Raw genomic sequence first — 72,089 nt, 5'->3', positions numbered from 1 at the left:
GGTCATTAAACAGAACAGGCAGTTTCTTATGGTGGCCATTTTTTGGAATGGCTAAGAGAGAACGGAAAAGCCGGGACATGGCGGTTAATTTGGGGTATTCAACACTATGATGGGCACAGTCCTTCCTATGGTTCGTTCATCCAATAGAAACAGTCATGTACCATGGCACCTTGGGGCACCACCAGGCTCTATTCTCTATCCAGTTTCAGGTAGACAAGCCAATGAAGAAAATCACTGGAGGAAATGAATACCCAAGATACTGCCACCACTTAAGTGTCAGCGTGAAACTTTTCTGGGATAGATGAGAGACCAGTTTATTACGCCAAGGAAGGGATGGCAAATCCCCCGCCCCAGACTGCCCTGAAGATTTTTAGTATACAATAGAAACAGTTCTAATCCCTAGTCCCCTCTTCCCAATTGTAAAAATACAAAATGATATACAGTGGGCATAAAAAGTCTACACACCCCTGTTAAGATGCCAGGTTCTTGTGATTTTAAAGAATGAGACAAAAGTTAAATCATGTCAGAACGTTTTCCACCTTTAAAGTGACCTATAACGTGAACAATTCAATTGCAAAACAAGCTGAAATCTTTGGGGGGGGGGGGGTCATTGCCGTGCTGAAAGGTGAAATTCCTCTTCAGCTTCCTAACGGACACCTGAAGGTTTTGTGCCAAAATTGCCTGCTATTTGGAACTGTTCATAATTCCCTCCACCCTGACTAAGGCCCCGCTTCCAGCTGAAGAAAAACAGCCCAAATCATGATGCTGCCACCACCGTGCTTCACTGTGGGTATGGTGTTCTTTGGGCGATGTGCAGTGTTTTTGCGCCAAACATAACTTTTGGAATTACGGCCAAAAAGTTCAACCTTGGTTCCATCGGACCATAACACATTTTCCACGTGCTTTTGGGGGACTTGATGTTGGTTTTTGCAGACTTCAGCCGGGCTTGGATGTTTTTCTTTGTAAGAAAAGGCTCCCATCTTGCCACCCTACCCCATAGACCATTCATATGAAGAATACAGGGGATTGTTGTCACATGTAGCACACAGCCAGTACTTCCTGCAGTTCCTTTAATGGTGCAGTAGGCCTCTTGTAAGCCTCCCTGACCAGTTTTCTTCTCATCTTTTCATCAATTTTGGAGGGACGTCCAGTTCTTGGTAAGGTCTCTGTTGTGCCATATTGTCTCCACTTGATGATGACTGTCTTCACGGTGTTCCACAGTATATCTAATGCTTTGGAATTTCTTTTGTACTCTTCTCCTTACCGATATCCTTCAACAATGAGATCCCTCTGATGCTTCGGAAGCTCTCTGCGGACCATGGCTTTTGCTCTGTGATGCAACTAAACAAATTTCAGGTAAATCCTACTAGAACAGCTGAACTTTACTTGTGATTAATCAGAGTCACTTTAAATGATGGCGGGTGTGTAATGACTTCTATTTAACATGAGTTTGAATGCGATTGGTTAATTCTGAACACAGCCACAGCCCCAGTTATAAGAGGGTGTGCACACTTATGCAACCACGTTATTGTGAGTCCCCCCTCAAAGATTTCAGCTTGTTTTGCAATTGAATTGTCCATGTTATAGGTCACATTAAAAGGTGGAAAACGTTCTGACATGATTTATCTTTGTATCATTCTTTAACATCACAAGAACCTGGTATTTTAACAGGAGTGTGTAGACTTTCTATATCCACTGTAAGTCACGGGAGTCTCTGATCGTTCACACTCCAAAGTGTTGTGCATAGCGTGGGTATGTTGCCTGTCTCAATTATTAAAATTTAGTTGCCCCATGGGGTATATAGGATCCCTCCATTCATGCGCAATATGAATTCAGTTTTTCTGCCTCTACTGTCCTTTTTGCAGCCAGACCAACAGCAGGGTTGAACTTGACGTACTTGTGTCTTTATTCAACCTTATTTTAGATCACCTTTCACCCAGTCTTCTTCTCAGCCGCACGGCTCCTCATAAGTGGGCCTGTCGGTAGCCTTGGGTATCTTCTTCTATCCTGGCCTAGGCCACCATTCTACATGACTGACGATACGAGAAGAAGGAACTGAGGTTTATGCAATGTGAAGAGCAAAACAAGAATAGGTTCTAAATGACCTGCTGATTACATCAGATTAGATTTGCATACGAACAATGACACTCAGTATTTAGGGATGGCATTACTGGTGTTCCTTTCTTGTCCCTGCTGATGGCAAATTACAGACTGCAGTCGACCGGTGAGTGCCGTAATTAGGTGTTACCAAGTGTTTAGGCACATCAGGAACAAGTTTCTATAAATGTCTTGTCCAAAGAGGGAAGGAGGAAGACTATTTCAGCATATGTGGTTACTAAAGAGACACTGTGGTTTCTCAAAAGGAAGGAAAGAGAAGAGGCGATCATGAATCTGTGGTACAGCGTTGCTAGTTATAAAATAAAAAGGAAATCCTCACCCAATTGGAATTAGAAACAGCCCTCCACACCAGCCCCAGATTTTTCAAACACTTGTAGAGGCAGGAGTGCTGAGGGGTCAAGTAACACGATGTTACATGACCCCACATCAATACTGCACAATGTACAAGTACCACCAGGGGCAGGTTGGCACAGGGGGGAAGGGGAGCAACTGTCCCTCAGACCGGTCCAAAATTATTCACAAAGGGCTGGTCCAACTGGTTACCCTATGTGTTAGCATGAGCGTGTGTGTGTGTGTGTGTGTGTGTTACCATGAATATGCATGTAGCTTAGCATGAATGTGTGTGTTAGCATGATTGTTTTTGTAAGTGTGTGCGAGCATGGGTGTTTTTATGTATAAGTGTTTGAAAGGTACCATGTTTGTGTGTGCAAGCGTACACCGGTGCAGGGGGCAATGGGGCCAATAGGCTTAACCTGCCTCTGGGCCAGAAGGTGCTAGCCCTCCCCTAGGAAGGGCTCCAGGTGACGTGTGAGGTAGTGGCATGTTATTGATAGAGCATGTTTTAGTGTACATGTGTGAGAGAGGAAGCCTGTGTGTGTGTGTGTGTGTGTGCTGGTGCATAGGTTAGTTACTGGGTGGCACAGGGCTGCAGGACCATTCAGCTATAGCTGTAGGCCAGAAGTGCCAGCCATCACCTGATCAGGAACAGAAGCCGACATAAAATAAGAACAATTTAGCCCATTTAGCCTGTAAGATTAATGCGATAAATACCCAATGGTATTCACCTTATATCACACCAACACAATCACTCAGGCCGGACTGGGAATTCGTATCGTCCCTAGCGCTTAAAGGCCAGATCCGATAAATGACCTAAGTGCGGCCGAAGAGTGCACTCGTACACTCATGTAATATAAGGAAGAGTGTTTCCAGCCAGAAGATGCTCACTGAAGGAAACCACGGAAGGAGCCTAGAAATGACCTATTATTGGCAGGAAAAAAAAAACACATTATTTTGAAGGCCTTATTGCATTTCACTGCATGCAAATTTAGCATACATTCATTATTAATTGGAGATTAAAGGACTTTCTTGTAACGCACTGAAACTGTATCTGTACCAGCATATGATGTCATACCCTGGCGTTCTCCTTCAACGCATTGCCAGGTGGTAAGCTATGTGCCAGGTCCTGCTCCGGCCCTAACCACAACCCCATCAAAGATGCCCTGTTTCAGGTACCGGAGATCTTGGGAGTATGACATAGCATATAATCTAGGGCCAGTTGGATCCTTATCCCATTTCAAACTAATCTCCTACTCTTATACTTCTGCAAGCCCCTACAAAACAAAGAAAGCAAAGCGAAACTGTTTAAAAAAATTCTTTCACTTTCTACACTTGCCTTACTGGTAGATTTGGTTTCAAAATCTGACTACACCTTGATTTACTTTTTTTTTTTTTTATATCGCAGGGAAGTCTGGACATACTCTAAGTTTTCCCTACCTGGTCAGCCGTATGAAAATGAAAAACACACTTTTTGCAGAGAAAAGACAACCATGGAAATAGAAACCTGCACAGTGGGCATACAAAACCCCTGGAGTTTTAAAACAGTTCAAGAGAAGAAAGAAGAAGAAGAAGAAGAAGACGAAGGAGGTAAGCGACTCGACACTTGATTGCAAACAGCCAATGAATGTTCCAATTTTCCTGTTTAGGAGGGAACCAAATAATCCTGTCCATCTTTCTTCCTAATCCCCCCTCTTTCCTCAATATTTAGGAGGGACAGTAATTCTTTGGCACCCAAGCCCTCTCTCCACCTCCGATATCCCTCCATTCTAGAAGCTTAGGATGTTTTTTGGGTAAGAGCGAAGAGTCAGACTGAAGTAGAAATGCAGCCCTGTCGCCTTAAGGCCAGCAGCTGCTAAATGATGTATACATGGTCGCTGACTGGGTACGCTCCTACACTCTTCCAACGGGTGGCCACTCACATATAGCTGCCATTGTCCCACTAGAGCAGCAGTAAGAATAAGGTTTTTGGTTGACCACCAAGCGTTTGTTTATAACTGAAGCTGTGTAAATAAAATATACAATTGTTTTTTTTCTAAATAAATTACTTATAGAACCCCCACCTCCTAGCCTCTCATCTAGCCATCCCGTAAAACAAGTGTCCCCCTTTGGCCAAAATGCCGAAAGTTTAAAAGAACGTCACCCAATCCAGTGTGTGTTAGATTTACACAGGAATATTTAGCGAATGGGAGAGATTTCACCGGTAGGAAACATTTTGTCTCATTTGCAAATCCCTTGACATTTTAGACGTCTACCAATACTTCCTCATCTATTTATTTTATTCATTTTCCCCCATTATGGATCAATATTGTCACACACCTCTACATACCCGCCCACTGTCCCAATTTATGTGGGACACTCGATTTTCAGGTCCCACTTTCGCAGACCGTGGGGAACATGGGGCAGATGGGGAGATCCTCTGGTCTCCACTGACCAGCCCAAGGAGCTGTGAAATCAATGACACTCAGATCTCACAATGCTTAGAAGCCAAGTGTCACAAGGGGGCTCTTCGGGTAAGCTAGGAGGGCAGTTCTACCATGGCCCCGCCTATATACACCTATATCCCCACCCCTCCACGTGTCTGGCCACACCCCAACAGGTGGGGGATAGACCTCTTTGGGACAGACTTGGAGGACAAAACCAGGAAAGAAAATGTTGAAGTGGAAATGTAATGTTTTCATTTGATGAATAGTAAATTGGCATGTGGAATGTACTCTGGATATATATTTCTATTATTTATAAATCTATTTTCTCGTCAATGTGCAAAAGACTTAAAATATTCTTGATAGTGTTGGACCAAAACATTACTTTCCTTTGCCAGTAAATGGATGTGAGTTTTGTCAGCATTACAAGATTTACTTATTGATCACGGACAAAAATGGGACAGAAATGTATGAAAATCTATATATATATCTGAAGTCAATTTACTTAGAGGTTACATGCTGACAACAATACAGTATTCTGCATAAGCACAAACTGCTTTTGTGCAATAATATAAAATAATATTTACTTGAAAAACAGGTCTCCCAAATGTCCCGCTTTTGTAGGACAATCCTGATTTTTGAGCAGTCTCGCCATCCCCTTTAGCCATCTTACTTTTGCAGAAAGCGAGGATCACGTGTTGTAGCACAGACCTCAATTCCAGGTCCTATGTGGCAACCCCATGGCATTCAGCTGCTCTTCGTGTAAGGTGGGTGGTCCTAATCTCGGCCCCATCTTGAGTCCCATCCCTCCTTGCCTCCCAACACAAGTGTCCCAATTTGGGACGCTTCAGCACGTCAGAGGCCCCACCGTATTAAATCCTACGCGTTCCTCTGTCAATGATGGACTACTAAGAGCTCCCAATTTGCCTCCTTGTGGCTCTAGCATTGTAAGGTGGCTCTTGAGGTCTACCAGACATGCAAAAGTACTTCCTTTAGAGAAAGCAAACTCAAGTATTACAGCAGTAGCCATGGAGCCCTCAAGAGCATTACTAAGATGACCGTGATCAATCTTTGGGATGGCTAAATGAGGCCCTCCACTGTGACTCTGCAAGTTGCCTAATCAATTTGTTTGAATGCTTGACCCACAGAGTCCTGTTTTGACCAAGGCGAACCAATAGAATTGTGCAAACTGCTACGGCTTCATACTTTTATGGTGGTATTTCATCTCTTAATTAGCCCCAATGTGATGATAATCTCACAAAAAAAAATCATTTTAACCAAGGTTCCAGCTTCCAAAAGAATCTAGGCATAGCTGCCAACAGTCCTGTAGATATAAGTAGAGCCTTTGGGCAGCAGGGCTTTTCAAGGTCTTATGTCAGCTGCCCAGCAAACATCCCATTTATCAGGACTGCCAAAAGGTAAGCATTCATATGGGCAAACAGGAAGAGTGAAGAGAGCCATAGGCCAAATATGACGTAAATGTTTCCCATGCATTTTGGCCTTAGGGCGATACAATGTTGTGACAGAGTGGCACATAACTGACATGGGACATTTTAAAGTTAGTAAGTATTCCTAAAAGATCTTAAAAACAAAATCAAACATCACAATTGAGCGAGAAGACTAATCTGTGGTCATCCTGGCTCTTTTCACTTTAAGAATGGTGTCTGAAGCTTCACTATAAAAAGTGTCAAAGTTCGCTTTATTAGAGCAGTGATGGTGAAGGGAGATGGGGAATTAATTATCTATTATTTATAACACATTGTGCTACGCCTTTAAAGAAATGCAAAACAATCAGTAAATGATCACGTACCTTCCCGAGCGCCATCATCATACAGTGGAAATTCCATGGATCTGCTCCATAAGTTCTGGGTTTGGCAGCTTATGGCTGGCATTCTCATGCCACATTTTGATGATAGAAGAAGTGGCAATTAGGCTCATCCACACCACAGACAAACCTCTTTTTTATCCTCCCCATTCCTCTGTAAAAGCTTGAGCTAGAACGATTTTCGATCCTTATCAGGTCTTCGTTTAGATCTACTGTTTGCTGCCAACCATGTTGAGCTTGGACCTTCTTTCGATGATTTCTTTGATCACCAGCAAGCAAGACAAGCAATTTACCATTCGGTTACAGTCTTCATCGACCATTTATCCCCATTCTGTTGAGATTTACGTTCATGCATTGGGTCAAAGAGAAAAAAAGAAGACAAATGTAGTTTTTGGGTTCTCAGATCTTCGGATGGGTCTGTCCCCAAGCCTCTGGGTATAGAAGCTGCCTCCCAGGGAGAAGGGGCTTCTACTTTAAGGTCATGAAAGCTGATGTGGCTCACTGGCTCTTCTACATCTTTTCGTCAGCTCAATGAAAATCAACCTCACCTAAGGCCCAGAAACAAAAAGCAACATGTGGGCTAGTAAACAATTAACATAACATACCTGGTCGTTCTAAAATTCAGAACTTGTACAAAGTAACCCAAATCTAGTCAAGCATGGGGACTGCTATGATTATGATGAGATTTTCGCTGCTAGGCTCCCCATTATATGGGGAAAGTAATGAATTTGAGTTTTTCAATTTTGCAAAAAATAATGTAATATAAAAAAAAAAGGGGGCCCTATACCACCGCATACCAGTTTTATATACTGGTGCAAATACAGAATATTCGGGTAAATGAAAATTGGTTCTGTGAACCAAGAATGTTTTGTTTTTTTAACATTAGTGAAGTTTTTTTTTAAGAGATTTTTACAAAAACCCTGAGCTTGACACTTTTCCTACATTCTACATCATACAATTCTGGGCATTATGTAAACTTGTTTTAAGAGTGTTTACAGGTTAAAGCAAGCAATGTTTACGTAAGAAACACACCTTGCATGCAATTCAAAGACCTGTCTTAAATGTAGACTTTTGCAGAAAAGGAAGATTACAAAATAACATTTTACTCACAAACAAGCAATTCAGCTCCCAGGGCACGAATTCAAAGCACGATCGCTAACTTCCCAAGTGTACGTGCGCACTACGCGTGTGGATTCACATGTAAACCACTGCGCTTCTGATAACCTCAAAAGAAAACCTCTAATTGATATTAGCCATGGGTTGCTGCCACATCTGAAGCTCATTACAACCAACGTCTAGATTGTATGCTCATTTGAGCAGGGCCCTCCTCACCCATTCTTTCTATAAGTCAAAATGTTATGTTATATACTACTTGTTATGTCCTGTCTTCCCATTGTACAGCGCTACAGAATATGATGGCACTATATAAAACAATAAATAATAATGTATATGTATTATAGTAAACGTTGGCCCGTTCAAACTCCAGGTGGTGGCATTTAGGCACGCCCACTCCCCTCCCACCCCTATACAAATTTAAGGTGTTTGGAGCACTACTCTCTCTGCATGAAGCTTTCTCTGAATACCGTAATATACTGAGCATATAGCTAGAAAAAAAAGGGTCATCGGGGTGCAAAGGGGCGCTTGAGTCCCAAAGAGGGACTGTCTATCCTAAAGAGGGATGCTTGGAAGCTACATAGCAAGAGCCTAAGCAGCAAAGAGACATCTGTTCTATTGGGTTTTACCAAAAAAGGGGGACTTGATGAATTCTGCAGACTTCCTATGACATCATTTTAGGTTTCGATGTGTTGTATACAGATTCCCCTGCTGAAAGTTGCGCTCATCACTTTTTTACTTATAAGTTTGATGAATGCACATATAGTTTGGGGAGTAAGTGCGCCAATAGAATGAGTGAGCCACATATATACCATATGTGCAGTGTTTAACACCAAGGTTAACCATATAGCTGCCAGATGAGTGCTTGGTCAATCAACTGCAACACTGCTAAAAACATTTTAATATCTTTACCGTTGCTGTGAAGCATGTTCCTAGCAGGCCCTGCTTTATACATACCCAGACAGCAGTGTGCGGGACAGGAAAGAGACTGCTAAGACTTTCCCCAACAGTGGAGGCTTGTCCCAAAAGACAACTCTCTACCCGATGGACGTCTGTGAAAGAGTCTGAGGAACCAGGAGATCTATGAATTTTACAACAGAGATGTCTCTTCCCTACATCCACACCAGTTTCCCGCATTAATAAGCAAGGGCGCAGGAGCATGACATCATAATCCTGTGCCTCCCCTGACTATGAAAGAGGAGCCACACAAGGGAACAGGAAGTGAGAATTCCTGGACCACATGCTCTCCTGGGAGGGGAGATATTATATACTAGAAGCTCATACAGTGAGGGCAACGCGGCTTCCCAATTAGATGGACAATCCGCGGAAAAGGGTTAATGCCGTTTCTTTGTTGGGAATTTCGGAATCTGGCTTTTAAAGGGTTAATTGTAGTGCTTCCAGAACTGCAGCAATTGATTGTAGCCAAATAGGTGTAACGTACGCTTTCTCAGGCGGTATCAGCAATCCCAGGAAATCTCACACACGCCAGTCGTCATAGAAATAACCGAGTCCTTGGCAGGAATGGCGCACGTGAACTACGGTCATCACGTTAACTCTACGGCTGCCGTAAGGGCTGCACGTGCCGACCGTCACAGCCAGGCATAGATCTATCGCTGCGCGCGAGGATTGTCTGAGCTGTTGATAAGTATATCACGGCAATGATGTGTGTTTTGGGAGCAACAACACTGGTGTCAGGAGGGCTACAACTGTCTGTGGCTTCAAAATTAACCATATCACGGCCGGGAGGGTGAAATGTTGGAGGCATGGAATTAACTATGTCACTGCCAGGCTGGCTGCAAACATCAGTAGTGAATTATATCACGACCAGGAGGGTTTAAAAGCCGGCAGCCGGAATTAACTATATCACTGCCAGAAGGTTGAAAAGTCGGTAGATGGCATTAACTATATCACTGCCATGGGTGCTGCAAATGTCAGCGGACAGGACATTACCCATTTCACTGCAGGGGTTGCTGTTTCACTGACACCAGGATTAACCATTTCATTGAGCAGGGCCCTCCTAATCCTCTTGTTTCTGTAACTTGAATTGTTATGTTATTTACTACCTGTTATGACTTGCTTACCCATTGTACGGTGCTATGGAATATGACGGCGCTATATAAAGCAATAAAATAATGATCACTGCCAGGAGAGTTGCATGTGTGGATTATGATAGGAATAACTATGTTTGATCATTGTAGACAGTTGTAGAATTAACTATATCCTTTCCTTGAGGGCGGCAAACACTAGCCAAAAGTACATTAACTATGTCACTGCCAGATATATTGGGCACAAAATTAACACCCTCCCTCCCAGGAGTGAAAGCAACTGTCAGTAGGCACATATTTAACTCTTTCAATGCCAGGATAGCTGCAAATGTCAATAGTGGGATTGTTGCAGATGCCAGGAGCTGCAGTTGCCAGTATCACCTGGATTAACTATCTCTCTACCAGGAGACTTCCAGACACCTAATTCACAAAATTGACTATTTCATGGTCTTGAATGCAGCAAGTCTCATTAGGACCCTAATTGACAATATGCTCGCCAGGGATGCTACAAGTGTCAATGGTACCAGAATTACCAAAATCGCCGCCGGTGCCAGTAAAAACAAAATTACCAGCATATTGCAGCTCAGCAAATCTTAGCCGACCACAAAATGAACTATATCACACAAAAAAATATTGCAAAACCAGAGGCTCTTCCCGAACGCAAACATACAAATGTGTATTACGCATGAAATATAGATGTTTTTTTGATTGTGTATGTTTTTCCAAGTTCCTTTATGTATTTTTTTAACCCTTAAAAGTAGAAAGAACCTACAAATACTATTGTCCCTTATATTTTTAGTGTCCCTAGGGACTATATTCTGTACTTTGACATAATCTGATGCTATGTTAAAAGTTCAGCGAAGTAGAGAAGCAAACTCAATGCAATCAATGAAGAAGGGAAGTCACCTTAACGTTTTGGTTGGCACAGAGAGTTAACTTGTATTTACAAAGAAAAAATTATATATATATATATATATATATATATTACACACAAGATTTTATGCATTAAAACAGTATTACGGTTGGCTTTTTAAAGTAGTTCATTTGTTCCCCATATGGATATATTTTTCTATTAAACTGCAATGCTAGTAGGCGTTCAATTAATGTAATTTTTTCAATGACCCATGGCTTATGTAACCTGATGCTGCGAATTTTGCAATGATTGAGTGAACCCCCCCCCCCCCAACCTTTACTACAGTCAGGGGTTTCATGTTTTGGGGTTGAAAGGGTTTTTGTGTGTGTGGGGGGGGGGGTCACATGATCCTTTTAACATTATTCTTTCCTTTGCAGGGCATTTAATTTGTGATCATGAAAGAGTTAATATGATTATTAAAAGATTGTATTAAAAAAAAACAAGGGTGGAGGGAAGGGGGGGCTTCCTGTTATCATTTGAGCTTGTGTTTGTAATGACATTTACACTGCAGGGAAAGGGAATAAAAAAAGAGATAGTGCATTACAAGTCCACCCCTTACCAACATTAGCCTCAGCACTTCCAGGAATAGTGAGGCAGGGGGGCTGAATGGGGACACAGGGAGGCGGGGGCACCACCCAGCAGCAGCCAATCACAATCACGGAAATCGAATCGAGCCCTCCTGTAACCAATCACATATTTGGAAGGAGGAAAAAAAAAAACCATAGCAAAAAAAAAAAACATCCCCCTTCAAAAAGTGTAGCTTTGAATGTTGTGGAGTGGGGTCTGACTTCCAATGGAAACATCACATGAAGAATGCAGACTGGACAGGACTTTTTACAGACATGCACATAAAAAGCCATCAGGGTTATTTATGGAATAGGATATTTATCTACTAAAAAAAATAAATAAAAAAAGCATCTTCTCCAGGTGAATAAATGCAGATTCAAGAAGGAAAACAGCAACAGAATTACTCTTACCATGTGATGTGTAAATATTTATTGTTATTATTATAATAATATGCTACATATAGATGCATGATGTGCCTTATCCCAAATAAAGTGTAACTGAAGAGGTGAAGAAGTCCATAGAAGAAAATCAAGGTAAGAAGGCTTTCTTATTCACTTATTTTACAATATATATACATATTATATGTGTGTGTGTATATAATATTTTTAAATATATATATATAATATATATATTTTTCTCGTATATTTATATACACACACATGTTAAAAAAAATAAATATATATATATATATACATACACACACATGAATCCACTGTAAGGGTTAACAAGGGTACTTTATTTTTTCTCGTATATTTGTAATCCTGGGTTTAATACATACCTTGCAGTTAAGTCCAAATGCCAGTTAAGTTCAAGTGTTATACATTGAATACTTTAGTGTACAATAGGACAAGTCATTTATGAAGGGACCGTTACAGGCTACAATGTTAGCAGAAACTTGCAGTCTTATTGCATTTTGCCTCATAAGCTTGCACTCTAATGACACAAGGCAGACCCTACTTTCTGGTAGGGACAATAAAGGAAATCTCAAAGAAAGTTGCAGTAGATGTCATGATCTAGAAGAGATCAGAAGTTGCACTTCATTGTTTCAAATTTAGAAAGTACCATAAGAGCTTACAATCTAAATGTATGTTGTACAAATCACCATGGCTGAGGGTTATATAGGACTGCCTTAGGTTATAGAAAATTATTCTAGATTAGCAAATACTGTATAAATCTGTTTAGTGTTTTGGTAATTGCTCAATCTCCGTTCTTTATTCTGCGGTTCTTAAAGGCCACCCAGAATTTAACAGCATTTGGGATACGCAGTTATTACGCACATGTTATACAGATCGAGCGAATTGTGCCCAAGCGTCTGAAAATATCCGGTAAAATGTACTTAAAATAATCCACAAAGTTTAACTTTTATAGAAAGAAAGAAAAAAGGAGTTTTGCTAAAGATATAATACCTTTATTGGCTAACTGGCTTATAATGGATTGCAAGCTTTTGAGACAATCTAGATCTTTTCTTCAGGCATATTATACCTGAAGAAAAGGAAACCTAGATTGTCTCAAAAGCTTGCAATCTATTATATCATTTTAAGACTATCCAATGCAATCTTAAATTGAATCGCTGTCATAATCTCTACCTTCTCTGTCGGAGAACTGTTCCGCTTATCCACTACCCAAATAAATTGCAATGGGCTGTGATTGTGAAGATTAAGTAACAATAGGCACGGCTGAGAAACTTCATTATTATATGAATTTATAGGCAGGCTGGTGACAGGGATGACAAGCAATCCGGCAGCCCTATGAGTCTGGCGAATGCCAGAAGAGCTAGCCAGCTGTGACTGTTTAGGACTATAGTCAGCTTTCATGTATTTTACAAGGTGGTGCGCGAGGCTTACGTAGTTCTCTTGTGGTATGGAGGTAACCCGCGCTTAGAATTTTTGTTCCCCGGGGATGTTATAGGGTAACATGAAATAAGCTGCTTAATCAATCTCATTAAGGACTGTGGTGTCCCGGTTTCCTTCGTTTAATAGGCTCCATAAACCTGTTCTAGCACCGAAAGGTCTTATTAAAAGCGTAACAAGAGAGGGGATGGAACCCGGCTGCCTTGTTAGAGCCACGTACCTAACTTGTCTTGCAGTTTGCCATACTGTGTTTGGAAGATGTTATTAGATACAGTTGAAAGCTGCACATCCACGTGCCTCACTAACATCAAACGTTAACTCTGTATAAAACTATATATGACGTTAAAATACAGCTTAACGGCTGCCCCGGCTGTAAGTGCAAGCCTGAGCGAGATGTATGTTTCTCATTTCTGCTGGACTACAACTCCCATCATTCTCATCCATCTGACCACAAAGTCCTTTTTTGTATGTGTACTTGGCGTTATTGTCCAAAATATCTCCGTTTAAGGCACCGATCAGCCCTGCACTCTTATTTACAAAAACAATATCCTGTTCAGGTGCTTATTCAGGTCAGTGGCCCCCCTTTAACCATAGGCCCTGGGCAACCGCACGTATTTCTGGATCAAGTGGTCCCGGGTCCATGAACAACCATGAGCTGCCGACAGCTGCCTAAACCCGCTTCTCGAAAATATTATCTAATTTCCGCAGGTGACTTAATGTACTTTGCGGAGCTATAAAATTACTAAGTGCATACCGGCCTCCTGGTAACCAAGCACCTGATGTGTAAATGTCGGCGCCTGAGTCAGCAGTGTCGCACAGCAACACAACAATGTGTACATACAATCAGAGTTATATCGCTTGCAGGGAGAGACTTGGCAGGTCAGTATGGCATCTATCAGAAGTGGCTAATGGTTGACCGATTAGATGCTAGTGAACTACAACTGGTTGGGGATTATGGGAGTTGCAGTTCAACAGCAGTTGGATTAGATAATCCAGGGAGGATTTGCGCATTGCAAAATAAAAGCGAAGGTTGCAACACAATTGGAAAAAAACACGGCTACATTTTTATAATTTCTACAACCCTCCCTTGAACCAGAGACTACGGATTAGGTTCCCTCACCCTGTTGATTTGGCATCTAAAGTGTGTTTATGGCCTTTTGCTGCATACTGTATAGATCAAAAAACGAGGCGGTTCTTACAAATGTTCCTTCCTTCCCTGTTGCGATCAGGTTTTCAGATGAAGGGCTCGTTGTTGATTCAGTTAACTTGCCTACAAGGCTTTATATAAAGTTAAATACGTTTGGCACCGACCATATTTACCCATTTTACTGCTAAATGTTCCAACACACCTGCCGAAAAACTCTTGGTGTAGGTAAAGAACTCCTTGGAAAGAAAGGCATTGAAAAGATTTGAATTCTGTCCTGCATAGATCACTACTTGTGGTTTAATCCCAACTGTCGATACGAGAGAATCCAGTAGAATTATATATAAAACATACAGTCTTCAGGGTCTTCTTTTATTCCTATCATCACCGACATTTCTTAAAACCTCAATTATTTTGATGGCACTTTCCTGGAACCAATGCGCTGACCAATACTTTGCCAATCCTGGCTAATACTTTTGGCACTGGAAGGCTGATGACCCGTATAGATATAGGTTAGCAAAAGCATATTGGGGCCAATGTATAATGTGCAGTGGCCCTGGTGCTTCATTTCAAATGCAGTCTTATCACCATAGCAACCAAAAGAGTGTTTCTGCTGATCGGATCATTCCATTGGTTGCTATGGCGATTAAACCACTTTTCACACATAGCAGCAGGACTGTTTATACGAGGCATAGCCCCTTATTGCATCTCTCAATTCATGGGGCGCCCATAGGGATACAGCTACGTATGGCGTTCATTATGGTTAATAAGACAATCAATAAACATAAATCTATCAATTGAAGATAAATGTTTAAGAAAACACTTCTCTTTTCTGAAGATTTACATTTAGCAGGAGAGTTGTTTTGTAACGTTAGATCACGCTTCTCGTTCCTTGAGGGCTGGAAATGTTTAATCTGTTTTAATTGCTCGGGTTTTTGTGAATCTAACACAGAATGTTGTGGTTTAGTCTGTCTGTATCTATGTCATGTGAAGCAAGAACATTACATACGTTGAGGTTCTTCAGTGCAGGGCTTCTTGTGGCAATAAAATACAGTCAAGAGCCATAGATCTTCCATTTGAATTTCTTTCAATGTGTATTGGACATAACATCAATTTACATTGATCCCAAAGCCTGACTCGTCCAGGATTATTAGAAGGAGCACAAGCCAGATCATAGCCTCCTGAAACGCCTCCTCCTCTTCCATTCAGGTTCTACATGGGTATCCGGATCATCTCCTCTATCTGAACCTCCAAATTAATCATCACAAGACCTTGATACATATTCATTAAACTTTGGGTTGGACAGAGTAAGATGTCACCCAACAGTGTTTATTAAGACTAGCCGCAAGCCAATATTATTTTTTATGTTGGACAAGAAAAGGATTGTAACCATGGAAGTCCCATCTCAAAGAGCTGGACCTCTGCTGGTGAGTTGGCCTGATGGACATTATGTGTCTGAACAAGCAAACAAAAATACAACCTGCCCCTTACTAATCCCATTAAATTGGGGCACGCTCTTGAGTGGGAATAAGATTCCAAAACGCTCAAAACACCAAAAAAGCTGCTAAAATTCCATTTATTAGCAATAGTTTTAAAACTAAAGTCTAAATAGTCAATATAGGGTGGTTTCAGTAAGATTTCAGTACTAATTCCATAAGAGAACCTCAGTAATCCCTGTTTCCATCAGCCCCACATCTGATTATCGCCTACCATGTCTTGATACCGCCCGACAATGAGGTGCCACCATGGCAAGAATACTAGCCCTATATAAACCTAGGAGTAATAGCCCTATCCTAGCATTCTGATCCTCAGTACAATGGAAGGCTAAAATAAAGTCAGCCTAACTGAGAATAAAATAAAAAAGAAATACAACTAAAACAACTCAACGCACGTTTCACCGAGATGAGGCTCGGCTTCGTCGGGAGTATAGTAGTTTAAATAAATGGCTAAACTGGCAACATCAAACACAACTAAGGAGGATCTTGCCCTGTTTTAGATGTAACACAAGCCACCCAAGCTAAGTTCCAAAAACAATGGTTTCTAAAATCCACTTTTGGCCCTGTAGATCCCACCAACCATACTGAAAGCGGCTCAAACACCTAAATGTGAGAGATACTCACAACTAACTCAGAGTTCCTTTGCGTTTTCTTCAGATGAACTGAAGTACCTCCGTGGCACAAACTATTGCGTTCTTTTGTATCACCCAAGGGGTTAAAGTATACACCAAAATGCTATTAAAATGTGCTGTTTCTACACTAAATTTAACAACGTAATCGTCATTAGAAGCATCACTTGAATCAAATCAAATTTTGTCTTGTTCGTAATTTTTCTGGGAACTCCTAATTGTCATTTGACACAAAACCATGCGCTGATAGGTTGTTGCTATGACAACTGGAATAAAAGCTTCTTAAAAGGTTTCGGTGTAAATCCTTAAAGCTTCAGACAGAAGAACAAAATGATAGATCGGCTGAGGTTCCTTTGCTTAGCACAGGCTACTACGTTTGATGTTTTGTCCAAACGGAGTAGACACTTTTAAAAGCAGTCGTTGCGAGTCTAAACTTGCGGTGAAATATGTTGTATAGCAGCTCGATTTACATATAAACGTTTGCTGTGCTATAGACGACGTAACATTTATTTTTTTATATATATATGTATTCATTTCTCGCAAGTCGTATGCCTCTCCCCGAACTTTGCCATTCATTTGATGTCTATCATCATTTCCCCGAAGCGGAGCGCTTTAGTAACCTGTCACGCTGCTGGGGAACTCTAGATAAAGGGGTCTATTTAACAATTTGCAGGAAAAGACGTTTACGGTAAATTACGACCCGTAAGCCATTGGCAAACAAATGGAATTAGCGACAGAACTGGCCGAAAATATGCTAAACTGCAAATATTTGAAACTACATTTTAAGCCTGTTAAGAGATCTTTAAAAGTTCGACCATAATGCACGTTTCTCACGTCTGATGGGAAAGAAATATATATATATATTTGTACATTTGAGTTTTTCTTGGCTTTTGAAGTAAGATATTTAATTTGAGTTTATAATCCCCCCCACTGTTTTTATTAAAAAAAAAACTAACAAAAAAGGCGTCTTCAAAAGTTCCTTCAGATCCATAAATCCGACTTTTTTTTACTGTTCCCTAATTCATTATGTAGCTTTTAGTGCAGACTATATGGATCCAGTTGAAATCAGTAAAAAGTGATTTTTGTTTATTGGCGGTAGGCCGAGATATTTTTTCCCTCATATTACCCCCTCCCAAGGTTATACTCCCACTGGAGGTTATATAATGTATTGCCCAAGGCCTCTGAGCACAGAAGGCCAACTCTATGGCCAATTACTTTAGCTGTCCTTTCGAGTGGGCTTCGGGATATGACCGTATCTGGCACTGCTTTTTCTGGGGTTGTGGCACCCCACTAAGCCTACTTTCCCTCCAAAAATGGCGTGCCTGCGACGTCAGCGGGACCTTCTCCACACATCCAGCAAGGGGGGCTCCGGGGGTAGCCAGGGCATTCCCAGATATGGATATATGACATCATATCCCAACGCTCCACTTTTAAAGGAAGCACGGCGTGGAAGGAAACTATGGCTGCTTTTGGAGTCACGTACCCACTTGCTCTGCGTTCCAGGGGTCAGCGGGAGCCCCCTGTTCGTAGGCTCGCTGCAGACCCTTTAGCCTGTGGTTTTATGCACACAGGACTGGCTACTTAGGGCATTTCATACCACTGTGGGATTTTGCTTGGAACACAGTACGTTAACATGTATTAATCATAAAGGATATACAGACACAACAATGCAAATGAATAATGAACAAAGGCAATCTTTCCCAATAATAAACACAAGGAGATGATAATCATAAATCAACGCGAAGGCTTTTTTTTTTTTTTTATGTAACCACGACATTAATAAACGCCATTTCTCTTCTTCCTGCTGTGAAGTAGCTGAACTGCCCAGGTATTTAAAAATGTAGATGATTGTTACCTACTAATTGAACAGCACTTCCCAGTAAGCGTGTAACAAATCAGAATATAGATAAGTGATGTTAAATTCTGGGAATAAGCAGTCTTTGCCTTATGACATAATACATCACATAATGTCTGACTTAAGGCAATAGTGTATTGTTGCTTATTTAATTACAGTATTCCCGCAATACGGGATTGACTTATTCATTTATTTTGGAAGTGATTCATCTCCATTACATTTTTTTTTTTAGCAGACGTTCATGGTATGAGTGGATGTGAAGTGATGTCTTTTATGGAGATTCACTAAATGTAATGGTTAGATGGCACAGGGTCCTACTCAAGTTTGCTATAGTTGGGCAGCCAGCGTTGGCTCAAGGCCAACATTTGGCTTGGGAAGAATGGAGGAAAGAGCCGGCTCAAACTTCCATTGATTTTGGAATTTTGGTCCTCATGAGGGTCTGTATGGATGCTCATAACATTGTGTTATCGACGAGGCGTAGTATGTAACATACTAATTTAGGTTGAAAACACATTTAAGTTCATCAAGTTCAACCCTCCTATCGATCCTTCCTGCTTTTGATCCAAAAGAAGGCAAAAAACCCCAATTAAGTATTTTTCTTATTAGCCACTTGATGGGAAAAGAAACCTTCTTGAATCAGATTTCTTCTTGGATCAAGAAGCTCTAAACAAAGGAAAATGAATATATTTGAAGTCTGTAGACTAGCACGTCTCTCCCGTGATAATGTGCCAAAGCACCGCTGGGGGGTTGAGTTTATATTCACTGCATTATATTCAGGCAGAAGAGGAAAAAATGACAATAAAGGTAGTTTCTGAACATCGCTAAACTTCGAGTGTGTGAAGGGCAATTATGAATGGGTCGATATCTTTCAGGCATTATTCCACTTCTGACAGGTGTTTATGCTAGAAGTTTATCCATGGAAAAGACCCTGTATGACACTGGGACTTTATTCTCCCATTTCTTGCTTTCTTTTTTCCCTCCCCTTTAGACGCGTATTCATTAACAGTCTGAGGCCACACTCTGGTGGCCTCTCTCCTCCCGTCTGGTGGGTAGCAGAGTATTTAGTCCTGGTGGCTGCTGTTGGGCCTATAAAATGGGACACTCCAATGTCCCATGTGGCTCTTCCAAAGAAGGATGCATGTTAATGTCACGGTATTTTATTGTGCATCCTTCACCTGCAAAAAATACATCTTGAGATCCGCAGCATACTACTCTATCCATGTTCAGTGCCGGTTTTGGCTGCGGGAGGTAGCTAATAACCGTCAGGAAAGTGTTCCCACTAAAAGCAATGGGAGCACTTTGTGCGCACAGGCATAAGGGGTCTTGTTTGACCCCTGGAAATCTCTTGTGAGCCAGAGCTGAATACAGACCAAGCATAGTTCTTGAAAGCCAAGGAATTAGGTCGAAAATTCATATGAGGGATTCTCATGACCTCCCCATGGATTCGCAAGAGTCGCATTGACAAAAGTCAAATTTAAAGAGGATGAGCAGCTATATTATGAATTAAATTGCATATGATGGTTGGAGGGTCGCATTAAAGAAACATGGCCCTTCAAATACATCAACCCCAAGTTACTCCAGCCCTTCCAAATTGGAACTTTGATTGAGTTTATTCAAGAACAGAACTTTCATGACATACAAGGCAAACTGTGACGCGGCACATAACGGAAACATCAGCAGCTTAACCAAGCACTGTACATACAATGATCGCATTTGTGTACCGTCAATCATAAAAAAAAGTACACCTTCTTCAATGGCAGCCTCAGTGTGAGATCCTGGAAAGAGTCCATACAAAGCCTAGTGGTAGGAGAAGAACTTCCACAGAGCTCGTTTCCCAGCAAAGCCTGTGCAAAAGTACACCGCCAGAACAGACGTAGAGAAGTCTCCGCCGCCACAAAGCATGTCCATAGGGGCCATCCATGTCCTCGTATCTAGCGGTCATCCTGCTTGATGCCACATTAGTCAAGACCGTCTCTGCTGCGGCATCAAAGAGCCCTGAAACCTGGAATCCACCATCGTGGATTAATTTATAGATCACCCTAGGTGACAAGTCCAAATTAACCGTGCCACATTGTATCCACTTTTTCCCGAACTTATAGAACCCAGATTGTTTTTTTTGTTGCAGCGTTTTGATTTTTCTCTTGCTGATGTATGATACAATCCTTGTAAACATTGTGGAAGCGGTTTGAATCGGCAGACACATTAGTCATGTCACCCTTGCCCGAAAATAATACATAAATAAAGATGACGGCTTGTGAGAATTTTCTAACGATAATTAGAATAAGTGCTACCAGCAGACTAACTGCGAAGATAGATTACAAGTCTGCGTAGTCAATTTTACAAGCTTTAAAATGGACCTGTCAGCTTAGAAAAATCACACTAATCAATAGGGCATAGAACGTTGTCTATTTCATGTTGGGATTGTTTTGCAGGCTTTAAAGAGCCAGGCGTCCCACTGTCCATTTTTACTTTTACAGAATCAGTGAAGCAAACAGCTATCAAAGATCCATTGTTACATAGGCTGCGTCCATCAAGTTCAGCCTTTCCCATATCTAGGGGAAAGAAATTCTATCTTGACCCCAGAATGGGAGTCAGATCTCTCGTTGGATCAAGAAGCTGTTTCCCCATAATTGAAAAATAATATCCCTGAATATTCTGTTCTTACAAGTATTCATCCAGTTGCTGTTAAAATGCCTGTACAGGTTCTGATAAAAATTGTGATACGGAACAGACAAAAGTATTTCCATTGGAAGTTATACGTACCCCAAGAACCCTTTGGTGTCCTCTTACTGGCCTCGACAGGTGGAGAAGCGATGGAGGTCCGTGCTGTTGCAGTGCAGACCTCTATCAAAGCTCCCTCGTGGCTGCGGTGAAATCAATGGCAGGGTTTGCCGTGCCGAAGGGTCTGAACAGACCCCCGCCGGTAGCATTTGCCAATCGAGCGGTGGAACGGCCTTTCGGTAGGTATATTACACGCAGGGACATGTCTTCGGCCAACAGGAGCCCAAACTTATTTGCATGACTTACAAACCTTGGACAGGTGCAAATTGCCTTGACTTTTTGTAGTATATAAACAGTTAATCCTTAGTTTATTTTAGCCTAAAATATCAGATATGAAATAGGATGCATTATTTATCACTCTTTAATAATCAGTAGAACCCAACCTAAGCCCCACAGCCATTTTCATAACTGGGCAATATTTTAGAAGTAGTATTTGCCATTTTTTAATAAGCATATGATTTCCCTGTAGTCTATTTTTTTTTTTTTGTCTGTTATTCAAAATTGGATCTCACTTGATTATCTCATAAAGATACAAAAATAAGAATGCAAATCTATATAGAAATCAATTATAGGAAAGCTTTTTAGCGTATAAACCGCAGTAAACCTATTAGGATATAACTAATTCAATTTGCCCCCCTCTGTAATATTTCCTTTTCGGTTAGAAATCGCATTCTATCTCATCATCTCTGATCTAAATTAATTCTGTCTTTATATATGAATACTTGAAATGACTTTAGTCTTTATTAGGGATCATCGGGCATATGCGATCTGTAAAGATATATCTCAGCACGGTACGAATTCTAATTATTGCGCTAGGATAAAATTGCAAGTCTGCGGGTAATGGATTTACCATAGTATAATGCAGCCATTAAATAAAAGATAGATATTAAAGGGGGATTTAAACAAATAATCCCCCGTATGTGATTGTTGGGGGGCACTGCACACATAATATATTGCCATATTTAATTAATTACCAACGTTGAAATGCAAACCCACAAACATACGTACATTCAACATGATACTTTAGTACAGTATTTTGGCCACAACACATAATTTACATTTAATAGATAACAGTCCTACTCATTAGTAAATTAAATGAGCGTGTTTTGTTTCAGTTGATGAGCTTCTTTGAACTGGCTTTTTTGTAAGATACAATCTTAATTTTCTCTTTATGCACTGTAACATTTCTTGATTTGTTGTATTTTTATGTTACCCTTTATGTACTTGTATATTTTTTGTTGCATTGGTTTTAATTTTGGTCTCCATGATATTTAGTGCAGACGTATATACCATATTTCTATGTTAAGGGAAGAAAAATAAAGATGATAGAACATAAAATTCGAGTACGTTTATCATGTGACTTTATGGGCTGTTCTTGCGTATTTTATTTTCAACTTACAGGCTCTTAACTTTGCCTTCCAGATGAGCCATGTGTATGGATACAGGTGATGGAATCCCACCAGACAGGGTCTCAGCATCCTCAGTTCTCATACTTCCAGAAGCTTGATTCTTCATTCTTCTAGAGTACTACAGACAGTGTCTTCCTTCTTGGATGGTCAACTCCATCTTCATTCCCAGTGGTAGCAACAATCTGGATTGATTAGCCTGACGATGGTCACACTTCGCTGGAGTTGCTTTCATCGCTGCCTCTGTCCACCATCAGTCCTTGCAGCCATGAGCTCACAGGCTGCCCAGCTATCCTACCACTACAAGTCTTTCTGTGGCGACTACGAACAGGTGGAGACTGCTCTAGAACGGTTGGAAGCCAGTGGCTACTATTGGAGTACCCTCTCCGGAGCAGAAGCTAAAAAGCTTTTATCTGACCAGCCTGTGGGATCCTTTCTGATTCGAGACTCATCAGATCATCACCACCTTTTCACCCTCAGCCTTCGCACAACTGTTGGAATCACCAACCTGCGTATTAAGCTTGAAGGCCCTTCTTTTTACCTGGAGACAGTAGCAGGGGGAGAGAGCCCACCAACCTTCCCTTGCGTGGTTAAGTTGGTTGAACATTACATGCGTCTTACAGCAGCTGGAGAATCTGACTCCAATTTGTGCTACATAGAAGGGAAGGATCAACCAGCTCCTCTTATGCTAACACAGCCACTGAATTGCAAAGTGGTGTCCCTACAGTACTTGTGCAAGAGGACAGTGGTGGCAAATATGCCCTCTGAAGCATCTGGCTCAGGAAGCAACCTGGAGGATCTTCCTGTGTCCAAAGTGCTTCGGAATGCCTTCAGAAAATAATGAGACATATTTTTCACTGAGTGTTAATTGAATGATCCCTAAAAAACAAGACATAAAAGGAAGAATATCTTTGAGACCAACTTTGTAAACATCAGAAACATGCTGAAGGAATTCATAGCAATGCAGGGAACAGTCTAATACCAAAATGAACGTTACTTTTATTTCCTAAAATACACATGGTGATAGACTGGATTTTATTGGGGGGGGGTAGGAATTGGCCCAGAGAAGTCAACAAGTCCATTATTTCTTAATGACATGACTATGTAGCTGCCCATTATATGAAACAATTAATGGGTCCTATATGGGGCATCATGCTACCATAGATAAAAGTAACCTGATATGTATGATCAATAATAATCACTACTTTGGTCCCCAGGACCACCATTTTTTTAGTTGTTAGATAAATAAACTTTTGGAACAAATGGGGTTACCAGACCTAACAGTGGACATTTCTGAAAATTGCTTTTAGGACGTGTTTTGGTTCAAGAATATGTACAGACATGCAATAGTATATTTTATTAAGTGATTTAGGATAAATGAGTGGTCTGGTGAGATTCAAAGACTATCAATCATAGAGGTCCATAGGCCAAAGATATGGCTGACATCTCTGCTGCCCAAGAGGTTCTGTTGCATCCACAAATTTTCCAGTGCTGGTATCATTGACCAATGGGTGGTTTCCCATGGAGATCCAGTTTCCCCAAATTCACGCTCACAGTGGTATAATTTCCCCATTTATATTGACATTGGAAACACTATTATATTTAACTTTGGTTGAAATCCTATTGTATTGATCTTTTTAAATGTAATATTGTATTATTAATATTATTATTACTAACACAACTTTATCAATGTTTCACAGAGGTATAAGATATAGAACCTCAAGGCTATAACTGAGCAATGAACAGCTCATTGGCAATACAATGTGTTTAACGTATGACAGAAAGCAAAATAGTCCATATGCTCCTACATGAATCCTGTTGAACCTTCTAATGACCATACTTGGACAACCTCCAAGTTTGACCTGGAGTCTCCAGGTGAAGCCCTGCTTCCTGTGGGCCTCTGGGTCAGTTTCTTCTTATTCCGAACAAGGGAAGAAGTGGTTTGCCATACTCACTCACCTTCCACAAAGGGCTAAGGGACATACCCAGGTATCCTTAGGACACAACTACAGGAGAGGTAGGCCCATGAGATTAGATGGCTTCTGTAGACCCGCAAAAGTTATTGGTTCACAAGGCTTGCAATAACCCATGGGTCACAACAGAGCCAATTGATTACTGGATCTTCTGGTAAATGTGAGGGAGCGTTTAGCTCCAGTCTTGTCCTCTCCCAGCCCCTTTAAGTTCTTTTGGGGGCTAGCCCCACTCCTATGCATGGCTAGCCCCATCCTAATACATGGCTTGCCTCCCCAACTTAACATGAACGCACACGTTCCAGTCTCTCTTTATGAACCTTAGACTATAATACAAAAAGTCATTTGCAACAAAAATAGACAGACCCAAAGAAGATTCCACATAATTAAATTTTTTTCTCTTTTAACCAAGATAAATGTTAGTTGGATACATTGTAATGGGAAGTGTCACCTTTACAGCTTTTACCATAGCTAATTATATTTATTAAAATTACCTATCACTTACATTTTTTTTGTCGTTTAATTGTTTTGGTGAAACTTGGTTTAAAAGGAATTGATTATTTTGCATCGGGAAACCCCTGTGGCTGTAACCAATCAGCAACTTAACAATAAAAGGGAGAGATGGGGAATAATAATTATACTGAGAACAAGAAGTTAAGGTGGCTGCTCCCATGGTATACACAGAAGGTGGGTTTTTAATACACGCATATTATTTATTTTACACTTAACACGGTTATTTAGCATACCGAACCACAAAATGTTCTATCTGGTAAATTTAAAGATCTAAATATTTGTGTAATATTTATAATTTAGTTTTGATTTGCAAAATTAAACCTTAAAAATATTTGTAGCATCACGAATGTATTTTCAAAAAATATTACATTTTATGACGTGGGCCACCTTCTTTTATTACTGTGAAGTTTTTTGAGTGCAGTTGAAAATATATATATTTTTTCGTATTAATTATGATCATTATTAACAGAGAGCATTTTGTGATTTTTTTTTTTTATTGTTAATTTTTTTTTTTTTTCAAAAAGTAGTTTCCCGGCTTATTTTGGATGTGTGGGATAAATAACATGACCTTTTTATAGTATGGTGAATTTGTCTTGATCTAATAATTATTTAGAATGAATGACATTTTAACTCTTGAGCTAATAACTTTTAAGAATGATTAACCAAACCCTGACTACTTAATCTAGTAACTATTAATGCTATTAATCAAATTCCAACTCTAAATCTTAGAACTATCAAGAACTCTGTATTTCTTGCGATTCATGTCACCGTTGTCCATAGTATCCGAAACTCAAATAGGTTTTGGATCATTTTTCGTTAATACGCATTCCTTTTAGCTAAAGATTTATGTTAAGTAAACTATAACTTCACAATAATATTTTAAAAGCTGTAAAATTATTTTGCTGATGGATTCTAATGTGATTTAATGTTAATTTTCATAATTCTAGTTCTTGACATTTTTTTAGCTCTTATACGGTTAAAATTAAACAAAATGTTCTCGCAAATGATGTCCCCTACTGCTGCCCCCTGCAGTATCTTGAACCTGCTGAGCTTTGTAATTCCTGGAACCAATTTCCAACTATGGATGAAAAATGGCCCCGGCACTTTAAGGCCAGCGGCTGATAAGTGACGTACATGCAGCCACACTCTACATTCTTGCACTAGCGCAGCATACCGCCCGATGAGCCCACCCAACAGCAGCACATTAAAGCATTGGATTTGGCATGCGAGCAGCAGCAAAGTTAGGGGCCAAGGCTAATGGACTCATATTGCCACCCAATTAAGAAGCTGTAGCACTCATCCTGTGCTCTGCCTGCGTTGTTTTATCAATCTGGACATGAGTTTGGGTATCAGAGCCTAACAGTTCCTCTGCAACATGATTCATTACAAATATTCTAGTGACCAGCCAAAAACTCCTACATACAAGTACTATTTATATAAGCATGATTAATGACTGGCGATCATGGCAGGTCCTGGCACTTTAAGGCCAGCAGCCACCTGATGACATAGGTGGTCACGTAGCGCGCAGCCGTACATATCAAGCACCTGATCTGCAGTTAGAGGATGTTTTCTTCTGTTTACAGAATTGTTTCACAATTAACATTTAAATTATGGGATTGTCTTTATAAATGTAGTTAACTATCAATATTTACTAAGGGTGGAACTTGGCCAACATTTTTGGCAGGGCTGTATACAATCGGCAACTTTTCCCCGATTTTGTTTTAACCAATTAAAAATATTGGCAGGAACATCAGTTCATACAAAACATGTTTTATGGCACTTTTTTTTCTCTTGGTAGACAGATGGGCCATTTGAAGGCTACGCGTATAGACATACATGGCATGAGAGCCATGAAAGATTGAAAACACAACATTACAGCTCCTTAGGGTAGTAAAAATTAATGTTGTATGGAATTACTAGAACTGTAAGAAGTAACTTTTTCAATCTGGATATGTATGAATGTTAAAGCCAAAGCCATAATCTGAAAGTAACTTTAGTCCCATCCAGGCACATAAGCAAATTATTACAAATTTTATGGACTGTTACATTATGACTGCTCTAAATCTTGACTGTTACTGGCTTACACTGATGCATGTAGCATCTTCAGACATATACGACCTCAGGCATGTCCGCTAATGTGATATGAATACCTGGGAACTTCTCGGTATAGTTTATCATGTAGGTTGCATGTAGGGTTGGGGCTAGGCCCAGATAGCCTTTAGTGGGAGGGAATTGGCCAGGCGGTGGGCATGATTGAATAGCGCTTTCCTTCCCAGAGAAAGAAGAAACTGACCCAGAGTCCAGACGGGCACACCGGGCAAATGCTGGTGGGGCGCTGGCCAACACCCCCTCATACTTACCTGGTCTCCAGCGGCAGATCAGGTACTGGGCCATGTAGCTGCACAATACGTGAGCAGAAAATAAGTAGCGTGCGGCCGCACATATCCAGCTGTCGGACAGACTGACGTCATCAGACGGCCACCAGCCTTAAAATGCCATGGCCGCCTGGCCGTCGCCAGTCTGGCACTGGTCCCAGGGGAGAAGAGATTCATTCTGAGACTCTAGGTCAAACCCAGTAGTGAGATAAGGGATTCATGTGATGTTCCCCTGCGCAAGAGGGTAATAAAGGGGATTCCATTCATGAGATTCTTGATAACAAGATAAGAATTACCAGAGAATTCACAAAAATATACTCAGGTGTAGGATAGAACTTAAAATATGGTATTTATGGCTTATATCCCATAGATGGTATCTGCTGGTGGTCCAGAAGCTCCATTTACTTCTCAGGTTCTAGTGGGGAACAACTTTCTATGGGTTGCCAATATAAGCAAGTAATAACATATAAAAAAAAATAACATACCGTACTTTGTGAAAACTAGAGAACAAAAGTATGCAAAGTTTTTAAAAGCTAGAAGGATGTTTCTTATATGCTTTCTGAATTGATCAGCGGTGATTGTGCAATAACTAATCAACGGTTAACAAATGTCAACGTTTTGTGAGAGTTGTTATGGAGTTTATGGAGATGACCGATCCGGTAAGAGATGATAAAGCCACTTCCATGTAACAATCTCTGTTTATTTACTCCCAGTGCTTCCTTCTCATAAGATCGGGTCCAGAATTCAACTTTGTAAGTAGAGGGCTTCTCATTGAGTGTTGATTTGGAGGCGATTGCTTTCCTTTTTTGTTATATTAAACGAACACACAAAGTAACATTTCACAATTACTAATTCACTGTAGGGATTCCGCAAATGCTTGGTTCACAAAAGCAATCGTTTCTGCCTTAAAAAAAAAAACAAAAAAACAGTGGAACAAACGAAATGCTTGCTTTGTCTAGGCATGAACCCTCAACCCTCCGAAATGTTAATACTGTCATTGTGTCGCGGTAATTATGTGAATCGGGGATTTCCAAGACAAATATTTAACGACAGAATGGACGTTTTTGTATTTGGAGCGATCATGAGACATGGAATATGTAAAAAAAACATGGGAATTAAATATAAAAAATATATATATATTATTATGTATATACAGTGATGTATAGATGGGGGTTAAAATGGCATCATTCAATAAATTCACTCTATTCCGGCAACCAAACTGCCTTCTACCGAAAACCGATTTGCAGTAACTTAACATATCCCCTAGATACACATTACTGCAATGTTAGATTTGTTTGGTATCCATCCGAGCTGCCCTCTAACCTTGGAAAAATATTGATGTTTAAATGGGTTCAAAGGCCATTGGGCAGGCAAACCAAGTTAGTACTTGTAATATATCGTCTGACATAAGTGAGGATGCTACTTCCTCTAAATAGACTGTTTTTCCTCCCCTCGTAAGTAAAGTGGCTACTCTAAGGCTTAAAGCCATTGATTCAGAAATGTGCAAAGTAGACATTATGGTTGTGAATGCAAATTGTATATGTGTCCCGTTTGGGGTATGTAATGTTCTGTGATATTGTCCCTAAAGCACGTACATTCTAGGGTTGGACTTTTAACCGGATGATGATATGAATGCGATATATGATTAGAATTGTATGGAAAAGGTGTTTTGTTGGGTTTTTTTTGCTTTTTTTATGCGACTGAAAATATGATGAAAGCGACAACTTAAATGTGCAAAAGAAGACAATAAAATCTTGATGGTGTACGTTTTTTGAGAAGTACATACAACTCTGAATTAAATAGAATAAATATTAATACCTGCCTTTATTTCTTTAATAATATGATTCGACACCTGGGGCAGAAATCTAAAAAAGCTTGAGATGCCATTTGAAAAAGAGAAAAACAAGAAAGTAACAGAAAACAAATGGAAAACGGACCAGATGTCCGAAACTTAGCCTCTGATTCATTTTCTTATGGGTAGGTACTGGGTTTTTTGCGACCAAAATCGAAGCCAAGTCAACAGCATGTGGATCCAATTAATCCCGACAGAGAAGATACTGATTAACTCCCGGCTCCAGTATCTTATTTTTTTCATTTTTACTTTATTTTTTAATTTTGCATTATTATCTTTTTTTAATCTTATCTTATTTCTGACTTCCTGTGGATGTTTTGGTCTTATTATGCTTGAGTTACCACAATTCAAATGATTTGAACATGGAGTCTTTCTCCATGCTTATAAAGAAATTCCTAAACCAGCAGGTGAGGAACAATCTGTATTTCACTGGTTGTTCTAGACCAAGAGAAGACCGGTCTGGAGTCATAAAACAGTACGGGCATCTTTGTATAATTATCCTGCTAACAGATGTGGATTTGAGGTTCAATCGCTGACCATTAAGCCAAGGAGCATCATCTCGACCAACATCTGGTGGAACTTCTAAGGTAGCTTCCATGACCACTAGCACTGGTCATATATACTGACCATATCACACATCTTAACTTTAATTTCCATGATTTTCCTCCCCGAGTTAGCAGGCACCCTAATGACAATTGTGTTTTCTAGTAGGGTGTTGTAATGGAAGCATAGAAAGGGAAATTCTTGTTGTTTTTTGATGTTACGTCTTTATTATGAGAAGAAGGGAACGATCATGTGAAGAGCCTCATGCAGCGGATGATGTTAGCCAAAAATCCACTCCGAACTGGGTATGATTACCTACATGTTAACGCAGTGTTGATGTATGTGCTTCAAGGAGACTTACCTTGGCAGCTAATTGACGGTTAAAGCGCTTCGATGGACCGCTGCCAAATCCCTCCATGTATCATTCAATTGTTATCGCTCCGTGCAACAGTGTTTAGTGAACTCTGACGCGCATGACTGTCGCCCGAGGCAATGCTGGAAAATGGGAGTTCTAGAAATGCCAAGGATTGTCGGAAAAATGGACAGTAATAGACCCTGGAGCTACGTTACCCGAAACAAGCAAAAGCACTGTTTGAGGAGTGACTAACGTAACATCGAGCGTCGAGTAGTTTAATACAGAACGCTCAGGGTTAAGTCCTCGACTGACCTGCTGAGAAGTCAGGCAAATGCTGGGAACTCTTGAACCCGTGCCAAACCCTTTGTACTTGATGTAAGAGGAGGGTGGGGAAAAGGCATGGCCTTCACTGATACAACATCTGTCTTATTTACAAGTGGCAGATTTTGGCAGGAAGGCCTGAAAGGGGTTATTTCCTTTGGCTCAGGGTGATATACCATAAATGCACAGGAAACCCTCAAATTCTATACCAGCCAGCGCCTAATCACTCGAGGAACACTCCAATGAGAAGAAAAAAAAAACGTAATTATACTACAGTTATTCCAGGCCATAAAAAGCCCAAAACTTTAAATTGGTAGAAAATGTTTCTCTCGGATCACCAACGATTGCTTTGTAGACTTTGGAAATAACAATGAGGTCGCCTTTCTTGTAAAATCCCATGAGGTAGGATGACATCATTAGATGGAAGGTCGATTTGACCGTCAGCATTAAACTACTGGCAAACAAGCGGCTGAGAGCTACAACTCCCATCATCCGCCGACCACAGGCACAGACAACAAGTGTATCTTTCCAGCTGAAGACAACTTTGTCTATGAACTAAGACTTTTAAAGTATTAACCCTTTAGTAGTCCACTGTGAAGATCCTATTGCAAATGGTTCTAATAACGTTCCTTACAGAAATCCTCTGTGCGGTCCTTCATCTCCTTGTTGGCAAGTAAAGATATTCTGAATTGAGTAACCTAGATTCAAGCAGGGATTTCAAATAAGTTGTTCATTGAACTAAAGGAAGTTGTCAATGTACGTCCTCAAATCAGAACAGAAAACAGACCCAGCTCCAGATCCGCGAGAATCTACCCAGACACCCTAACACCCGACTCACGATGTCACGGTTTGTTGGTATTCCCCAAGTGCAGAGAACCTGAAATCCAACACGTTCTCTGCCCGGGATAGTGAACACTTAACAGTCTGCTGTAGGATTACAGATCCCATCATTCTCATTAAGACAAGAGACAAGATCTTTGCTATTATGTTGGGTATTCTGTGAACGGTCAGAGTATGATGTGATCTGTAGTTCTACAACAGATTGTTTTGGACACTGCTAGTGTGACATCACGTTATGACCTGCCTACATTACTTGAATTGTAGTGTGACATCACATGTCTTTTAACATATAGAACACACAATCCTGCCTCGTTTTCATATGCACAGCGTTAACTGTACACACCAAAGTGGGGTCCTAACAAATGTGGCATTTGCTGGAAGAGCTAGGCTGTTGGGACTGTCCTAGTTGATTTAGGATAGCCAGCAACTTTGTCAGAGGATTATGAAAACTGCAACATAAACCAGATGGAATGGCTTAGCTATTGACTATTCTAAAAGTAACAGTCCATACTTAAGCTGCAACACTGTTATGCTATTATGCATTGGGGCAACAACGGGCAAGTTGGCCTGGTCAGTCCAAATTTGCTCACAATAATGTAACGGGCTCACATAATGCAAAAGAGAAACCGAAAGGAAGGGAGGGAGCGGGTGAGAGGGTAAGGGAGTGAGTACCTATGTATGTATGTTAGAATGAGAATGTATGTATAAGTGTGTGTTACCATCAATGTGTATTTGTGTTTGAGTGTTCACTTGGATATGTATGCGTAAGTGTTTGTGTGTTAGCATGGATGTGTACGTGTAAGTGGTGTGAAGAGTGGTGTGTGTTATCATGAGTGTGTAAGCGTGTGTACATATGTGTGCCAGTGCGTATATTGGGGAGATGTAAGGGGCTAATGGGGGCACTTGGCTTTATTTGGCCCCCCCCTTGGGGCCAGAAGGTGCCCACATAGCATTAAGGGTAGTAATTTAAACTATAAAGAACTCATTGGATAATGAGCTACGTTGTTACAAACAAGGGCTAAACATATGTGAAAAAGAAGTATATAAAACCACATTGCTGAGCTCAAATAATAATAATAAAAAATATTAGGTGATGTGCTATAATGTTAAATTTGACATTTTTTTTCTTCAGTGAGGAAAAGCTCTCCTAAACTACATATTTCAGTTTTAACCCTTCATAACATTACTGTACCTGGAAATGCTTACCAGCAATAAACATCTCCAAACTATCTAACCTCAGTACATTTTGTTCAACACAAAAATGGTGGTAATATAATGGAGATTGAGGTGGGTCAGTTCCTGACAAAGAATGGGAATCACATCAGCTGAGAGCGAGTGCACGCTCCGATGAGTAGGTACGGGTGGAACTCACCATGTCATTAAAAGCACCCAGACTGACTGGAAGGGATGAGTGTCTCGCCACTCACCACATCTGTTTCCTGGCCTTGTGGTGTTGATTTAAATGAGGAAACACTAATGGGGTGGGTACGTATTCTAAACAAGCTATTCAACATGTTATTGTATACTGAATATTGGGCAACACTGTTTAGGAGCCTCAAAAAACAGGTTTCTCACATTTATTCCTGGCACGGGTTACTCAATGTGTCAAAATATTCTACAATCAAGCCACAAATATTCCTAAGAAGGTTAACTCTTCTATCGTCAAATACATGGTACATTTTATATAACAGTACAATGTAAATGAACACACGGTCAAATTATGGGTATATCCACGACACTTCCTAGAGAAACTCGGTATCAATGTTTTATTTTAGATTTTTTTCTAACAAAAAGAAACACAACTTTTTGTCATATACAGGATCTCACAAACGTGAGTACACCCCTCACATTTTTGTAAATATTTTATTATATAAAAGAAGAAATGACACTCTGGTACAATGAAAAGTAGTGAGTGTACAGCCTGTATAACACAGTAAATTTACTGTCCCCTCAAAATTACTCAACACACAGCCATTAATATCTAAACGTTGGCAACAAAAGTGAGTACACCCCTAAGTGGAAATGTCCAAATTGGGCCCAATTAGCCATTTCCCCTCCCCGGTGTCATGTGACTCATTAGTGTTACAAGGTCTCAGGGGTGAACGGGGAGCAGGTGTGTTAAATTTGGGGTCAGCCTGTCAGTGCTCAGACCATACGCCGCACACTGCATGAAATTAGTCTGCATGGCTGTTGTCCCAGAAGGAAAGGTGATGGACTGGCCAAGCATGTCTCCAGACCTAAACCCTATTGAGCATCTGTGGGGCATCCTCAAACGGAAGGTGGGGGAGCGCAAGGTCTCTAACATCCACCCGCTCCGTGATTTCGTCATGGCGGAGTGAAGAGGACTCCAGTGGCAACCTGTGAAGCTCTGGTGAACTCCATGCCCAAGAGGGTTAAGGCAGTGCTGGAAAATAATGGTGGCCACACAAAATATCGATGCTTTGGGCCCAATTCGGACATTTCCACTTAGGAGTATACTCACTTTTGGTGCCAAGGTTTAGACATTAATGGCTGTGTGTTGAGTTATTTTGAGGAGACAGTAAATTTACACAGGCTGTACACTCACTACTTTACATTGTAGCAGAGCGTCATTTCTTCAGTGTCAAATATTTACAAACATGTGAGGGGTGTACTTTTGTGAGATACTGTATATGCCGGTTTTTGTAAAATGTTGTATTTTTTTGCTTAATTCGTGTTGTCAGTGTGCTTCATATTTAATATTAATCCCAAAACAATTTCTAATAGAACGGTAGAAAATAGTTGATTGTAAAAAAATAAATAAATGGGTGGAATGACCACAGAAGGACATTCTTGACCATTTCTGGATACATGTGATAAATGGATAATCTCTAAAATAAATATTGTAATATAATGTAGATGGAGGGGAAGAAGTGCTAGTTAACTAAATATTTGGATAGAAACCACAAATTAAATTTCCCACCAGTATAGCAGTGGTTAATCTCTTTACACCTAGGTAGGACATGTAGATCTTTTCATTGACTCTCAAAATAACAAACGCTTCCGCCAGTCTGATTTTATTATTATTTTTTTTATATTTTGTTGATTCTTTCTCCGACCTCAGTGGGTGAATGTTATGTGGTTTTGTTTCTCATGTACTCCATTGTCCCCCACTTTTTCTCCCTAATTGAAACCTTGAAATTAGGTATGTGGCCTATAATCAGGATTTCTATAGTTTCAATGTCCCCCTACCTTATCCTCAGACCACTTCCGTGTCCCCGTCTCCTTTCACGCGGATCCGCTTCTTCTCCTTTTTTCTTCAGCTGTCTGTCTTCCGCTTGGCCCCGTGTTCGATCCTCACTCCTGGCAAATGTCCGCAAAATGGCGGAGCTTGACCAATAGCCGCGTCTCTGCACATCTCTTTCTCTGTAAATCTATCTGCAATATCGGGGCTTCTTAGGGTACTTTAACAAAAGAGCGGAGTCACGCAAACTTGCCCACCCTTTTGCGGAAATGCGCCGGGACTGAAGACTGAACGCACGCGGCCAAGCGGAAGACAGAGGATAAAGTTTCAATTAGGGGTGCAGAGCTGTCAATTCTATTGTTCACTTGAAGGAGCGGATCGACTTCAATGGCAATTAGTGGCAAGAATCATTGGACCACATAAGAGGAGGGCAACTACAGCTTTAATTTATTGTTTTTCCATTCTAAAGATTGCGTAAAGTACTTCATGGCTTCCTTCACATGGTCACTTCAGGGGCAAAAGTGACCGTGAAACTTGCTGCCACATACTGGCCATCACTAGAGGTAGGTGAACCATTCAATGCGTGCCAAAACTGGACATGATTCCAAGCCAGACCCAGTCTGGTTCATGGATCCTCTACAGGAGGTTTTCTGCCCTCCAGAGATGAAGGTTGAGGACCTAACAACAGAGCTGGAGGTTTCTCTCCTCCCGACAAGGCAAGGCGTCCAACGTTCTGGGCTCAAGCCCATATGGTCATAGCAAGTGGAAGACCCCAGTGGTCTGCTATATATATATATATATATATATATATATATATATATATATATATATATATATATATATAAATAATTTACCTAAAGATATAATACAGCTAACATTTAATAATGTGAGAACAGTTAATTGCAACGAAAAAAATGAAATAAAAAAAAAAAAGCCCTGACGTGACGGTGACTTGTCAGATTTCAGAGTACACGTCACCACTAAGCAAATTAAAACTGCACAGAAGACAATGGAGACAAAAAACTAGGCAGACTTCACAGGAAATAAGAAATTGTCCTACGTGAACCATAAAAAAATATTTCCTTCTGGTTGTAGTCACTAAGGATTTGATGACTTATAGAACACACAAACCCTCAAAAAATGACTGCTTTATTGGAAACGCCATTTGCAGACACAGATATCTTTACATTAGTGCAGAAAACAAGCACAATTACAGAAAATGGCAACTCTGATTCAGCAGTTATGACATCATACTGCTTATGGTAGAACACGTATTATGAGTGAGTATGATATCATAAATAGAGACAATGTCCCTTTGCCTAGCAACATGGATATACCAGTACTTTTATTCATAAAAATATATTTTTTTCTATTAAACTTTCACAGTGCTGCAGAATATATGTATATAAATAACATCATGGGCATCCACAGAAAAGGACAACAGAGGACAACCCCCCACCCCAAAAAAATGCTCCCTGACAATGGTACGCTATACCCCCAAGAAGAAATACTTTATTCCCCCCCATGCACTTTTGGCACTCCTGTTGATCTTGGTAGGAGCACTATCCTGCCAGTGATTGGCTACTTACTGGCGGGGATCATGGAGGGTATGTTGCTCTCTAGCTGCGGAGGTTAACTTGATGACCCCCCCCCCCCATAGTCGCACATTAAAAGTAGTATCTGTTAGTGAGGTTTGTGGCAGTAGGCTACTCGCATGTCCAATATCTGAGAACCTACAGAGGATGGAGTGGAGAGTAGACAGGTATCCAATCATACAATCGAGCGGTTAATCTTTTCTCCTTACGTTGCGCCGGCCTGCATTAGGTTTAGGAATATAAAAGTAGTCTGGAAGCTGGAGGCGCTTTTAGCTACATCACTTAAAAATTCTTCGACATCAAGCTGAACACCCTGGATACCCAAGTTCTTTCTAGCTCTGGCTACCGGGACCCCCATTTGCGGGGTGCAGTTCCATTGGCACAGAGCACACGCCATAGTTGAAGGAGTGCTGCAATACCACTTTGTGACCCTTCAACCCGAGTTCCTACTTACCCACATTAGTCCTCTAGCTTAATAAAGGCTTAAATGGCACACATATGCCAACTTTGTGATGACATTTAGCTCAGCTTGTCAAGAAACGAGTAAAATCGCTTGAGGTTCCTCTCAGGAAGAAACCTTCACCCATCGCCATGAGTTACTAAAGTGACTTGGATTTGGAATTACCCGTGCATGCAATTGCTGGAGGTCTCACATAAAGGATCGCAGAGACCCGTGTTCATTGACCCCATTTCTTTGAACAAAGTTTTTTTTGGGCCACAAACAATTGCAAACTCAATTTATTAAAATTGCATATTGACCCATTTCAGTTTCTAAATGACAGCAGCTGTTGCTGTATACAGCTTCACTCGCTTAAGACTCAGTACCTACTCAGAGCAAGGAGCGCTGCAACAGTTTGATATTTTAGAACATTCCCACTTACACCTTTTCTTCCACCATATTTGCGAGCAAAGTGCCTTGAAATAACCCTTGGCCAAAAAGGTTATTTAAACAGGACGGGACAACTTGCAGATTTCAATAAAGCCTTCTAAATATTTAAGGACTTTCATCCACAAGTCAGCATGCACAATGGGGACCTTCATTGCCAGTTCTAATGCAACGCTGATCATATGAAAGAAATGTTTAAATTCACAAAGAAGATCTCTCCATCTGTGACAAACAGGCTTAGCAGAAATACAGTAATAACTGAAGTGGTTGATTGTAAAAGTACCATATTCGCTTGATTACAAGACAACCCCCCAAAATGTGATTAAGTTGAAGGGGGGGTTGAAGGCCTGAATACAAGACTAACCCTACACAAAGTTTTACTAATTTTAATTTGCATATTTTTTATTTATTTATTGAATAAATTGACAAACCCCCCCCCCCCCCCCATTATGCCCTATACTCCCTTAAAAGCCAGCCTGCGCATCCCCCCCCCATGCTCCTGACTCCCTGGTGTCTAGTGGGGGCAGCCAGCGGATCCATGTAGACAACTAGCTTCTGCACAGCACTTCCGCCAGGACTTCTATGATGGAGCATAGGAAGGTCATGTCACACAGGTGCAGTCATAGAAGCCCCAGAAAAAGTGTCGGCAGCAGCAGAGGCTGTGAGAGGATCCGGGTCCCCTGCAGTGCTGCGGGGGGATGCATTTTAGTTTTATAAGCAGACCTCGATTTGAGGTCCGATTATAAGACAACCCTGAATTTAAGACATGGCAGGTCAGACTAGTACCCCCCCCCCCCGCAAAAAAAAACAACTAACCATTAATTAGGAAGTCAATACTGCTACAGAATTTAACTAAAGGTGCTCAGTACATAGCACATTAACAGTTCATGCACCAAACACAAGACTTTAGGTCAAAAGGTTTTATTTTATGTTTCAAGTAGCCAATCCTGAATTCAGAACTAGATACTCTACAGCAGGTTTAATCCTCCTCCTCTTCATCTGCACCACCAGCGCCGCCCTGGCCCTTCTTGGCATTCTTTCTCTTGACACGGCCGGGACGTCCACCACCGTATGGCGAGCGCAGAGAGAAGTCAATGTGCTTCTGAGAATCCAGTCGCACGATGAATGATGGGATATTCACCACTTGCTTGCGGACACTGAATGAGGGGGGAAAGAAAATAAAAAAAGTCAGAAGACCAACTAATTTAACCAATTTCAACTTTTTTTGCGCCCATTTGCTGTGCAGAAACTTTTGAGCCAGTTTAGAGGGTCAGATTAATGATAACTGCCAATGCCACGGTCAGAGCACATGCAATCATGAGACCCCAACTGATGCTTATTACAAATAACCGTTCAGGGATCAGGTACATTTCTAGACGCAGCCATTTGACAACCGACAATCCATAGGCAACACATAATAGCAGTTCTTCTGGTCTCCAGTTGCTTAACAATGCTTATTTTTTTTTTTTATCTAACTGGCTTTCATTCAGCCTACTAATGGAATTCAGTACCAGTTACCTGTGCTATACAAATCTATCAATTTGCATTTCCCTTTAGGGGCCGCCCGCGTTCTGGAGAGGTATGCTGGACCCCATTCACAAGGTGTATGGACAAAGCCAAAGTGACCTTGCTGAAATATGGTCTCCATGTCCACAAAGTGGACCGTGATATGGAGTCACAGATGAGCACCAGTGGACCATAAGGTGCATGAAGTCAGATCTCCATAAGCCCTTTGATTTCAAGGGCTGTTCCACGAGCTAGCAAGACACCAAAAAGCACATCTTTAGAACTAAAAAAGGGGTTAACGAGATAAGGCACAATAATCGGGTACAATTGGCATAACAGACTTCATTGGAATATTAACTCATTCTTTGGAAAATGTTGTGCGATAAACATTTACTTGCACAATGCTTGACATTACACAGGGCCAACATGCTTTACAATTCCAACTGCTTCCCTTCTCACATTCTGGCACATAAAGTAACTGCAGTCATTGCAAATATTGGACACGTTTGTAGACAGGTAAAAAAGTACAGATTTTAGCGCCACCTACCGGATGTGCCTCTGTCTGATCAGCACACGGGCATGATGAATGGACTTGGCCAAACCAAGCTTGAAGACCTGCGTCTGCAGACGTCTTTCCAAGAAATCTTCAATTTTCAGGCCCAGGATGTAATCAAGCTTCATTTTCCCTTCATCTAGCACACCAATACGCACCAGTCGCCTAAGGAGCGCGTTACCTGTAAACAGTGAAAATAAGATTCTGACGAGTTCTACAAAGCTGGAGTATACAGACAGTAACAGATCGGGACTACAGTTGGTAAGCCATTCATAGCATCAACCCAGCACTTTCACATTCCCTGTCAGTGTTATTTAAGATAACCACCCAATTAGTTGTTTAGTTGACTATTAACAGAAGTCTGTATTAGGAAGCCTTAACTGTTAAAGGATAATTGACATTTACTGATCTGTCAGTGATAGTCTCAAGGTCTGAGACACCAGCCTGTTCACAAGCATGTTGGCTTCTGAAATATTAGTAATGTCAAAAATACCTAATCCAGAAGCGCTTCAACTTTTACCCTACCATCACAAATGCAGAAACTCAGTCTTAAGCCACTTTTGCTTACAAACTCACTATTGACATGCAGCTGTAAGTTACAGAAGTGCTTTGATGAGGACGACCCGTCATGCTTCACCCTAAACTCATCAATTTGCATTCACCAATAACCTCTTCCACACTTTTTGTAAGACTGATCCAGTGAAACTTTCACAAGTCACTTTCACTGCCATGATAAAACCCCATCTGTCTACCCACAGAGGGTTTGCGCCATTATGTTACCCAGAAAGAATAGTGGTTCATATAGTAGCCCATAAAATGTTATATTGTAAGTTTATAATGCAATGCTACATAGTGACAAGATAACTCCCAATGTGACCATGGCAACCCAGGGCTCAAAGAAACAGGGGGGGTGACAACAATTTCACCCAAATTCTACTCTTTGTATTCACGAATGTAGATAAGTCAGACTGCCGAGATGGACATACCTTCAAACAAACGCTTAGGATCCTTCTCATCCAACGTAAGCAGCTCTCGGGCAGCTTTACGGATCTTGGCCAGAGTGAATTTCACCCTCCACACCTCACGCTTGTTACGCAGCCCATATTCACCTAAAGAGCAGGTTAAATAAGTTACGATATGTCGCCACGTGCCATCAAGGAGGCAGCTTTAACTCAAACCACCGACTTACCAATGAGCTTTAACTCCTGGTCCAACCGCGACTTCTCAAAAGGACGACGCGGGGTGACATATGTCTTCCGACACACCCAACTTCTGGCAACGGGCATCTTGATCTAGGCGTCTGTTTAAAAGAGAACCAAAAAGATCAGATTCCATTCAAAATCTATGCAAGTCGGTCCAGGACCTGGAGGATGGGCAATGAACTGGACACCCCACTGACAGATAGGACCTACCATATATGCACATTTTATTTTTAAATAAAGCCTTTTATAGTCTTAACAGATCTTGAGAGAATATACCGGAAACAATACTGGGAGCAATAAACTAATCTAACATTCTGACAATAATTAATATTGTTTGTTAAATTTGCATATATATTTATACGCATAATGGCGTCACCATAAACGTCCTCCACGACACGGATGGCAACTAGGCCCCAAAACAGCGAGGTGGGGCTAATGGCTACGAAGCGATAAAAAAGGACGACAGCTCGCTGTAAAGGGCCGGCAGGGACCGTCTCTCCGCAAACCAGAATCCGGCTCAATTGGGGGAGGGCTTTGTTTTTTAATACTGTAGGCCTCGTGGTTGGAGTTAGGACTAGGCCGCAATCAGCTTTCAACATCCCACAAACCCCTGTCACCTACCGGGCCGCCGCACGGAAAGAGAAAGCAAACGCGTGCAGCTCCCTTTTATACAGCTAGAAGAAATCCCACCCACTTCTACGTCACCTCTCTGCGCCGCCCGCCACCCAATATAGCGAACGTGACTATGCGCGATCTGCGGTGTCTCATACTGTGCAGGAAATCAGCCATTTTTATGGTTGGTTTAAATTAGGAATACAACCTTGTGTTGCTTTACATTAAAGATGGACTGCAGTTAATAAAAGTAGATTAAACCTATGAATATGTCACCCTATATCAACAAATATATACGTTTTAAATATACATGCGTAAGTAGGTACAAATATTTATTATGTACAAATAAAAGCACACACACTATATATATATATATATATATATATATATATAATGCTATCAAGTACTGTACATATATACCATATCTGCTAGCTGGCTATATGATGTCGCTTGGCTGAACAATAAGTGGCTTTTACTCACATGAATGAATTATTCCAGAAAAATTGATTCATTCATCAAACGTCTTGGGATCACATTCAAACATCTAAGCAGATAAATAAACCTGTTGCCATAGCAGCGCTGCGTGCTTTATAAATGACCGTAATTTTCTTCTTTTTTTTTTTTTAACAAATCTAAAAGTTTTTTTTAATTAAAAACAGGCACAGGCATGTGAAGTGAGCGATAACAGCACAAAATGTGCATTCGCCGATTAAATTAAAATGCTAATTTTAAGCCGGGTTTAGGTTTCCCAGCACAGGATATAATAGCTGAGGTCCCAAGTTTGGAAAATGGGCTTCGGGGGATTTTGGGAGGGGGTCTGGGGGCAGAAGGCGAAAAGACATCATAGAATGTACATATGTGTATAGTGTATGTGTAGAACACGAACACAAAGTTTGTATGTTACAATTATGTTTTGTTTATTTGTTTGTTGTTTTTTTTCATGATTATGCTTATTTTTAAAATGTGTTATTCGATTTGTTTCAATTTGTTAGAAATCCGCGTGGAATTATGTTCACCAATATAGATTTGTACTATTTAAATTTTAACAAAGTTTAAGAATTTGTACGAAAGTCGGAAAATGAGAAAGGGTTCCCATTCTTTTCTATGGCCGCTTTCCTGACACTGATTGGCTGCTTCAGCTCTGAAGCTGCAGTTTTTTTTTAGCAGGTGTAGTTACATTGAACTGCCTTATTGGCTTTTGGGGCTGAATGGGGCATTTGACTCTTTATGCTTCAAATATACATCATTTATGAATATGTAGGAATTTGAATGACTCCTGGAAATTCCCTCTCTCTTAATGTCTCCCCAACTGCTCCTGTGCCCCTGTCTTCTTTTTCTTCTTTCTTCATCCTCTTCTCCTTGGCATCAGCTCTGCTGAACAAGCCCCCAGGAGTATTTATGCAAAAGGGCGGGGCCAAATAGACAGCCTTTCCCCCACTCCACCAATCAGGGAAGCACATGGTACTCGCAGTGGCTCCACCCTTTTGTATGGCTCCACCCTTTTGTGATCCCTTCTTCGGGTATAGGATGAGACATTTGAAGTCTTGAATGCTTATGTGAAGAGAGGACCTTGAGCTCTTGAAAGCTTACGCGACTGGTCAACTAAAACAGATCATAAACGTCTTAACATTTCATCTGCAACGATACTAAAACGCCCACTTTTTTACTAAAAAGCAGTAAAACACAAAAAAACGGTGACCGCATAGGCCATTTTTTCCAGGACACCTATAGAATGTTTACAAGCCAATGTAAAGTGCTGCCCCCTGCAGTATGTAGGAGGTATAACCGATTCCATTCTATTAGGCACTTTACATCTGTTGGTCAGCAACTTGTGAAATCCTGTGAAATCCTTAATTTTTTTAATATAGCCAATAACACTTGCCCACCTCCGCCAAGACATACTGAGCTCCCCTATACCGTGAGCCGGCTGGTTCTCTTCTGCTTCTTATCTCTCCCACCCCTGGTTGCCCAGCCATATCTCACTGTACCCCTTGAATCACAGAATAGTGGAATAAGGTCGCATTCCAGTGCCCCTGCTGTTACCCCGTAAACCGAATCTTCCCTATGACCTCACTCAAGATGATTGGCAGGCGTCCAGAATCCAAGACTATCGCCTCTGCCAATAACTTTCTGGCCGGGAATTAGAAGAAGACCCCTACTGTGACTTGGCAGGAATCCTCGTCTTCATCGCTCCATGGGAGATATTTACTATAAAAGCCTTGTTTAAAAAAATAATCTGAGATTAAATCTAAAATAAAAAATAGCAAATCAAATCTATTTATCTATGATCCTGCAACGATCTAAACTCAATGATCCTGGAATGATCTAAACTCAATGATCCTGCAACGATCTAAACTCAATGATCCTGGAATGATCTAAACTCAATGATCCTGGAATGATCTAAACTCAATGATCCTGCAACGATCTAAACTCAATGATCCTGGAATGATCTAAACTCAATGATCCTGCAATCATCTAAACTCAATGATCCAAACTCAATGATCCTGGAATGATCTTAACTCACTGATCTAAACTCACTGATCTAAACTCAACAACCAGACTCACCAGGAGACCACAACACGCAGCTAGACAAACAGGTGAACTAGAGAGATTTAGAGTTTCTTCAAGTTACTTCTGTAAATTGTCTGCAAATTCTAACCTTGGTGAAATGATCCTCCAGAAAGTTATGAGACTCATTAAAGGCTCTTAGAAGAAGAATGTATTTAATTACAGAATAGAATTCATAAACACAGCTTTTGTTTTTATGTAACAAATGTTGCAACTTTTAGGTCTTTAGAACATCAATGATTCGCTGATACTCCTGTCGGAAACAGTTTAATGCGACAAAGAAGCAAAAATAGAAGAAATCGTGAAAAAGCCACACTCGTTTTAGGGTTTGTGGTTGGGGGGCGGCTGAGGAGACTTCTGGGTGACCGATTTCTCTGTATTTATGTAATTGAGGCATTGCGAAGAAGATGGGTATTAATGAAACATGCTTCCTGCTGGTTCTATACAAGATATTACGAATGGGGGGCTTCGGTGGGTGGGCTTTGCATATACGTGAGCCAGATGGTAGCCTATGGCACTGAGCGGGTACTGGCCACAACCACCGAGGGCATGTCACGGCAGATCAGACCCATTCAGCCTGTTTATCCTGATGTAAACGCTCAAATCTTAATCAGACGTTAGTCTCGCCTTACATTAAGGAGCCATATGCCTGTCCCATGTATGTCTAAATTCTCTACCACTTCTGATGGGAGGCTGTGCCATTTGTCTACCACCCTCTCTGTAAAGTAAAACTCCCTTACATTATATTTAAACCTGAGACACACCTGGGACCGAGACATGGAGGATGTGGCAGCATGGAATTTATCTTATTATCCAACCACACACTTTTTATTGCCATTGCTCCATACTTGCACATACACATATTTACACATATATAAGTATACAAATTAGACTGCAAGCTCTTCTCCCAACATGTAGTGTATATCCCAAACCAACCCAAAACCAAATAGGATTAGACTAGACTTAAATTCGAATTATAATGTAATGAGTTGACAAACGCAGCAGTGAAAGAGCATCACCAAACTCCCTGGCTGCACTGAAAGTGTTAACCAGCAAGCACGACGTACAAATAACTTACCCCGCCTCTAATATGAGTGGCAGGAATCTCACCAATTAGACACGAGTAACGGCAAAGCTTTAGCCAATCAGCGTTCAATATTCGAGGTGTGGCTCATGAGATCACTAGGAAACGGGTGGAACCATCCCATACTCAGCGTAGGGGGTGCGGCAGCAGCTTCTCATTTCCTTGTTGAGCCGAACGTCTAATGAATGATTCTCATTAAACAATCAGAGCCTGCAGCTGTTTCGCTTTCTAATTAAAAAGCCAGAGGTAAGGGGAATTATGGGAAATATGTATATTGAATTATTTTCTGGCACCCAAACAATGTGTACTCATTGAGAACATATAGGGGTGTTTATCAGATTAACCCTATGAGTGCCTAGCGATGAGCAATGCTGTGGGCTGTAGTTACAATGTATAGAATACAGATCACAAATGTGCAGCATAGACTGGAGCGCTGAGAACCAATATGAGTGCGAGTGTGTATATAATATATATATATGTGTGTGGATAGTATATATATATATATATATATATATATATGTGTGTGTGTGTATATATATATATATATATATATATATATATATATATATGTGTGTGTGTGTGTGTATATATATATATATATATATATATATATATGGGTGTGTATGTATAGATGTGTGTGTGTGTGTATATATATATATATATATATATATATATATATATATATGTGTGTATGTATAGATGTGTATGTGTATATGTTTGTGTGTGTATATATATATGTGTGTGTATATATATATATATATACACATGTGTGTGTGTGTGTGTATATATAATATAATGAGCACAAAGGTTATAAGGATAACATAACATAGAGATAACATAAGGTAATATATATCATATATTGTAAAACGCGGACACTCACACATGGTTTACCGTGCTGTAGCTGTCGCGCTCTTGTGTTTTATGTGTTAACACTGCAGAAGATCACACCTGTAGCTTCCACCTGCCTCCGGCCAGTGTTTGCCGGGCACGGCTCATCCGGATGCCAATTTCATAATCGGAATGAATGTAATTACGGCAGCGAACGGATTCCAGAGACTGCAGTTTGTGATACAGATAAACAGGCACTGTATCGACCTTGGTGCAAAGAGATATATATATATATATACGTTATGATAATTCTTCATTCTAATGCATGTGAATGCGCTGTGAGGAATAATATCATGCACCTGATACCAGGAAGTAGATAAATCTACATTAAGGGCCACAGTCATCACGGTACAAGCTCAAAGCCCTCTCTTCCGCTAGAATTCCAAAGGGTTAATTAATGATGTGTTTAGTGGCCGTGCCAGAGGTCGTGTCATCAGGCAGCCTCTGGCCTTAAAGTGCCAGGCAGTGACTTGTTTATCATTGCTACCTAGGCCCGACCTGTGGCAGCACCCTCAGCCACCCTCTCCTCGTCAGCGCCTGCACTGCATTAAAAGGCACAACGTATTCTAATGATGTCTAATGATGTCCCGGCGCTGTATGGGATGCATGGGTAAAGATGCATAGGGCCTTCTAATGCCTTCAAAGCTGTGTTGAGTGGGTTCCATAGTGGAAATGAGCCCGTTTGGATGATCTCCCCTGTAACTGACCCATTGAGCAGCGGGATATCCGGACGGGGAGGAGGGTAATCGCCCAAGAGGGTGCCCCCCAGTTTGGCAGGAAGTGGACTTCTGCCCCTCTGGACCTGGGGCCCTTAGGCATAGTCAGCCCCCTCATCATCGCCAGTCCAGCCATCCCCTGAGCAACTCAGGAAGATCCGGTTGAGATATTGGCTCATAGATTGCAGAGCGTGTCATGATCACTGAAAGGCTTCTCCTAAAGAATATGTTCCTAGATGAATAAACCGCGTGCCGGTGTAACTTACTGATACAGATAACGTCTTCCTATAACACCAGGAACGTGAGCATGTCCCCCGAGGAGCTGACCTACCTCGCCATCTTACTGTCTTCCATACCGGTGGGATTTCTCTTCAAGAATGCAAGTGAGTAGAAAACAAGAAGAATGCATCAGTTAAACCCGAATCACTTTGTGCGAATTCTCTATTACAGAAATAACATCACAAATGGAAAATACTTATGCTAGTTATGTCACCTTTTTACCCCAGATGTCGGCTCCTATAAGGAGATTAACCCTATAAATAATAATAATCCTTTAAATTAAATATCTCCAATATATCAATTGCACTTATTGAGCAACAAAAAGAAAGATATATAAAGAGTTTTAATAAATAAATGGAATTAAGGTGAAAGCTGTGTTGGTGATACAATCTGAGACCAGTATATTTTCCAAACCAGTACATCAGAGTATAGTGAATAATAAGGCTAATTCAGTAAAAACATACAAAACGGGAAAAAGAGACTTTTCATACCAAGACAAAATAAGAAGTCTCATTGGCTGTACAAATCTAAGGCACTGGGTCACCATGGCAAGTAGGATTTGTGTCTAGGGTTTCACCAACTGGACGACAGAATCCAATTTGTGAGTCTATCAACTGGCTCCCTATGGTGCCCTGGCGGGAGCTGAGTGGGGTCACGTGATCCAATGTCACATGACCCTGCTGCAGGTGCGTGGCTGCTCCTGACTCCTGTGGCTGCCGAGCACTGAACCTTTTTCATTGACTGGATAATGAATGGATTATTAAATCTTTGGGGCTGATCTTTTTTCGTCCTGCAGGTCCACACGTGAAGCAATATGGAGGAACGGCAGTGGGGGTGCTGCTCACCCTTATCACATGTAACATTCACATTGTTCACTCTCTTATAACTATTCTCGGGACGTGGCTCATTTTGAAAGTCTCTCCAAGGTATGAAGATTACTTTGTATAATAAATGGAAAGCATGTTGTCCCAAAAGGAGAGATTTATCTGTAAAACTGTCATTGCCATTGAAAAAAATACTGGAATTTTTCTCCAACAGAAACATGCTACACTTTGCTTAAGAAATATGTTGATTTGTGTCCTTGACATTCACTTCCATACCACGGTCATCCATTGCTCCGCTTTAGGAGAGTTTCGGGCTGTAGAAATAATTGGTTTGGGAGCTAAAAAGAGACAAAGCTAAGCTAGAACAAAAAAAATCTATGTTTTTGAAAGAAAACCACATTTTGTTAAAATAACATGAAATGGATCAGGAATCCAGAGCATACGGGGTTAATGTTGTAAATGAATACTGCTGATTTTTAATGGAATATCTTCATAGGTGTACAGAGCCCCTTTATCACTCCCATCACTCCTGTGTGCCAATGGCCCTTTATCACTCCCATCACTCCTGTGTTCCAATGGCCCTTTATCACTCCCATCACTCCTGTGTTCCAATGGCCCTTTATCACTCCTGTGTTCCAATGGCTCTTTATCACTCCCATCACTCCTGTGTTCCAATGGCCCTTTATCACTCCCATCACCCCTGTGTTCCAATGGTTGTGTTTGATAATCCAAGTTTAAAAGGCCAATTGATGGTTAGAAAAGCCTTTTACAATTATGTTACAGCCAGAAATGTCATTGCTTTCCATGAAAACAGCTGTGTGACCCCAAACTTTTGAACTTTTGAAGTGTAAGGCTAATGTATCTCGAAATTAAGAATATATTCTTCTGGCTACTTAAGACATAGCCAACCTTTTCTTATTTGCATTAGCTGGACCCCATGAGAGCCTAGTTGAGTCTTCTTATGATGCCTCCCAAGTTTAATTAGACCCTCTGGGTAAGCAGGTCTGCCAGGTTCTGAGGATTACGTTTCAGAAGCAGCGTATACACAGTTCTATATACATATGTTATTAATCTGTGAAAATGTGTAGGATGTGGTTCATTGTATTGCTCATCCCAGCGTCACTCCACGTGTCTCTCCTCCATTGTAGATCCTGCCACTTCCTAGTGCTTGGCTGGACATTCTCCTACCTACTTTTCTTCCGGACAGTGACTTATTTTGATCTTCCAGCTCCTACTCCATTTACTAATGCCGTCCAGCTTCTACTAACTCTGAAGGTGGGTTCCGTTTATTCATTAAATTGCTTGCTGCACCTTTTGATTATCATATTACCCAAGTAGTCCTAAAGCGAATGGACTTACATGAAATATATCAATATATCCACCTTAATGAAAAGCAGGGCATCAGAAGTTCAGCGTGAAACTATCTAGAGATCCCCGTATATTATATCACATAAACCAAGAACATTCAGTATATGTATGTATGTATAGTTTTTAGGGTAAAGGATTTGATGACAATCACAAACTAATTAGACACTATATAACTTCACATATAAGTGTTGCCAATCTGCATATGTGGGTTTGTAGGGTCTGTGTGGATTGAATAGTGAAGATAGTGTATAGTGGGGACCCACTGACCCCCATGTTGTATCTGTATATGGCGATTCGTCTGAATGGAACACTGCTTACTAACAGAGAAGAACTGGGTCTTTTTTTTACATTTTTTCCATATAATTTTGTTTATCTGCACCCCTAGAGGTCATCCTTGTAGGCAGTCATGTGATTTGGTTACAATTCAGAAAACACCACACCCATGCTAACACACACACGTATACATATACACTCATGCTAACACACACACGTATACATATACACTCATGCTAACACACACACGTATACATATACACTCATGCTAACACACACATGTATACATATACACTCATGCTAACACACACTTATACATATACACTCATGCTAACACACACTTATACATATACACTCATGCTTACACACACTTATACATATACACTCATGCTTACACACACTTATACATATTCACTCATGCTTACACACACTTATACATATACACTCCTGCTAACACACACACTTATACATATGCACTCATGCTAACACACACACTTATACATATGCACTCATGCTCACATGCACAGATACACAAAACTGCCACATGTGTTATGCTTCTTAGTAGGTTATGACACAGGACTAGACAACAAATATTGTTACTTGTAGTAGAACCACAAATCCCTTAGTTTTCAGCTAACTCATATCCAACCATGGATCAGTGCGATTTTTGGCTTTGCCAAAGAATTATCACCTAACCCTAAAATATCAGTATTAGATTTTTTGTTGTTGTTTTAAAGGCCTATGCAACATTTTCACCTTTCACCAGCTAATGAATGGCAGTGAGCAGTAGCAAGTAACCAAACTCCATTGGGACAGAAGCCAAGTCAGATCAAAGTCTCTTCTATCAGTAACTTGAGAAATTTGAGCAATCAGTCACTACAAATATCTTTGTAGAAACGCTTTCAATAACAAGAACTTTAGGACCTTCGGGGCAGTAGTGGCTTCTTTAACTACCCGGGCTTTCGGTAGACTCATTAATAGATTCTGAGAACATTAGAGCGATCTTACCATGTAAAAGGCTTTTTACACTTTTGGGTAGTCTGGAATTCTAGCCACTTATTCTATATCCCTATTTATTGAAGTTTTTCAAGCATTTCAAAATTAGGAACATTTTAATTTAATTTATTTAAATATTAAGATTAAACAACACCCTCTAATATGAAAAAAGCATTTTTTAACATCCATAAGCCTTTTAGAAATAGTTACCGTGGGGGAGGCCATTATTAAAGATTATTAGTGTAGATGAAGCAGGGTTGGCTATATGTTTATAGCAGGGGTTGGCAAATTTGGTTGGGTTTTAGGAGCCAAACATAATTAAGTAGGAACCATCCCCCCCCCCCCAACAATACACACATTCTAATATTCCTACACACAGTAACATACACATGGACACACATACTAACACACACCAACATACTTATACTTTCTTATACACGCAAATATTCACATACTAACACACAGACATATTAACATACTTACGCACACTGAGTAACATATTTACTGTGTGTTTATTGTGTGTACATAGCAACATACTTACACACTTACATACTAACTCACATACTCACACGCTGCTTGCATCTGAGCGCCGGGAACAAACATCCTATCCCCGCGATCAGACTTGTCCTGACGGTACTGAGGGAGCGCCCGGGGGGAGGTAAGGGACAGCGGTGTTGGCGTTGGGGGCTCCCCTGCCAAACCTATGGCAAAAGGAAGCGATTTCTTGCTGCCGTGGCAACCTGGGGGTTATCAAGCCCTAATATGGGATCATTAAACCAAAATATTTGGGATACAACTCCCATTTTAACCCAAAAACTTTAAAATATGCACATTAACAAATGCCATTCTGGACATTAACTCGCTGGGGTTATTATTATTGATGGTTTTATATAGCGCCATCTTGAACGTGCAAACACAACCTACACTGACACTGAATGGAGGACTGGAACTTATCACATTAAGAAAACAGTTCTAAAATAATTTTGTATGTTTCAGCTGGTGAGCTTAGCGAATGAGGTGCAAGAATTTTGTCGCAACAAGAAACAGGATGTGACCTCATTTTCAAAGCCATCTGCTATCAATGTCATTCCCAGGATCCCGAGCCTGGTCGAGATGTTCTACTATAGCTATTGCTATATTGGACTAATGACAGGTACGCATGGTTAAGAACATCGGCGATTGAAGAGCTTTTTCGGTTTTGATTCAGTCTTTTTGGTAAATGTATGGGTTAATCATTTAATTTCAGTTTTCCTTGAATTATTTTGATATTATTTTTAAGCATTTTTATTTAAATTCGTCAAAATTGCAACCCAAGATATTTTTTCACATTTATAAACCCACCGAATAGTCATTATATTTAAGTGTTTAACGGTAGAGCTTCTTCACCCTTTTATCAGTTATAGAAGATGTCAACTTTTGTTCAGATAGTTGAGTATTTTATCCCATCATTTATAATTTTTTATTCCAGGTCCATTTTATCGCTATAAGACATACTATGACTGGTTGCATCAAACTGACTCCATGTCAATCCCGAGCTGGAAGCCGATGATATCCCGATTAAAGCCAGTTCCGATTTTTGGTGTCCTGTTCCTTGTCGTTTCACACTATTTCCCGCTGAACTACGTCAAGACAGATGAGTTCTACGAGTGCGCCTTCTTATATCGACTCTTCTACATGGTTCCCATATTCTTTGTCTTCCGCATGCGGTTTTATGTAGCTTGGCTGTTTTCCGAATGCGGATGTATATCTGCTGCTTTTGGGCGCCTACCCTGTGGCCGCCAAATCACGTTCTGGAGGTGGCCCAACTGTGGAATACGCTACACAAGAAAGGTAACTTTCAGAAAACGTCCATTTTTGGACATCACATGCGTAATTTACTGTCGATTTACTCTACGTGGAATCTCTGGATCCCTGGCCTTTGGAGGTGGCTTTACTAGATGTAAGTTGGAGGTTAAGATGTTTTGGCTGATGAACAGGCAGAATAGGGGTGATTATATACAGTACTTCCATAGGCATTAAAATATAGAAGTGTTCTAACTCCTAAAAAAATATAAATGATTACTGAATGTTGCCTCCTGGCCACACAACCGTTTTCCCAACAACGAACCCTGGATCCCCAACTGGATCCACGAAGACCTGACTTTGTTGTAGTCTGCAAAGGCAGATACCTGGTCGGGTATCACATTTTTTGGTGGCATATTTCTTTATAGTCTCCCATTCCAACATTAATACCCAAAAGCCTAAAAGAGTTACAATCTAATGATTATTTAATTCATTTAGACCATTTTTGTTTTATGAAAGCCTTCGTCTAGTTGTAGATTTCGGGGGAAACATACCAACAGGGAAGACGCAGTAATCTAAAAATCATGGAAAAATAATGAATATTTAAAAAAAAAGACAAAGTGGAGGAGTGGAGAGAATTAAAGGGAGGGGGACAAAGAGGTTAGATGAGGCAGCATGAGACTATTACGCCATACATAGTTCATGTAACGTTGCGTTTAGAACAAGAGGTCCATGCCATTATTCATCAAAATAACAGGTAATATATGTCTGCAGTTTTTAGATGAGACTTTCTCTTTGATCATATTTGTGATTAACCAAACTCCCCCGTGGCCGGCTTCCTTAAATAATTACGTCTGCATTTTAGAGGCATAATACTTTTAACTTGCCCCGTAGGACCTCTGATGGAGAAAAAGTTGCGATCGAGTACGACTATGAGACGGTGAAGAACATTGACTGCTACGGAGCGGATTTCTGCGTGAAAGTGAAGGACGGAATGCGTTATTGGAACATGAGTGTTCAGTGGTGGCTGGCTCAATACATCTACAAAAATGCCCCCGTCAAGTCCTTTGTCTTTGGGTAAGAACCTTCAGTAAGGAGTATTTGGCTCTTCATTTTTGTGGTGAAAAAAAAGGCCATTGTATGTGCCTCTGTTCTGTTAAATGGCAATAGGAGTAGCACATAAAATCAGTATCATAAATAGTGACACAAACAGTGTATGGTTTTTATTATGACTGATGATGGGCAGACCTTGAGAAGTTTCTCCTGGGAGTAGATAAGCTGGTTCTTCTCAATGCATATCTACAGTGAGATGAAGGACTCCACAGGACATTCACAACTCACTGTTTAGTAATTAAATACCCAACACATTTTACTCACTGTCAGTCATGTCAATTTTTTCACAACTGCTCCATAAAACATAATTTAGTCTCTCACAGCCACCCCACGCCGAGTGAAAACACTTTAGGACACCTAAGCTCCCTTCTCTTACACGGCACCAGTACATAGCGATGGGTTCCGTCCTGAACAGCAAATGTTTGCTACTAAACGTCCGTACATGCGTGTCCAGAAGAGCTGCCTTGTCTCATTCAGGAAGACCATAAGGCCCAGAATTGTTCAGCTAGATTTAGATACTTCGTATAGCTATATGGGCATAGTTGAGACTTCAGAAAGCAGCGTACATTTGTAGAACTCACTCATTTCCCGCTAGAATATATGTGATTTGCAATAAAGACTACTTGGACTATAAAGACTACTTGTTCTATAAAATAATAACTTGTGCATTTTATTTTCATATATGATCTTTATGGTTTTCTCCAGTAAATTAACAATGTTATTTGTTTTTTTTTTCCCTTTGTTAGCAATGCTTGGACCATGCTTATCAGCGCCTTCTGGCATGGAATTCACCCTGGTTATTATCTGAGCTTCCTGACCATCCCACTATGTCTAGCATCAGAAGGGGCAATGGAAGTTGGAGTGAGACGTCATCTTTCTGACTCTGGAAAGATGTTATTTGATTGGGTCCATTGGTTCCTCAAGATGAGGGCCTACGACTACATGTGCATGGGCTTCGTCCTCTTAACCTTCTCAGACACTGTTCACTATTGGCGCTCGACCTACTTCTCCATCCATGTGTTGGCCGTCATCCTCCTCGTCGCTGGTCAACTTCTGGCCATGAAAAGACCCCGGAGCCCAAAGAATGCTGGAGAAAAGCAAGAAAGTAGAAAGGAGAATCAGAAAGTAGCAGAATAAATCCAATCGGACATTTTGATCTAGGTACCTGCCATGAAGCCCTTCTGCTTTTTGTAAACTGAGTCATATGACGGGGTTATGAATTTTCTCAGCTTACAGTTCGGGACTCATCAGTTATTTTGTATATTGAGAACGAAGAGGTCGGTTTCAACAATATTATGTGACCTTCTGTTTTCTTCTATAACATTTGTGCTTAATGTCTGCTGGCCTTCAAGACCCTATAGGTCCTTCTTTTGGTACTCGCTGGTTTGCAGTATTTGCTCTTGCTGTGCGAAACAAAGTGTTGGAGGTCCTATAATAGGCCTTTCTCCCGAAACAGCCCCAGCTGCTGGAACAGGGACCTGCGGTAGGTTACCTCATACAACCCTTCTGCCATGTTTGACTGCAAAAGGAGGGTTAATCTTCACCTGTAAATATCACAATTTTATAGCATCTGCTGGTCAAATATGTAAAGATCTTTCTCTTCCAAAGGGGAAACGCACATAAAGGGGAGTAGGAGTGCCAATTCTCAGAGAATTAGGTGCTGCCTCGGGAGCCGAATAAGACGTTAGTCTCAGCATGTTGGACAAAACCATTCCAATATGGCGCATAATATTCCATAACCGAATCAAATCTAGAAAACTGTAGAGCAGCGCATGGACCCCTGAAAGGGTACCTCTTTATAATACGTTTTTGAAAATATTGTGCTGGTTTCATTAATAAAATCCTAGTTTTTTGCACAAGTAGCTGCATATTAGTCATTTATAAGCATTCTAGCTCTTTTATCACCTTGACTGATATCACCCTCTCTTTTCATACTGCCTGTGGTAAACATCAGAATGGCTTAGTCACACAGTTATACACTCTGACTAATGAAAGTCTATGTAGGAACGGACTTCATTAGCATTGCCATAAAGCATCAGCTCAGTGTGGTGTTTGAGAAGGAAGAATATCACATGGCCACAGCAACAGTCCTTGGCAAGTACAGCCCATTGTTACTATGATGGCATAAATGTGTGGATTCTGTATACAACTAGTATTTTATAGGCTCTCAGTAAAAGAGCCAGGGGCTATACCAGCAAACAAATTCTCTAAAATACCATAAAGCTTTAACACAGATTTCTTATTATTTATTGATGTATATAGCACCATCATATTCTGCAGCGCTGTACAACGGCTAAACAGGACAAAAGTAGTGTATCGCATTTGGACTAGCAGAAAAATGGACTCACACTTTCAATCAGTCTATCCAGTCCTGTCCTGTTTTGGACAGGACTGGATAGTAAGCATGTAGCATGTTGTTTGCTACATCTTTTGTGAGAAATTGAATATCTAGATTGTAAGCTCCTGTGCGCAGGGCCCTCTTCACCTGTTGTATCTGTAAGTCTAATTGTTATGTCGTATACTACTTGTCATGTCCTGTGTATCCATTGTACAGCGCTACAGAATAGGACGGCGCTATATATAATAATAATGACATTTTACATAAGGCAAACCCAAACTACGCAAACAACCACTAGGGGGCACCTTAAGCCTTTATACGTAAACATTCTATAACATTAACTACTTTTTTTAAACTTATTTCATTTTTGTCGAAGTTTCATATAAACCGCAGTGTTATTTCTACTTGGCTAAAGGTTTGCGTTATGATTTGGAACAGCATTTAAATGAAAAGTAACGATGCAACAGGCTGTACAGGGTCTGATATATTGTATCATATACTGCCATACGTTTAAAGTGCTCTATGTAAAATGCGGCCAGTAAATAGCATTCGGGTGGATATGTTAAAAAATGCATTTAACGGGAAATCACATAATAACCTTTTTGTAACTAAAATGTTGCAAAACATCCCAAATCAGTTTTGTAATCAGAATGTTACCATGGTAACTGTAGCCAGGAATTCACACCTTTTTGTATTTTGCCCTGAAAGTCGTCTGCGACGGACGGACGGGGTCTTCCAATGTCTGGCCGTGTGACTCCACGCCCGGGGATTCCTGTTTGCCTCCTTCATTTGCATATCTCAAGGAAGAACAGCTCCTTCGCCTTCCTTTAGCCTTTCGCTAGGCTATAGCGTTGAAAGCTCCTCTCACAGCCACTCCTCGAAGCTTTTATTATCGGTGTAAATACCAGCAGGCGATCATTAACCAACTGCCTGGAATCCAAACACCCGTCAGACAAGTGCAGGAGCTGAACTTCCTCCTCCAGCCCAGCTCCAGAAGCCTTCGGCCGGTTAGTTAATGGTGGCCTCAAGTTCAAGATGCGTCGTATTGAAGAAGGTCTCGATGATCCCTCTACGCATCCACTCGGGACAGGTATGTCCATCTAGAACCTCAAGTATAGTCAGGACAAACTTAAAGAACCACTAGAAGAACCAATTACCCCGTAACACCAGGAGCCGGTAGGGGGCATGCCGGTATATCAGGGACATCTTAAAGTGCTTGAGATAAGCTTTATTTCCTTTGTCAATATTTCTACACATTGGGATTTCAAGTTTAATTCTGCTCCCTTTTCTATTTAAAAAAAAGAAAAAGGATGCCTGCCCCTTTAAAGCTCCCGTCACATCTTAATTAAAGGAGCCGTTCCACCTACTCGGCTGAATTTAACACTTTAATAACTTCATTACGCGTCACTGCCGTTAAATCCCCAAATCATTTTCAGGAATGCATCTTGAATCTCGTACAGGTTTGCCTCTTCTGTAACTTTTTGTCCTGGAAAGCTCAGTCGTGAAGTGACACGGGCGCTGATAACGTGCTGCCGTAGAAACCGATAAAGCGTCTCGAGAGTTTCTGTGTCGTTTCTATGTCATTAAAGCCTTCAGAGCCAAGGAAACAATGACGGATTTGCTAAGGCTCATTTACTCAAGATGTTAGACAGAACCATTAAAGTTTTGTCTGAGCGGAACTGCGCCTTTAAAAGATTTCTTTGGAGGGCAGGATTTTGTGGCGTGAATCCTAGATGATTTCTGTTGACTGGATTGATGTGAGTTGGCTGTCAAACTTTCACGAGCTCCTCTACATTTTATTGTTCACGGCGAGTGCTTTCAGGATCTCCTTAAATGAGCCCGATCATCAAGCATTCAGTGTCTGTTTCGAGCTTATTAAAGGGACACGTCAATGTATATAATAACATTCAAACGACATAATGTCCTCCTTGAAAGAATCCCCCCCATATCCATTGTCCCCCCCCTTTTGCCCACCCCAAGATAGTCTCCATATAAGAGCTGTGTCTGACTTGGCAAGTGTCGTGGGGGGGTCTAAAAAGACCCCCCCATACGCATCTGTGGAAAGCGCTCCCACTTGTTTCAATAAGAGCACTTTCCTGCCACTCACTCTCTGCAGGAGGTGGGGAGCTGCAGCTTCTACTTGAGGAAATGAATTCTACTTTTTGTTTACATTTTAAAGAATACATATTAATTGGGACGGTGTAACATTTGTTTTTCTATTATTTGTTGGCAGGGGTAACATGGCAGAGACCCGACTCACCTGTTTTAAATGGTTTATCAAGTGATAAGAGTTTACGTTACCGAGGCGGTGGAACGAGGGAGACATCTCTGCCAAGGGAGGCGCTTTTCCAAAACTGGACACAAGAATTACTCGAGGACGGCGACAAACCTATAAAAGAGTTTTGTTCCTCGATGAAAACTAAGAGAGAAATGAGGTAATTAATCAAAAAGATCTGTAGCTGGGTTTGGCTCATCGACAATCCCTGACGGTTCGTTCCATAATAAAATATCGAGGATATTCCATATTCTGAGTTTTCGTAAAGGAATGCAATGTTCTGCATTTGTTATTTGTAGGCCTGGAATGACCATTGGCCACTGTGGGCAATTGCCAGTCACAAAGTTAACAGGTTACAATATAACGTAACTCTCAATAAAACCCTGCCCCCTACTCTCGCGTCACCAGCCGGCAGCCATACATGTACGTTATTTAGAGTCCATCAGCCTTAAAGTGCCAGAACCACTCAGTCATCCCAAGTCCGGCACTGCTGTGGTATACTTTTTATTAATTCTGCTGAAAATAAAAAGAAATCCACATCGTTTGTATTCTGGCTACCAGATGTGTTAGTTTACAAAGGAATGGGCTTGATTTGATGACCCGTCTAAAAATGGAGAGTGCTCGCTAACACCATACTCACAAGTAAAGAGTTCAAAGGGTGCAGTGTACTGATTTCATGTAAACCACTACAAATCTAATAAGATTAATGGAAAACTTGTTATTGAGGTTAGAAGTCTGGAACCCGCAATTACTATTTGGGGAATAGAGAGGTAGCTGAATAGCAAACCTTTCACCTACAACCATCCGTAACTCAAATGAAGGGTTTGATGGGTCAGGGAATGGAGCCCAATATTTTTTGATCTGTCTTTTCAGGAAAAAACAAGAAAGGACGATTGCAAAGAAAACCGGATGGGAGTCCTGGAAGGTGGACAAACAGAGACAGTTCAGACAGTTCAAGAGTAAAACAGTTGGAGCTTTCCAGTACATGGAAGCCTGGAGAAGAACATTGCAGACTATTGGAGGTATACTGGGGGTTACATAAACATCTGTGCTAATACTCGTCAGCACTTACGCCAGTGGTCAAAAAAACCAGACTGGGGAAATAGGCATGTGCCCACAGCACCACGCTAGAGAAGGGAGGGCTTATTGGCGGCTTTGTCCACTTTGACCCATTGCCTGCTCAATTCTGACCCCACTTTTAGGAAGGGGAGTCCCACTTGGCCCCCAACTTCTTCTGCCCCTCTTTCCTCCCCTGATGCCCCTCTAGGAGAATGTTTGCTGGGTATGAGGGTATCACAGGGTTAATATATATATTCATATATGTTCATGAATAAAATCATGCAAAACAAAATGCCTTAAACGACCATACAATACATCACAGCGTCACCTGGTCCAGGGCTCTTCAGCATTGACCACTCGTAGGTTCCTCACCTGCTGCTTTCTGATACCCCATGTGCTTTATGGTCTAACCCATGCTGAGGAGCACACGTGATATTTGAGCTAGGGTCCAGGTACACACAGTAAGGTCCTTCAACTGCAACCCTTGTCAGGCTGCCCCTCAAAGGAGCTAGCGTAGCGTGCATGTGGTTGGCTGCTTCTCATCTCTGTTGGACTGCCATGGATTTCTGTTGGGCGATGGGCCTCCCTGGTCTGTCCGTCTAATTAATCAGGACTATGACGACATAGAAAAAAGACCCCAAACATAGCTGATGATGTTTTTACCTTTACATTCAGATGGCAGACCCATAGATAATGTGCTTCTCCTACCCTTTATTTCTTACAATGCTTTGTTTTTCTACAGGACAGTTCGGGACGGGAATTCAGTCGTATTTCAGCTTCCTGAGATTTCTCATTTTGATGAATTTCGTGACCTTCCTCTTAGTGGGAGGATTTATTGTGATCCCCAACATAGTTTTTGAGACATTAAACCTGGGACAATCTCCCATTTCCAACTCCAGTGGTAAGTGTGCCGTGACACGAATGGTCCATGCTATGGATTTCCAAACGCTGGCCATACACAAAGCTCCAAAGACGTGGTGGTGAGCCGGTTAAGAATATATCAAGTAGGTGCCTATCATTGTTCTTGTTTGCAAAAAAAAAGACTGGGTTGGCGGGTGGCCAGAACTAGATTAAGGCTTTACATTGATATAGACGTCGTGCCCTGCCTAGGCTCCCTATAGCAACCATGATGAGAATATTATACAAGGAAGTTCTGCGTTGTTTGTGAGTATAACGCTGTTCCCGTAACACAGTCTATTATTAGAAGTGTTTAGAAAGATCAGATATGCAGTATTTTAAAGGAATGTTGCCCTTTAAAAGGACATTTTAACTATTACATGCATCGACACCATGGCGGTTGGCAGCATACTTCCATTTTCATAGATTTAAGCCAATTTTAATTAAAAAAATAATTACATTAATTTGTCCAGAAATGGAAGATATTGATACCAATGACTAATGAACTATTTGAAAATGTATTGCTTTGTCCAATAACGGTGTCATCACCCTAGGGACGATAAATGCGGTGTGTTTGGACTACAATCCGAATCCTCGAGGGTTAACAATGTATTATACTTTGATCATGGACATCCTGATGGGAACGGTAAGCATGTAATGGTGGATCAGAAGTCTGTTGAAGGAATATGAACTCAAAACAGTTTTAAATTGTAAGCTCTCGTGTGGGGGCCCTCATAAGCCCACCATTCCTGCCAGGAACATTGTGTAAATGTACCATAAGGCCAGATGGCCACCTACGAGATATCCCATCTCCTGATATTTGTTATGTGTGTTAACTGCCCCACTCAAATTGTACAGCTCCGCAGAATTTGTTGGCGCTTAATAAATAAAATATAATAATAAAAAAAATTAAAAGGCAGTAAAGTGTCAGGCTACGAGCAAAAAGAATGACTTACTCAGGCTTGGACTAGCCATCCGACACTCCAGGGCAGCTTGGGTGCTGCAGTGTGTGGCCAGTGGCTGGGTCTGCCCTGGCTGCACGCTCGATGAGCGCGAAAAGAGCAGGCTTCTTGTATATTCTTGTGTATGTATATATATAGAATCAAAACGAATGTAATTGATTAGTCCACCTGTTTTCAAGCAGAGATATACACAATTCATGGACAGTTTGCCACCCTTGAGGCTTGGAGCTCAACGTCCCCGGTTTAGAACCAGTCCTCATGGCTAGGATACTGTTTATTGACATGACATACATGTTTTTATATTTTACAGGGTTTCATGGAGTTGACATACATGTTTTATGGTTTTTATATGAGCGGATCGGTGAACCTAACTGCCTTTTTCTACAACATACCCTTGGCGTTTCTTACAACAACCTTGTTTTATTTTCTTCTGAGCCTGGTGTGGACGGTGATCAGGTAATGTTCTGCTTTAAAATTGGAACAAGGACCTCCACATTGTCTAGGGATGAGCTAGCAAAAAAGTGTAAAAGGCAAAACTATTTAAATAGGCAAATCTACTGGATCACTGCTGGAGACCCTATGTCCGTCCTATAGGCACAGTCAGGATGGTGAGGAGGGCACGTTTCATCAAGAACCATTATGGAGCGGCACATAAGCTTCCTAGAACACTGTGCCTGACTGAATCAATCAGTTATGGAGATGGTTGGCACAGTGAAATAAATTAGGTTACTGTAATTGGTAAAACATGCATCTCCGTATTCATTTATTTGCTATTATTCTGGTATTTTAGATTTTCTCAAAGTTTCAGACAAAGCATGCTAACCGAGGATGCTACAGCGAGCAGCTACACTAACAAGGTGTTTGCAGGCTGGGACTTCTGCTTGAAGGACCAGAAAACCATAAAACTGAAAAAGAACAGTATCTTGTATGAACTCAAGGTGAGTGTATCGTGGGCTAGTTTTGTTGAGGATATTGCTGAAGATAGATGGGTGAAGCATAATTACTGCTCCATCTACCCTTACTCAAAACCCACTGGGTCAATCATTCCCTACCCTGCTTATCTTCTGCCAATTTTGACCATTTGTGTCTAGGTCCATCAGGGATGGTCATGTATCCTTGTCCATATGTTTATCCCTGTTATGAAGTTATTATATATGTCCCCAGGTTGCAGAGATGACAGTTGGCTGGAGCTTCCTGGAACCACTGCCGTGCGGTGATCCCATATGGACCATTGAGATTGTAGCCTTCTGTAGTCCACATTATGTTTTCTCCTGCTCCATGTGCCGTGCCAGAAACACATAAAGCAGAAGGTCATGATGTTGACTTTTTTTAAGGCTTCAAAGGTCTTGATCCCCAGCCAACACCCTTAAATGTTAACAGATGTGGTATTCAAAATATAGAATGCCTACGTAAAGCATTTTGAATGGTATAGAGTTATACGGTGTTAGCCATACAAAGAAAAACAGCATATTTTGTAAACAATGGTTTCAACTTTACCAAACTTGCTAATTCTTGGTGTCACTGTCATTGATACAACACTTCTTGGGCATTACCTTTCTTTTTACTGTTAAAGGTTGATCTTGAAGAAGATAAAATGCGGCAAATACATGCACAGCGCACCACGTCCCAGCGGGTAGGGATTTACGCGGTGCGCGTTCTCATCAACCTAGTAGTAATTGGCTTTATCGCAGGAGCTTTCTATTGCATCTACCTTTCTACCATAAACTCCCAATCGCTTCGTAAAAAGGTAAGACCCTGCGTAAAGGCATGATATAAGTATATATATAAAACTATGTAAGCAACATCTCTCACATTCAATATCATTGATAGTCCAGATAATCAAGTATGGTCTATGAGAAGACCAGGATAAACTAAACTATTTATTTTGAAACTAACAGTGTTTTTTTGTAGTATAATCAATATATATTAAGCTCCAGATGAGATTGATTTAATATAACTGGTTTCTGTTGTAGGATGGAGTCAAAGGTAATTTTATTCTGGAGCTACTGGTTGGATATTTGCCCTCTATCGTCATTACAGCTGCCAACTTTATTCTTCCCACATTCTTTGGTCTCATCATAAAGTTGGAGAAGTACACATTAAGCTGGGAAATCAGGTTTACACTGATCAGGTAGGTAGACTTTTCCCCTCAATTCCTGTCCTTGAGGTGCCTAATAGCTCAGACGATCAGGATGACATCACAGAATTCCAGATTACTTTTTAAGTTCAGGTGGATCTGTCAGCAAGACTTAGCGACTACCTAAAGTGACATGTGTGAGGTAACGCCGAAAATCTCGGAAGTTCGGAACTTCTGAGGTTAGAAAAAAAACACTTAAGACCTTCATCCAGTGGGTTGTGACTGGTTCTACCCAAACACTTTGCAGGAAAACCTTATAAGAAGCCTTGGTATGAGTATGGATCTTTGACCACCTGGACATTCCCCGATGGACATTTCTCTCTTGACCTGGGTTAAGACATACAAGACATGCCAAGATTTTCCTCATTACAGGTGTGTATTCCTGCGTCTGGCCAGTCTGGGAATGCTCCTCTATTCTCTGTGGGACAATATTACCTGCGGCGGGAATAAAGAAGATGACCGGTGCTTAAAATGCGGATACAACACTGAGAACAAGGTTAGGTTATTCCTCGTTATGGCAGGGTTTACATCTAATACGATCTTTAATAATGGGCCATGCACAAGGCTTGTAAACATTTCTGCAGAAATATATGGACAAAACTACTTCTTTGGGGGTTGGGGGTACTTTTGGCCATAAGCCACTTAAAACCTTCATGAGACCATTATCATCATCTCATGACATGGCCCTCTACTTTTTCACGGACTCCATTACCACCCATTTTGTGCATGTGCTAAAGCCACTATGTAGGAGGTTCTGGACAATGGTATGGTTCATGACATGAACTATGCCTGATGTTCTAAGCATCTATTCTTTAGACACAGAAGACTATCAACTAAACATGATTAGACATGCAACTCTTCTTTATTCAGATTGTGACCAAGATTATTCTTGTGTTTCAGTGCTGGGAGACACGTCTGGGACAAGAAATGTACAAACTGATGATCTTTGATTTCCTCACCGTCTTAGTGGTTATTTTGTTGGTGGATTTCCCCCGAAAGTAAGAATGGATCCAATTCTAACCATCATCGAAATGAGTGGGCTTGGGAGGAGTATCAACAGTGTAACAATAGGTGGTTCTAGGCTTCCTTTGGCCACCTCACAGCTCTGGAATCACCCCATCCGCTGCTCAGTGGCCTTCGCTCTAATCCTGGCCTACGTTCTGAATGCATTATTATGCCACAGTTACACCTGCAGTCTTTGTGCAGGATAGTATTGCAGAGGACAATTCTTACAATATTAATTGTGTTAGATCAGAGGTTTTCTCTTTGCCCTGAACGCCATAAAAGCTTCCGGGGCAATTTTCCTGTGGCAATTAGTGTTTTTGTTTTCTATGCTACCTAGAAGATCAGTTAGAAGCAAATGCTCCTTGCCCTCTTATCTTCACAGAATGATGATTGATCACTGCTCTTGCAAGCTGATTCAGCTATGGGGCCAACAGGAGTTCCTGGTTCCACAATACGTCCTTGATATCATCTACGGACAGACGGTGTGTTGGATAGGAACATTTTTCTGCCCAATGCTTCCACTTCTCAACACTGTTAAATATTTTGTCATATTCTACATGAAGAGGGTAAGAATAATTCACAGATCTGTTTCAGTAGGGGTCTTCTCTGCAGGTCAATGTGGAGTATAAACTCGGTGGTAGTGGGTGTTTAGGGGGCCAAATAAGACCCTCCTATTCTTGCACATTTAAACATTAATTGACGAAGAAATTGGGGCTGTGGGGGGCAGTAGGCTTGATGTGGCACATGCAGGGGAGGTCTTGTAAGGGTGCAGTGGGGCTCTTCTGATTTGTAGTATGTTTCATTTGTTCAACATTATTTAGTAACAACAGAACCCCCCCCCCCCCCGACTAGATTCTGTGCTGTCCTATTTTGAGCCATTTGGCTCAACCTTCCCCCCAGGCTGAATGGTGCCAACTCTCCCTTTTGATCTTGGGGGGTCCCAAACTATGCCAGGGGTCCCCAGTAGAAGCCTAGTGTCCTTGTGGTTCATCGAGCTATAAGTGCAATATGTGTATAGAACAGACCGTATATACTGTACTTGGTGAGTGATATATTAAGAATATATCATGTGATAACATTCGTGATTCTTACTCTGTTATTAATGTATCATCCTGGGCAGTGAATTGCACAGACCTCTGACACCAGAAGGATTCATTAAATATGTCACTATGGTAAAATGTAAAATATAATTACTGTAAATGCAACCTGATTTTTTTAAAAAAAAGATACATTTTCATTGCTTGCAGTTGACCCTTTTCAGTAATTGCCGGCCAGCCGAACGAACGTTTCGAGCCTCAAGTGCCAACTTCTTTTTCCTGTTTGTGCTGCTTTTGGGTCTGGCTTTGTCTTGGGTTCCAGTCCTGTACAGTATATTTGTGTAAGTATTTATACTTTGCGTATCGCCAAATGGTGTTGGTGCTGTCTGTATGGGTGGAGAAGGGAGATAACAACAGCATAGCAAATGAATTAAATACAATGCTGTTTTGCCACCTTTTGCCACGTATCTTAGCTTTGCTGAGGTACAATAGAAAGTTAATTTTAAAGCTAAATATCTTTTAAACAATTACTCTAATGGAAAGACGGGTACAAGCTATACTGGTGTTTGTCCTTTCTTCAAACAACGAGTGTAGTATCTGTTTTCTTGTTTTACGATCTAATATGTTCTTTCACCTGGAGATACCCTATATTAAATGGATTTTTCGTATATGGAGATGGAAGAAGAGCTTAGTGGGTATTAAGCAATTAAAGTACCTTTACATTTTGCTATAGTCTACCAAACAAAATTGTAGGTCCTAGTTTACCTACCATGGAGAGCAGGAGATGTCGCTGTCTGGATGACACCATTGACAGTTGAAGTGACGTTTCCATTATCCAGGAAGTAGAAGCTTGGAAGATGTTTTAGCTGCGAGAACTATCAGAGTATAAAGATATTTGCAATCTTTAGTATTTTCACAAACACCTAGGTTTTTTTTTTGGTCTTGTAGTATTAAGCCGTCAGCAGCATGTGGCCCATTCCGAGGACAGCAGACTATATGGGACGCCATCACTACAACAGTAAAATCATTTCCCGAAGTCGCCAAGGACTTCTTCGCGTTCATTGGTTCACAGGCATTTGTGGTCCCTTTGTTTTGCCTTTCATGGTAAGATTACCATATCCCTCAAAATATATATTACCAAAAACTATCTTTAATATGCTCATGTGATTTATCTCATGCCAACACTTATCTCCTCTTTTTCATGGTACCAACCAAGCATTTTAATGTTCTACCTCATGGCACTCGGAAGCTCATATGGGAAACTGGTGAATTCACTGAAGCAACAATTGCAAATGGTATGTTTTTGAGAAACAAAAATGGAATGTATGTGAAATTTGACAGCAAAGTTTATAAAATAATTGCTGGTGTTATAAAACATGTATGCAATTAGAGAAGATATACACAAAGGTTATTAATGTGACATGCCGGTGTCCCATGCACAACCCTGGGAACCTGTGGGCCCCGGCTACCCGGAGTCTACCCTTGGGGGACGCGGCCAGGACTGACAACTGACGTCACTGTGCGGTCCTACTGATGTTGGTGGCCAGTCCCGCTGATGTTGGTGGCCGGTCCCGCTGATGTTGGTGGCCGGTCCAGCTGATGTTGGTGGCCGGTCCCACTGATGTTGGTGGCCGGTCCCGCTGATGTGGTGGCTGGTCCTGCTGATGTTGGTGGCCGGTCCCGTTGACGTCGATAGGCAGTCCCGCCGACATTGTGGGAAACACCCCTATTTAAAGGGGAAATGGGTGGGGCGTAAGACCCCGCTCCCGTGACCCAGAGGATTCGGGAGTTGACCTGGAGCAGCGGTGCTTTTCCCAGAGTTCTCTGGGCCAAACCCATAGAGTTCCCAGGTATGACCATGCAGCTTTACCAACGAAGAATGCATATTAGGTACGTTAACATGCATTGTTCAGCCTGTTAAACCTGTTACTTTGCTGGTCCTGTTTTATGGCTTGAAGCATGTTTTCTGTGCATGCATATGGGGGTGTCAATTAACCTCCCAGAACCCTTGCTGAGCCAGGACTGAGCTGACTGGCATTGAGCATATGACATGAGCCTCAGAACTGGGGGGTAGGTGAAGAGGCAAATGGATATGGGGGGGGATTCTGCAGAACGCCCCAATGCAACTGCAAGGAAAGCCCCATTAAACAGCAGTATACACAACACATACATATATATAAAATAAACTATGAGTCTGAACTAAAAAGAAAAGGCAGTTACGGTAGATTTGAGGATTGTGTTAATCTCTATAACCATTGTTTTATTTATTTTGTTATTTCAGGAAAGAAGTAGGAGAATATTTCTAAATCAAGTAATCGATGAAGAGAAAATACGAGGCATTTTTTTTTACGTGATTGATTAGCACATTTTTGATTACATAATATTAATGTGGGAGAGGCGATAGCAACAGAAAATGTATTTAAGAAAAGAAATATAACCATGACATAGGTTCACACACATCTCAGTCTCATCTGAAAATCCCTGCACTGTGTTTCATTAATTGTGGCAACTTTTAATACAATGAAGGGACATTTTGACGAATGTGTTAGAACAGCCCAAATATTTATTATTTCACTGTTTGCCCCATCACAGCTGTGAACCGCGTTCCCCAACACATTTCACCCTCACGCCAGATGCCCTGAGCTTTATTTAGCTGATCGTGGTCCACAGAAACCTGGCAAAACTCTTTTATTTAAGAATTTGTAAAGTCTGGGGTGTTCTTAGAACCTGGCTTGTATGTAAACCTTGACAAATGCCCATGAAAGCCTGAGCAGAAAATCAGTTGCCAATTTCAAATAAACCAAACATGATAACCAAACAGTATGATAAACACTCTTTAAATACCTCGTAATACCTCGTAATCACCAAAGCAGAACAAAACATGCACTATAGTTTGCTTAAGGCAGAGGATCATTTTCTACAGGTTCCAGTAAAAGAACATCGTCGATATACCTACCCACTGCAAGTACATGAGATTTTCTAATGTGGAAACATACTTATGTCAGCCATACTTTATATATTTTATTCGTTATTATCATTAAAGGAGAAGTCAGCAATAGCCGTGTCTGTGCAAGCCCACTCTGTGTCCATGATCTAATAAAAAAAATTAGAAATGTGACCGCTATGGAAGAATTGTTAATTATCTCTGTACATGATAAATTATTTTTTTATTAACATGAACCTGAAAATGGCATGAAATGAATAAAAAAAATGCTAACTGCACTATTTGTGATTATATTTATTGGGGGTTTTGGGGCTTCTTTTAGCAACACGTTCAAGTAATAGTGTTATTTTATAAATATAATAATTTATATTTGATATGTTTCTTATTAATGGTGAAAAAACATATACATGTTTTTTTTTATATTAACCGATGAGTGTCATTCCTTGTTTTATGAAGCTGATGGGTTAACAATTGGTGGAAAATAATAATTATTGTTATATAATGAAGATGAAGATATGAGATTTTGCTTCTTTCGGTCTTTGCCTTTTATCCATGGTATGTAGGCTTCGTCGTTCAACTCCGTACGCGTGTTTTGGGATAGGACATCATATCCAACATGTGCAGAAGTGTAGCTGAGATTTTAGTTGATAAATACCCATGTGGGATATGGAGACACGCAGGACCTGGTCTAATATCTCAGAATTAAGAGAGAGGAAAAGTATAGTGCATCATGTATAGATTCGGGCATGTTTATACCTTATAGACTGGGTCCTTATAATGGGGAACGAGAAGGGGGCATTTGTGGAGGGTATTAAAACTGGGAGAGAGCATAATTACGAAGAGTAATGGGCGTTAAGGCTCCGGAAAGGGTATTGGGAGACATAAAGGTATGGGGTGCCATCCAGAGACACCACAGGGTTAATCACCGCTAATTTCCACAGCAAGTACAGAGTAACAAAGAGAGATTGTCACCAAAAGTGTCACGGCATAGACACGGGTAAGCGTGAGGTCTTCTTGGTGTATCATGTCTCCGGACGCTGCAAGCCTGGTAGGTATTGCGTAGGAAAGTGGCGTTACCATAGCGTCGTACAACGCTGCAGAATACGATGGCGCTATATACAATAATGTTCATATTTATTGTCCAAAGAAGACACCATTTTTTTTATTTGCTTCTGGTATGTTTATTGTTTAAAGCCCATATGATTGTGATTATACAATTGGGATTAAAAAAACATTTTGTGATCAGATCGCCAGTGAGAATAAGAACTTTCATTTATTGCAGATGTGAAGTTTCCCTGGAAGAGTTTGACATCCATTTGCTCAGAAAAAGGAAGTGATTTTCACGTAAAAACATTACAATAATGTGAAACACATTTGTACAATTTTATCAGCATAATCCTTTCATTTTACAAAATAATTCTGCACAATTCCTAACTTTCAGTCTCCAAGACAGGAACCATGTTGTTGGAGCTAGTCCACATAAACATTTGTATATTTAGGCTTCGGTAAAATGGCTGCCTCCGTCTAACTCTGAGGACAGAGTGACATTTTACAGAATAAACAGCAGGTGGCAGTATGACGCTTAGACTCGCTGCACTGTATCCGGAAATACTGTTTAGCCAATCAAAAGCCACTGCCTAAAGCGTCACGTGCTCGCCGTAAATCGCGTTCGTGAAAACGAACGGCCGGAGCCGGAAAATGACAACAAACTAGGGGAGCTCGTGCGTGTATTTCGGCTGGATATCTAGCGTTATCGAGGAGATATAATCGGTGGGAGGAGGAGCCAGAGGTCGGTGTGAGCCGTATACGGCGGAGACAAAATGAATATCCTGCCTAGAAGAGCTGGCACGTCCGTAACAAGGACAACGTTGCGCGGGTCAGGAAGGACGAGGCGGGGGCCGCGGAGGAGGAGCTTGCCCGCAAGAAGAGGGTGGAGCTTGCTGAGCAGGAGGTGAGATACTGGTGTCAGAGTGCAAGACGTGGGCGGAGCCTAAAAACACTCGGGTTGTCCAATGTAGTTTATCCTTATCTCTTATATTATTACACCACCTGCAGGTATACACTCCAAGTGTCCCAGTTCAGGAAGGACAGTCACTTTATGGGACTTACATCCCTGTGTCCTTTATTCCTCCCCTGATGCCTTTTTTTTTTGTTGGAGCTCAGATATTTTGAGGGTTCTACAGACCTGACTGTCACAATTATTAGTATAGAAATAAGTGAATAAAAACACCGAATAGCTATCCCTGATCCCAGACACGATTATAATCACTGAACATGAGGGGGAAATGTATGCCTGCGGGGGGTACGGATGCCTTAAAGGGACCCAACACTGTAGACCCCCATAAATATTTTCCGTATAGGAGAAGTTTTCTCCCAAACACATTTCCCTGCAATTTATTTCAAGCAGCCAATCGGTGTTGTGAATCATTGGCCCGCAGAGGAGGGGGGGGCTACCGGGGTATCCAGTAGAGCGGTTCCCCGCACTTCCCAGTAAAAGACTGAAAGTAATATAGATTTTTTTTATTGTTTCAGGCCCGCACTGATTTCCTTCGTAGAAAGGCCGTCTCGGACAGCCCCAAGCAAACAGCAGTGATGAGCGTGCACTAGTGAAGGTGGACACGCGGTCCGACCATATTAATTTGTTTCAAGATGTGGAGGAAGGCAGAGGGAGCAACAAGGGCAACAAAGAATATGAAGAGGAAAAGCGCAAAGAAAAGGTGAGTTGTCCTTTGGTGTAACATATAAGAATGGGTTAAAACTAGGGAAAATTGGGCTTTTCTCCCAGGACCCCTGGTGCCAAGAGGCCCCCCACTTGCTGCTTACCTGTGGCACTGTCGTGTGTGTGTTTGCCTGCACAGCAGGAACACAATGCTGGTTTTGCTGGATGGTGTGAGGTTCAGATGGGGACCACTTGGTACATGTTCTGTAGAGAGACCTTTGTAAAGACACAAACAGACTCCATTTGAGCAGCGATGACTGGTGGTCATGTGACAGCACCAGACAGTAAGGAGCTCATTTTAGGCTTCGGTAAGAATGGAGGCTGCATGACTCTGAGTGGCTGCGCCGAGATTCCTTAGACAGCAGACTGCAGTCACAGGAGCAGAGGATGGATTGCTGGGTTTTGAAATTACAGAATCAATATAAACAGGGGTGTGTGTGTGGCTGGGGGTAATACACATTGCAGTGGGGGCATCAATAGACAAAAGGGTGGTTTGGCATCACATAATTAATACTAAAGGGGGGGCTGGCTGGAGGGGCATTACATTAACCACTATAAAAGGGGTGGGGGCATCAATACACAAGGGAGGAGGGGTTGGCTGGAGGAAACACATAAATCAATACACATGGGTGTGGTGGCATAAATGCACAAAGGGGGGCAATACACAAGGTTGTGGGGCGGAACACATATCAATACTAAAGTGGTGGCATGAATACACAAGGGGAAAAAATATAAAGAGGGGGTTAATGAGAAAGCAGTGTAGAAAATACATTTTTTTTATGCTTTGTAGTGGCTTAACCTGTCCTGGTGTGTGTGTTTGTGTGTCGGTGTGGCAGTGCCTGTCCTGGTGTGTGTGTGTTTGGGTGTCGGTGTGGCAGAGCCTGTCCTGGTGTGTGTTTGGGTGTCGGTGTGGCAGAGCCTGTCCTGGTGTGTGTGTGTGTGTGTGTGTGTGTTTGGGTGTCGGTGTGGCAGAGCCTGTCCTGGTGTGTGTTTGGGTGTCGGTGTGGCAGAGCCTGTCCTGGGTGGTGTGTGTGTGTGTGTGTGTGTGTGTTTGGGTGTCGGTGTGGCAGAGCCTGTCCTGGTGTGTGTGTTTGGGTGTTGGTGTGGCAGAGCCTGTCCTGGTGTGTGTGTTTGGGTGCCGGTGTGGCAGAGCCTGTCCTGGAGTGGACTTGCCTTGAGAAAGGACCGGAGGTGGTCCGAAACGTTGAACGTGCTAATTTAAATAAATTGGTGTTAAACGCACTTTACTACAAAGACCAGTGAGTGCCTATTTTTCTTTGGTCACATATATCTGGCTATTTTTGGACAGGCTGTGCCACACTGACATCCAGACACACAAACACACACACCAGGACAGGCTGTGCCACCGAAACCTGCATGGATGGGTTAAGCTATACAAAGCATAAAATAAAAATGTCCACACTGTTTTGTTGCTTGTCTATTCAGGGCCGGCCGAAGACTTAACGCCGCCTGGGGCGAAGTTTAAAATGCCGACGCCGGCGTAAGCGAAAACCACTCGGTGCCCCTCTCTCTCTCCTCCGCTTCAAAAAAAACAAAACAAAACCGCTTGGGGCGGCAAAGTGCCGCCCCTTCTGAAGTCCATTGTAGGGCCGGCCCTGTGTCTATTGATGCCCAGGCAGGCCCCGCTTTAGTATTAATGTACTTCTCCCCACACATCCTTGTGTATTGCCCATGTACATTTGTGCCCCCAGCCAGCTCCCTTTGTGCATTTATGCCCCCACACCTGTGAGTATTGATTTTTATGTAATGCCCCCATTTACATAATTTATTTATATATATATATTTATGTATATTATATATTTATATATATATTTAATGTAATATTATATATTTATATATATATATTTATGTATATTATATATTTATATATATATATATATTTATGTATATTATATATTTATATATATATATATATTTATGTATATTATATATTTATATATATATATATTTATGTATATTATATATTTATATATATATATTT

At 41.1% G+C, this 72,089-nt stretch overlaps 4 protein-coding genes across 4 annotated transcripts; 3 read left to right on the top strand and 1 right to left on the bottom strand.

Moving 5' to 3' along the window:
* The first annotated feature begins 22,703 nt into the window (after nt 1-22,703).
* LOC149275993 (suppressor of cytokine signaling 3-like) lies at nt 22,704-23,339 on the top strand. Its single transcript, XM_089504019.1, has one exon. It carries the CDS (start codon nt 22,704-22,706, stop codon nt 23,337-23,339), a length of 636 nt encoding a protein of 211 aa, XP_089360145.1.
* Nucleotides 23,340-37,874: 14,535 nt separating this feature from the next.
* LOC149275992 (small ribosomal subunit protein uS4-like) lies at nt 37,875-40,295 on the bottom strand. The gene is made up of 4 exons (XM_089504007.1): nt 40,199-40,295; nt 39,996-40,118; nt 39,004-39,190; nt 37,875-38,107 (listed from the first exon to the last, which is right to left on the bottom strand). The coding sequence occupies exons 1-4, from the start codon at nt 40,293-40,295 to the stop codon at nt 37,930-37,932; spliced, it is 585 nt and encodes a 194-aa protein (XP_089360133.1). The 3' UTR covers nt 37,875-37,929.
* Nucleotides 40,296-46,386: 6,091 nt separating this feature from the next.
* Nucleotides 46,387-53,851, top strand: LOC149275991 (membrane-bound acylglycerophosphatidylinositol O-acyltransferase mboat7-like). Its single transcript, XM_089504018.1, is given in 8 exon segments — nt 46,387-46,462; nt 47,155-47,284; nt 48,331-48,457; nt 50,816-50,972; nt 51,288-51,577; nt 51,579-51,649; nt 52,496-52,678; nt 53,461-53,851. Coding segments are annotated over 8 exon segments (1,425 nt in total).
* Nucleotides 53,852-56,087: 2,236 nt separating this feature from the next.
* LOC149275990 (transmembrane channel-like protein 7) lies at nt 56,088-70,085 on the top strand (the record flags this gene model as incomplete). Its single annotated transcript, XM_089504006.1, has 16 exons — nt 56,088-56,142; nt 57,286-57,487; nt 58,201-58,349; nt 59,129-59,287; nt 59,838-59,929; nt 60,556-60,701; nt 61,036-61,183; nt 61,819-61,992; nt 62,219-62,376; nt 62,755-62,893; nt 63,283-63,380; nt 63,770-63,953; nt 64,635-64,765; nt 65,373-65,528; nt 65,641-65,719; nt 69,924-70,085. Coding segments are annotated over exons 1-16 (2,232 nt in total), but the record flags the coding sequence as incomplete, so codon positions are not given.
* Between the last annotated feature and the right edge of the window lie 2,004 nt (nt 70,086-72,089).

This window comes from Sceloporus occidentalis, unplaced genomic scaffold (assembly GCF_023333645.1).
Source record: "Sceloporus occidentalis isolate IW3139 unplaced genomic scaffold, rSceOcc1.0.p SCAF_252, whole genome shotgun sequence".
In the NCBI taxonomy this organism is placed as follows: Eukaryota; Metazoa; Chordata; class Lepidosauria; order Squamata; family Phrynosomatidae; genus Sceloporus; species Sceloporus occidentalis.
This window is presented reverse-complemented; position numbering and strand designations above follow the sequence as displayed.

Excerpts from the sequence above, each read along its gene's own strand:
- LOC149275992 (XM_089504007.1), bottom strand. The coding sequence starts at position 40,295 with ATGCCCGTTGCCAGAAGTTGGGTGTGTCGGAAGACATATGTCACCCCG. Across the intron at positions 40,119-40,198 it reads CCAGGAGTTAAAGCTCATTG|GTGAATATGGGCTGCGTAAC; the intron begins GTAAGTCGGTGG and ends CCTGCTCTTTAG. Across the intron at positions 39,191-39,995 it reads TCCTAAGCGTTTGTTTGAAG|GTAACGCGCTCCTTAGGCGA; the intron begins GTATGTCCATCT and ends CACTGTTTACAG.
- LOC149275993 (XM_089504019.1), top strand. The coding sequence starts at position 22,704 with ATGGTCACACTTCGCTGGAGTTGCTTTCATCGCTGCCTCTGTCCACCA.